This window comes from Anoplopoma fimbria, chromosome 1, assembly GCF_027596085.1.
Source record: "Anoplopoma fimbria isolate UVic2021 breed Golden Eagle Sablefish chromosome 1, Afim_UVic_2022, whole genome shotgun sequence".
NCBI lineage: Eukaryota > Metazoa > Chordata > Actinopteri > Perciformes > Anoplopomatidae > Anoplopoma > Anoplopoma fimbria.
The window spans coordinates 7,288,144-7,360,232 of record NC_072449.1 but is presented as its reverse complement, the minus strand read 5'-3'; the positions used below and the strand labels follow the sequence as shown (position 1 = coordinate 7,360,232).

Sequence of the window (72,089 nt, the reverse complement as noted above, 5' to 3'; positions counted from 1 at the left end):
TTCTCCAAATTCTCCATCCAACCGTCCTCCCTGCTAAACCACCTTTATCTCCTCCTAACCCCATTCCTCCTTTACTTTCTACTTCCTCTCATTCCTCTTTTCTCTATCTTTCATCATCATCCTGCTGCCTGAACCAACATTGATGTAGCAATGGAACAAGCTGGACCTTAAACATCATACATTATCATCTTTTGTTACACAGAAACACACATTTATTATTTTTATTTGTAACTAATTAAAGTTCATTGTTTTTCAATAGTTTTTTAATTACAAGTTACTTTACGGAGAACGAACACACCTCTCCTAAATTCCTACACCCATGCTGTGCTTGAACGTAAAACAAAACACATTTAACTTGTTCTATGTTCGGAAAATAACATCTGCTGGAGTTCACGGCACAAGGTGTCTGTCACACTAGGCTGCAACGCTGCAAGGCGAGGCGAAGACTGAAGCCGAGAAGCTGTGAAGCCGTAGCACATATTACATCATGAAATTAGTTTCTGAAGCCCGCAGACAGATCACAGAGACATTGTTTGATGGTTTGGCAAATGCGTAAGCACCACTTCTCTTCACCCACACACAAAAACAAACCCAGAACCCCCAGTTCTCACCTCAGTGGTTCATGATGATTTTTCTTTTTCTCCTGCTGCAGATCATAAAAATATTTTAGAAGAGAATGAAAAGAAGAATGTGTCATTTTCCAGTGATACAACATTGGCAGATGAGATTACCAACTTGGCACAGTTACGGTTCACTCAGATGTTCTAAGTAGTTTATAAATCCAACTGTCTTGCTGTGTATGGCATTGTGGTTTCTCATTTCTGCGTCACTGTGAAGCAGCAGTTATGTTATTGCTCCTGCTTATGCACTTGAAACCATTTCCAGAGAAAAGATACTTCAGCGACATAATTCCACCACCTGGAAATGCTGACGAATACAAAACATTCGACAAACAGAAAAGTATCCGGTTTGTACATGAGTGTCTGCCGGTTCAGTTCGACAAAGATGTGAGATACACTGTATGGATCTAGGGAAGGAAATTGTAGCCTCTCCAAAACCCTCCATGTAAATCTGTTATCAATTTTGAGTTATTTCTAGTGCGCGTCTATTCCTAGTGAGTTACTGTACTCACACCACTGGCACTGGTATACACTGGCTTTCAGGCAATGGGATCTATTTAATATCCTCCTACGTTTCATTTGAATTATAAGGATCAGAGCATATTTATGGGATGTACTGCCAGAATGTGTGATTCTTTCCAGACCGTTTGGCACAAAGCTTCGCCGAGTGCCCTGCAGATGGTTCTTTTATTCACCTTATCTGCCTTTTTTTCTCTCTTTCGTTCTCATTTTTCTTTCATAAAATGCCCCGGCTTGGTCTTTTTTGGAGAACGAAAGAGGAAATCCATCAGATCTGCAGTGGTGCACCGTACCTCTGGGCTCATAAATTGTACATGCCTCAAAGTAGCAGGAAGCACAGGCCTAATAGGGTGTATCCTCCAGGTTTCCTGTTAGGTTAACCCATTGGGTCTGGGGTATTCTACCCTGCCATTGGATCACAAGGCACGACCCCTTCTTGCCCCAACACTTAAAATGAATGGGCCTATAATGCAGACAAGGTGCAAAGTCCCCACTGAACATTTTTTGTACGGCATTGTTATATATTGTTTTGCACAATGCTATTTATGGAAACATAAGACACCAAACCCCAAGCTATTCTAAAGCCACGGTTATTATTATTATTGCCACTATTGAGATAAATTAATCTGCAAGGTGGATTGGGAGGATTTTATTCCAGGCTGGCCATGGTTGTAACCAAATAATATCTTGTTTGCATGGTAAAGAATGACCAAGAAATCCCACATATCAAACTGTTATTGAGTTTCAGCACCATTATAGGGATCACCTCCAGTTCAGACGCACACATGCATACACTATTTCACCGCTTGATTCAATTCCCAGCTCTTCAGTCAGTCTCTAGGGGATGAAGTGTGACTGGCATCGAAAGGGTTAGATCTGAGCGCACAAAACTCCTGCCAGGAGCACAGAGAGAGGGAGAGAAAGAGAGAGGTGATCAGGTCCCCCATCTGGATCCAATCCCACCTGGGCCCGGATAAAAATAGAGGCTTCGTGATGGGCCATAGGCACACTAGTCCTTCTTCTTCAAAGGTGTTAGGGGGGGAGGAGTGTAATGTGGGTCCACGTTTATCCTTGATAGTGACCTACGATCTTCTCTTCATTTAAAAATAATCTTTTTTTTTCCCCCTTTCATTTTATTCAAGATGGCTATTTGAATGAAAAAAACAAACATTTAAGTGAGGCTACGAGCCTTCTCCCTGTTTCCCTCTTGGTTTTCTCACACTTCATCTCTGTCCGGTGGATGGGTTGCAGGTGTTGAGAGAGGAGCTCCGGAGCACACATCCATTTCTCAGCAGCCGCTGCAGTATGTTCGGCTGGCGAGGAGATGGCCACGGTTTCATCACTGAATTGAGTTAGGCCCTTGAACCGTGGGGGTCATCCCCCTGGTGCCTCTTTTCACAGATAAAATGCTCAGATAGGACATGTTGAAAGGATATGTTTCCAATTTGGCTCGTGCCACCCTTATCCCCTCTCAGCCTCCCCCAACCACCCACCCACCCACCCATCATCTTTCGTCTTATCTCCCTCCCCTCTGTCTGCCTCCCTGTCTGCCTCGGTGCATGTGTCAGACAACTGATTAATTCCCCAGTGGAGAGAGAGAGGGTGATGGTGAGGGAGAGAGGAGAGAGAGAGAGAGAGGGGGAACACAAGAGGTGAATTGATAAATCATCTCTTTATTCATCCACAGGTAAATAAAAAAACATGTCCGTTCTCAGAAGATGCATAGATCTACCCTCTGACACCCACAGATGCTCTGCATTACAGTAATGTCTTCCTGGCTTCACTGTTGTAATTTATACACAGCTTCTACATGCGGACCCCGGGAATGGCTCTTATCTCTGCTGCACTCGCATGCACATGTGTCTAGTTGCTACGAGAGGAATTGTGTGCATTAAGACTATCTTTTAATGCTAACACACATTTATGCTTGATATAACTTATGTGGTACATGGCCACAAGATACTGGCAATAAAGAGCTCCAGACGTTGGTCAAATAGTAGTGTAATCTTTTGCTAAACCTACTAAGGATAGCAGAAGCATGAGATTTATCAGATGAGCACATCTTTTAATGACATATTTGTCTTTCATTTACATCCTCCGAGTGTAGCAGAGCTCTCTGTCAGCACTAACATTGCATTGGCATACATATGTGACTCAACATCATGATTAAAAATAAACTGATGGAAGTATTCACAGTTGCTAACACAAGTACAGACTCCCCTGGACCTCCCCTCCTTTTCAACTGCTCTCAAAACACTGATTATTATTCATCACACCTTTGTAAACATTAATTATGTGCTGTAATGAATGCATCACTTGTATTTCTTCCTGTAAACGCTATTCTAATTATATTTAACAAAGTTATACGGAGAAGTCCAAGCTGGTCTAGAATTTTCCCTTTTGAGCAATGCTTTTCATTCACACCAGCTGCTGTCTCTCTCTATCTTTCACTCTGCCCTGATTTGTCTCTCCATCTTTATGTGTCATGTCTGCATAGAGAAGAACCATACAAGAACATAAATATTAAGGGTTCCTTAGAAAACATTTGCAAAAACATTGCCCAGTGACATAGGTCTTCACAAAGATGGCCAACTCAGTTCTCAAGGATATAACTACTTATATCAAATATCACAACTTTTTAATGATAGCACAGACAGCAATGTACTTTGCAAGCCATTTAGCCCCCTTTTTGCGCATCCCAAGTTGTTGAAGCTATCTTACAACCAACGTGTGAGTGTGTCCTGGGCTGCAAAATGTGACAACAAGCAGTCCAACATGTAGCACCTATAACCAGGTTTTGAGATGATATTTAGAAAGTAGTTGGTATTTAAAGACCTTTAAGACTTCATCTAGGCTGCCAAAGGTTTCATCTCTAAATCAATCACTTTTTAAGACTTTTCACTCACCACTAGAACACCTTGTACTTGTCAGACAGATTATAAATATGTTGTGTTTTGTGTGGTCTGGAATAATCTTACTTCTCAGTATGCTACATTATGTGATAGTCAGAGGTAGTGAGATGTTATCATTCAATCAAAACAAGCACGTCTTGGTTTGTGTTTTCTTTTAGTTGGTTAAGGTTCATGAGGCATACAGCTTTGCGAGTGCAGCAAAAAATGCCTTCTGGGGTGGAGTTTCTGATAAAAGTGGTTTCCTGTATTTGCTTCTTTTAGCGAGCGAGCATGTGTGTGTGTGTGTGTGTGTGTGTGTGTGTGTGTGTGTGTGTGTGTGTGTGTGTGTGTGTGTGTGTGTGTGTGTGTGTGTGTGTGTGTGTGTGTGTGTGTGTGTGTGTGTGTGTGTTAGAAAGACAGAGAGAGCTGTTGGGGCGAGTAGTTCTAGCTAAACAGAAAGTAGAGAGGTATGTCAAATCAGCAATTGGTCATTCACTGTGAGTTTGTGTGTGTGTGTGTGTGTGTGTGTGTGTGTGTGTGTGTGTGTGTGTGTGTGTGTGTGTGTGTGTGTGTGTGTGTGTGTGTGTGTGTGTGTGCACTGTGTTTACAACTGCAGACCAAGTTGCTAATGGTTGCCTGGCCAGTGACCCTCAAGACAGACTGCCCCCCCCCCCCCAGCCTTCTCCTGCTCACCAGGCCTTATCTCTGCTGCCACTACCGCCCACCCATTCTCATCTCCTGACAGGGAGGGGAAACTGAAAGTGCTGTATGGCTGCTTTAGTTACTTTGCACACCCAATGATTTTTACTTTAGAATTTCAAGGGTAAGTAACCCAGTGGAAGTTTTACTACTTTTACTTCCACTGTATTTTTAGCATTGAGTCATGATACACCATCAACAATCACTTGAAACATTCTCTTGGCCTTTTAATCCGAACAGAAAATCGCTAGTAATAATCTATTATTGACAGTTGGCAAGCAAATTTAGTTGATCTTTCTCCATATGTAGGTGTATTAAATGCACCTGTCGACCCTCATTATGACTATACCAGTCATAATGAGGGTGATTCATGCACATAAATGGTTTACTTAACCTAACAAGTTGCAATCTTGCCCACAATTTGGTTTTGTGATTGAAATCTGCTGAACTATTGCAATGTGTTTGTGCGTTAAAGGCAAACTGTTCAAGAAACTGACATGTTAGAGTATCTGAGAAACATAATATGGTGTAGCACGGACTTAAGAATAATATATTAAACTAAGAATGCACTACAGTCTGCATTTGATTTTAGATGCGGCCAAGAATAAAACAAATATTTACACATATTTAAAGAAATGAGAAGTTTGAGGTTATAGGCACACAGTTTGGGTATATCAAGTAGTAAAATGAAATATTGTTCTCACACAGCATGGAATAATAAAAGTAAGTAAATGGGTGCAAATTGGCTTATTTACATTAATTACCAAATGGATCCATGTAATTAAATACATGTGTTTTTTATCTATTAAAATAAAAGCTTAAAAAGCTATACAACTCTAACTGTCACATGCAAAATAAACAAAACAACAAAATTACGGATTACAGTCGCTATGATATATCAGTAATGCAACTATGTTATGCACACAAAGTAACTAATAAATAGCATATACAGTACAATGAATATGTTAGACACAGTATAAACAGCAATCAGCTATGTGTAGTTCGAAAGACAACAATGTGTACAAATTGAATATGGTCGGAGTAAAATTCAAGTAAAATGTATGTATAGCTCAAGACAGCCAGTAAATGGAGATTAATAAGTGAAGCAAAATGAAGTGATGTGAAAAAACCCATTTCTCTCCCGACACAGAATGCACGCAGAAATGTAAGCATGAGGTCCACATGTTGCGTAGGCACTCTGAGTTGTAAATGTTATGCAGTTGTCCGATGAGTCATTTAAAAAGGATGACTACAGTTTGGCTTTGGATATGGGAACAGATATAAACACAACTTCCCCGACAGAAAAAAACATTGATGTTAATCTACATTAGTTTTTTATCGCTCTGAGATCACAATAAACATTATCCCCCCCCACCCCACCCACCCCCATATTCAAGAGCAGTGTCGCTTTTGCCAGTCACTCTGCTCTGCTTTGTTTCAATGTGTTATCACCTGACAGCCAGTCCCCCTCTCACAAGACATCAGCTGTCCTCTGACTCAGTACTCTGGGCCCATTCCCTGACCACAAAATTGCCTTCGGGTATCTCTTCCTCTCTCTCTCTCTCTCTCTCTCTCTCTCTTTACTGGGTTAGTGACTACAGGGGGAGATGGTGAGAACAGTGGGCCGTAGCCTTTCCCAGCCACAGCCCAGTAGATTGCTCTGGAGCGAGAAGCCCACCTCTCGCCTCAGCCCCTTGCCCCCCCCCCCCCCCCCCCCTCGGCCCCCAGTGATGTGGGAAAAGCCTGGGAGGGTGTCCCACTGAGCGCGCCGAGGCAGTCGTCCCAGGGCTCCAAACCTATCACTCCAGCCCCCTTCCCTCAATGGCAGCGGCCCGAGCTTGTTAAAAGTTAGCTTGCTTTCATGACTTGTTTACTTTGCCGTGTTGTTTCACCTTGCCTCAGACCCAAACAGAAAAAAGTGCCACACAAGTTGCAGTGGGAGTCAGTGAGGGTGAAATGCACCAGTGAGCGGCGACTTCTTGTTACCACTTAAAACGATCTGTGTAAACATCTGTTTGGCTACAGTCACGAGAAGTCTAATGCTTTAACAGTTCCAGCTTCAAACTCGTCACTTTGAATTCATTTTTGTTTTATTGTATTTTTATTTTTTTATTTTTTTAACTGCTTTTGCAACAAGCAACCGTTAAAACAACCATGAACAACCACTTTAAGCGCAATGACTTATCCAGCTGCATGGCTCAAATTTGAGAATTACACAACGTCCATGCGGAACGAGCGGGATTGCATGATGGCCTGGTGAGTAATCTCTGGCTAGTCCCCGTGTGTTAAACTGATAAAGAGCAGCAGGATCTGTGTAGTGTCAAATCCAATAACAAGCCGAACACACACGCTCGCGCACACACATGCGCAGATAAAATGACTTTGTACCACTGCAGGGGGAGAAGAGCGCCAAAAACATGAGGGAACGGGAGAGAAATAAAGAGAGATCATTGACCTTCATCTAGGCTTAGAGAGCATTATCATTCTAAGATCCTTGCATGTCTCCGGCAGCAATTCTTGCCATGGGAATTTGTATAGTTCCACCTCCTCCGTCACAAAGCTTTCATGTGAGAAGAGGAGCTCAAGCAAAGCAAAACTGCTCTGGAATCCCAAGTTTTTTATTGTTTTTTTTTTACACAAAATACACAAAGAGGCATAAATCATGACTGCTATAGTACGTTCACATGCACACCCCTCTCTCAGCTGAGAGCTCTACACTCTTCCAGTTAACCCATTGCACTGATTCAGCATTCATAAGCGAGCGAGCAGATCTTTGCGAGGGAAACTCTGTGACCTGAGGAGCGTCCGTCTACTCCGCAGCGTGTGAACAGCATCCTCCCTCTTTTTTCCCCACGCCCCCAACCTTCTAACACTCCATGCTAAACATGGGATTACATTCTCCTCATGTCATCTTTAGGTTTCGTTGTCTCAGTGAAGTGATGAGCAGTTGGCACCAGACCATACCAGACCTGTGTTTGCTGTTATGTTAGCATCTGAGTCACCAGGAGAGCCCTGTTTTTGCTGACTAGGACGCTTGGGAAGACAGCCAGGAGAGAACTTGTCATATTTTTTTTTCTCATCAAAGTTTTTTAGATTTTTGGAGATATGTTCACTGTCTTGTGGGGAGGCGGCATGACCATGTATTGCCACATTGTGTGTGTTAATGTGTGATTGTGGGGTGGGGCATGGGGCAATGGTTTGGGGTTTAGTCAGCAAGAGCTTCTTGGCACATCATCATATGACTCTATTCTCTCACACAGTATAAAATATCACCGTCACAGAGTCATAGTAAACACATGATTAAATAGCAACCACAGGGAGCTTTAAGCCACTTTATGTAAATATTGGTTAAAATGACTCTGTGGGTTTCCAGGATATTTGACTTGTCGTTTAAAAATCTAGTGATGATGTTGTCCTTTGGTTATGATTAAGGGGAGAATTCTGCTGATATTTACGGTATACTTGAAAGGCAAACAAGAGTCAGGAGTTTTATTTAAACTGACATAGATATATGCTGACAGACTTCCAGTTAAAGAATCTATTAAAGTAGAAAAATGCCTGCTTGGCACCTGCTTCAATGCAAACTCAACTTCAAACATTTAGTAAAACAGGCACCTACTATGCAATAGAAATCACTTGTCTTAAACTAAAAGAGAATAATATTTGAATTATAAAAAAATGTATAAAAGTTTATTATTGTCTGTAAAGATACAAGGGTACAAAGGCAGTAGGACAACTCCAGATAAGGAAATGGTAAGACTTTTTAAAGTTTTCTTCAGGTGGAAAATAAATGTTTCCCCTCAACAATAGTTGTGTATGGAACCCAAATTTGCACTTTTAAACAATACAGTATTTCATAAAATGCTGAGAGACCACCCTTAACGGTTAAATATAGAGACTTGCTATTATTGACACACCCAAAATGTTAAAACCAAACACTAAATTGCTGATTAATACTAAACTTCACCTTATCCAGGAGAAGTTAATCTCAAACTCAATTTAAAAATCTCTCATCTCGTATTACCAAGCGATTTCTGTTTTCTGTTTTGTAAAATCACAGATTGGCTACTTATGTCCTTTTGTTCCTTTGGTCACCTTCAGCTGCCAAGCACAAACACATATCTGGAGACTAAAACCATTAGCATTGCAGACTCAGATGATGGCTAAAATGTGTATTTCAAACTCCTGATACAGCCGAGACCAGCACTGTAAGTCAGGAGGTGGTGTTAAGGTGTGTTGGCGAAGAGGAGCTGACTGTGGTGCTGGGCAGGTGAGCTCTGTGACGCACCTGTAGGGCTCTTTGCCAGTTACTGGAGCGCTGCGGCCTCCTTGGTTACAAAACACATTACTAAATCAAAAAGATTCCAGCGATTAAATGTCCCTATTAATGTAGATATAACTCCACTGGTGTCCATAAAAAGCTCCACCAATAAACATTCACAGCTGCACACAAATGCTAACATCAGCATGCTAAAATGCTTACAGTGGCAATGCTAACAATCTGATGTTTGACAGGTTTATTGTTTACCTTGTTCACCAACTAAGTTTAACATGTTGGCATGCCAATATTTGCTAATAAGCACCAGTCATAAACATCCATTATCTATCATTATCTGCTTTTTGCACTTTGTTATCAATTGTTATCTTTGACCTTTATATTTGCACCCTTCCTACTTTGTATAGCAAGTGCTGCACACTTATTTTCAATGAAGTGATATTTCATTAAAAGAATTCTCTGAAAACAAGTTATGGATTCGGGCAACAGACATTGCCCCCTGTAAATTCAAGTCACTTAAAATGTCGAAAAAATACAGTGAAATACATTTAAAGTGCTCCAAAGTATTTAACACTTATGTAGTAACTAGAAAACATTAAATTATGCTTTTTACACCGTTGTTTTCGGTCATCATTATGTTGTGTCAAGATACCCCCTACTGAGTGTCCTGGTCTCAGCAGCCTCCTCCCTGAGTGTCAGGGGAGCTGCCCTTCTCACTCCTTCCCCCCCCTCCTCTGCTATATGCTGTTATAGCTCATAGCTCAAGACCAAGCAAATGTACTCACTCTGTTATTGCAACAGAAATAGTTCATTCATGTTGTATACATATGCCTTCACACAAACCCCGGGTGTTTCTGTCCTTTCCCACAAAACTTTAACCTCTGAAGTGCCAAAGGTCGGAACAGCTAACTTCACTCACTGTGGTTTGCAGAAGGGGCAGTTCCTAAATTCCTCATGGGGAAGATATTAAGCCACTCACTAGTTTTACTGGAATTTTACAAAAGCACTAAATGATGTGTAATAAATGTGAATAAATAATTTTGATTGTAATCCAAACTTAAAAAGTGTAGTAAGGCCCCAAATGCATGAAACTACAGGCCCCACAAACCTGGAGATGTAATTTTAATTTAAGGCTTGGGGCAGGAAAGGCAGAACATAACATATCATATGAAAATCAAGGCTTCATCAAAAGTATGAATTGACACGACAATTTAAAGGCCATTTAGTATGCAATAAGAATGCCTTTCTCGTCTTTTTTTCGCCATGTAGTAAAAGCAATGTAAAGATATCAACTTAACTATGATGATCTCTCTATAAGTGATGTAGTAAAAATGAAAGAAAGACAACTGATGGAGGGGACGTGAGTCAAACAAACAATTGGACTTGTGCCTTTAGACTTGTGTTTGAGACCAGTGTCCCAAAGCAGTAGCTATTTATTTTTTCAAAGTTACGTTTTTAAATACTTCTGTTCATTTGTTTAAAAATGTATTTTACTTAGTTGATGTCATTATTTTGAGCCAAACCATGATGTTTTCCTAAAGCTCACTAAGTGGTTTTGTTAGCTAAAACTAACCGCAACTGTTTAACATTAATCCCATGGTGTATAAAAGACATGCAAAAAAGCCAAAAATGTCTGGAAATCTTTTGACATGAGAACTGGTTGCTAAACCAGCACTTTAAAAAAATCAAAAAAAAAAAAAGTAAATGGGCAGAGAAGATAAGGTGAGGGGAAGGAGCTGATTAGGCAGGAGAACGGGCAGGAATATGATTAACAGGGGAAAAAAACAACTTACGAGGCTGATTTAGAGGAGGTGTGTAGATGTGCAAAGGAGGGAAAGGCAGAACTTTAAACCCAAAACACAATAAACAGCTTGTTCCAGTCTACAAATAGTCTGAGTGCATCTGGACACAGTGGCGGACTGAGACAAAACTACTATTACATTATTTCCAACCTTTCATTCAGATTTATCATGGTCTCAGCTCATCTGTGGGAGGCAATTACTCAGCCAAAGCAACGCCAAAACATAGCATGCAACATGTCATGAAGCACATCATCGGCCTGTTCTCATGACTCACTGCAATCAGCGGGACAGCAGGTGCTGAGATTCTGCTTTTCACAGTCTCCTCCCTTGTTCATCTCACTGAAATATATTTGCGCTGGCCGTGTTTGGTGATTTCTGTGGTTTTTGAGCTGGCTGTGATGGGCCCAGGATGCTGTGTCAGAAGATAGTATGGGGAATCAGAGAGTCAAGCCAGTCAAGTGCCAGTGAGCAGTCAGTCTGCAGCAAAAAGCACTTACAGGCTGAATGCAACAGAGGGCCGTGCAAGTGAAAGCACCAAAATATTCAAATCTAAAGCAGAAATGCTCTTTCTGATGCAAAATTGTGGTCTAACCCTAAAAAGTGAGAAATTGAAACCAAAATGATTTGTTGATTTGTGAAAAAAGGGAAGATTGGAATGTGAAATACATGGTATCAAATGAAAGCTTAAATGTAGAAGACCATAACCAAAATAAAACATGCTGAATATATGTCTTTACACCATGTTTTGTTTACAAATGAATTTAGCCTTGATCTTTCCCTTCGCTCATCGTCTGAATCTTTCCCTTATGCATTCATTTGTATCCATTCTTCCCCCATCATCAACCCATTCAACCTTTTTGTATTCACTTTCAAAACACCTGGTACGTGCTAAGGTAATTACACAAGGCTTTTTTCTTTTTTCAACGCAGGCTGAAGAAAGACAGACAGAGATATAAAGGTTGAGTGAAAATATGATGCGTAATTGGTGTTATTATATGCTACTCTATAGAGCCCGCTGTCAGCTGGGATATGAAACCTTTTCCTCCACAAATGTGTTATTAGCTGTGATTGGCATTCAGTCTCCATGAATGCATTGTTGATTTTTGCACATCGTTTTATTGCTTACGTTGTGCTTTGTAAAACTTGCATTCTGACACCACCCCTGACCACCCGCTCTTCACAAAGAAGAAGTTTAATTTTAATACACGTCTGGTTAACATCAATTGGCAATTTAATGGCACGGAGAACTTTCCCCACAGCACTGTAACCTATAGTACAGATAGAATTTACAGGGTCTGTTTGGAGTCATATAAAATGCTGAATGTCAAAACATCGCATCTGCTTCACAGTTAAGCAGATGACATGTAATGTAAAACAGATTTTAACCAGACAACAACAAACAAACAAAAATAATGAAGGAAACAAAGAACACACATTTCATAAACCCTAGCTGCATTCAGACTTCAGGTTAACCCTCTGCTGGAGTGGCACAATACAGATTTATTAGCCTGAGCTGACCCAGGATTACTCCTGAAGACCAGTCAGCACTACTGCACTGTAAATCAGGCCCTTGCTCAGCAGGAGCAGGAGCACAAAACAAATGGTGTTAAGGGTCAAAGGTCAATGGGGAGGAAGCTCAAAATCAGGAAGCCACTGGTCATATCTCTATCTACCCTGGAGGCAACAGATCTCATTAGCATCAGGTTTACAGTGTTTGAATGAGTGTTTTTAGTAGAAAGTTTAATAACAGTAATTTGTATTTTGCAATTCAACATTTCCAGGAAGCTCAGTGTTTAGTCAAATATCATAATGTAGGAAACCCTTCTAAGTAACCCTTAATTGCCCTTATTGCTGCCTGTGAGAGATGTTTAGATTTGTCGAGGGGTAGCCTCTACACGACTGTTAGTAATAACTTCTAAATTTCACTTGACCTACCTCATAACCTCCAAGTTATTTCTCCCATGATTGTTTAGCCACGAGGGCCAGAGCCTATTAAGCAGTTTACTGGCAGAAACAACACAGTCAGTTCCTCGCTGATGATGGCGAACTATTGCTAAGAACCGGGGTAGCTGCTGCTTACATTGTGTGTTTTCTCTTTGGATACAGTGAATCACCGTGCTTATTTCTGAATATCTGTGGAAAGTACCTGCTATAATAAGCAGGCTTTTCTGCAGTTTGTTGACTTGCTGCAGTTGAGAGTCACGCAATAGGGGCAACAGTAATGACCACACAGGAGGGAAGAGCTGTGAATGTAAGAAAGTATGTGAGAAAGAAAGAACAGCAGAAACTGACGCTTGTGGTCAAGGAAGTTGACCCTTAGTGCTATTTTCTCATGAAAAAGTGAGGGATGAAGTACTGCTGGCCTGAGTTGCAAGTGTGTGTGCCTGGGAGAATATTTTTCTCTTTACTAATTTCTGCCCTTTTATGTTAGTCACATCTGATTCATGAATAATGATGTATAATTGTTTGGAGTCAAACGTCAAACTTCATGCATGTTTTTTATGTAATGTAAAACAGTTTTAAATGAATCTATATTATAAGGACAACATTTAGAAACGCAGTTGTGAAAACTTGTAAGATAATGCACATAATACATGTATAATGTTGCTTAAAATGTAAAATTGCCTGACAGTCAAAGCAAGAAAGCTTGTTGCATAGTACGTGTGTGTGCATGTGTGAGCGCATGTGTGTGTGTGTGTGTGTGTGTGTGTGTGTGTGTGTGTGTGTGTGTGTGTGTGTGTGTGTGTGTGTGTGTGTGTGTGTGTGTGTGTGTGTGTATAACCCAGACAGCAGGGAGAAAGAGAAGTGGTCTTTTCACTAACGTTGATTGGAAGCAGATGTTGGCGAAAGTCAAGACAGAGGAGAAAATGTTTCGGAAAATTCTCAGGGCTCAGCCTTCTCTTTCTGGGCCCTGGCCCAGGCAGCCAATCACCACGCAGCACCCACTGGTCTTAGGGTTGAAAGAAGGACTCCGATTGGACGGAGATTCAAACGTGGGCGTTCGGGAGCAGATGTCCTGGGAAAGTTGCTGAATCCCAGTCGACTCACAGAGAGAGAAAAGGGAAAACATTTGCTTGTTCAACTGGACAGTGACCAAAACCTGTTTCAGTCCAGCTGAACTCTCTCTCCCTCTCCTTCTCTCTCTCTCTCTCTCGTAAAGCTTGGACAAACACCCTCTCTGTATGCCCCAGATATACATTTAGTCCTTTATATTTCAAATGAATTAGTGTTTAAATGAATACTGATTTAATTGGCTCAAAAAAGGAAACAAAGAATAATATTTGGTTGACTTAAGGACCTCTTCTGTCTTCTTTCATCTAGTTTGGAGACGGTGAGAAGAATGCGGCTGATAGCCTCCACACCTTTGCCGTCCCCCACCACTCATCTCCTCCATGCCTCTGCCCCTCTAAACCCTCCACTCCTCCTTTGCCCCTTATCACCCGCTAACCTTCACCCTTCCGTATTCAGCCTTCGATTCAGCTTCTCATCTCTATTCGTCTCCATCCCCAAACCCCCTCCCCCCTGCTCCTCCCCCATCATCAGCAACCTGATTCAGTCACACTCTAGTTCACACGCGGCCTCACCTGCACACAAAGCCCCATCTCACTCTTTCATTGTGCCAGTCTATTGCCTATTCACAGCAACAGCGCAGCACAAATCAATCATCTTTCCTAATGGAAAGTCCACATTAACATGAGAGGACACTCCATTTCCGTCCCAGAATGCCAGGTCGACTGGTACCCGAGCTCCAGCCGATGAAGATCCGGGGGCCTGCGGGCACTCTCATTTCAGGTGGGATAGCAAGGTGATGCCGTTAGGTCCAAGGGTGGCTCCAGGAGTCAATGGTGTATTAACTGAGGATGCGACAACGGCAATAAAAATGCAAATTACCAGCCAAAGCAGAGGATGGCCTGGATCTGCCCTTCATAAGCCTGGATAATACAGTCGCTACACCTGCCAAGACATGTGGTTCAACACATCTCAGACACAACAATACAAGGAATGAAAGGGGGCGAGGAACAGGAGAAAATATGACAATCACTGAGACCATAGGTGCTGTAGCTTAAAAATGTGTAGTTATATCTGTGACAGCCATTACTGGTTTGTCAAATGTTATGTTTAATTTGTTTTAGAAATGAATATAGATTCTTAATCCTATGCAGAAATCTCCACCAGTTTTTAAGTTTGTGTAGCTAGAGCATCTCAGTCACTTGTGATGGGGTTTCTTGATGGCAAACAGCTGATATTTGTGGAAGTAAACAAGCGAAAACCAAAAACTAAAAAAAATATTGTCCACTAATTTTAGAGAGCAAATGCCCTGAAAAGCTTGTCTGCTTTTTTCATGACATTTCACACAGCTATCTGAAATCTAAATCTATATTAACCCTCTTTGTCATATATGTAGGTAAAGGTGAAAGCACTGGCCAAAAGCAGGGATATCTGTGTGTAAAATAAAAGTGATACTCGAGGTAAAATTAGATTTTGTTGCTACAGAGAAATTTCCAAACTCCCAAATGTTTAATAGATGCGATTTTTACTGAGGTTGGATGTGCAGGTTACCTGACTTTTTTTTCTCCCTCTATTCTGATAACAAAAGCTTTTCAGCAGCAGTGAGCCAGTGACACTCTTAGGATAATATTTGTTCACATTTTCTGATAGAAAGGTGGACCAAAATGCAAGTCACCAGGCCGGCATGTAAAATGAACAAAAGGCAAGCTACAATAGTAAAAAAAAAAACTAAAACGCTGGAAACAAAACACTAAATTGAGGGAGAAGGCTGAGGCAACAAGAAAAACATCCCAAAAAAAACAAAACTGAGAACAAACTGATGGGACCAAAGGAACAGCAGTAGCAAAATGAGACAACCTGCCACTGAAAGAGGTGAAGCACACGGACTAAATACACAAGGAGAGCAGGCTGATTAGACACAGGAGGATCAAATCACAAAGGCGGGAAAACACACAAAGACAGGATACCAACACTTTTTGCCAATAACTTCACCCACTTATCTACTTTAGTCTAATGATTCAAAACTAAAAGCCTGTGTGTTTTGCCTGCTAAACTCTGACATTGAAACACCACATTAATTATCAATCACCTGCACCCAGTAAGAACCTGTGAAAACACCTGTAATCAGTTAGATCCCTTTGAAATCAGAGCGTTAACACTCCAAACAGGTTTCAGTTTTGCTCCTCTTTGTGTGCAACAATTGAGGTCAATTTTGGAGAGAGACTTAGAGCACTGTGATTGCATTACACTGTATCTTGTTTACAGTGTAATACAGTAACAATGGTCATGTCATCTTCACTTAAAGCCATTATGTCTGATACTGTTATGAGTATATGAGTATTAGGGAACAAACCCAAATGCAATTGTGTTATGCAAAGTCTATATTTACGGCTGTGGCACATGAGGTAGAGCGCTTGACCCACAACCACAAGGTCGGTGGTTTGAACCCCTCTACAGGCAACATGCCGAGGTGTCCTTGAGCGAGACACCTAACCCCAAAAATTGCTCCCCGGGCGCTTCATTGCAGCCCACTGCTCCTCCGGGATGGGTCAAATGCAGAGAACCGAATTTCCCCATTGTGGGACTAATAAAGGCTTAATTATTATTATTATTTAAAGCGTGCTACAAATGAAAGTACAAGATTCTAGATAATATACTTAGCACATCAGTGTGAAGTTTGCACTTGGAGGGAGCTATTTATTTGGTGTTTGTGTGTAAAGCTGTAATGCAAAATATATGTGTTTTAGAAGAATGTATACAGTTTTGCTTTTGCAAGAGATATAGGATATTTAGCATTTTGGGTTTATGTTCTTTGTGTGTCGAGTTTTGACAAGGACAGTTAAAATATATTGTTTTAGTAATTGCAAAACAAACTGCAAAAGAGACAAATGACAAACTCAAACTATCCCAGTTCACTAGAGACCCTATAGAGTTATGGCAATAGATCAAATAAGCAGAAGACAATTCACCTCTATCAACTCTTAACTCTGTGCTATCTTTCCTTCTCTCTCTCTCTCTCTCTCCATAAAATCTATGAGAAGGGTCATATTTTAGAGGACACGTTGGATCAAACTCTGTTTAAGTTAGTCCCTGGACACCAGTGGAGTCCATACTGGCCCTAACAAACCCAACCATGAGGGATAATAGGACATGAATACATCCCCAGGCAACTGTGTCTTAAATTGGCCCATCAGGGCTCTTAGGGACTCATTGGTCATATTTCACAACTTCTCTGCGTAATGGAACCACTGAGTCGGTCTCTTGTGCGTCACAGGGATTCTCTTTCTACAAAGAGGATTGTTATTTAGGACAGCAAGGATGGATATAGTTGTGTATCATCTTTATCATGGCAGAAGGTCACCTAGGTTTTAGATCAAAAGAATGTAGACTCTTAAAGCATAATGACTGAAGTTAAAAGCTGACAGAGATTTTGCAGTAAAACATTCTAGACTGTGTGATAATGTGCCCCCCATTGTTAGAGTTTTGTATCTATTAATGTCCCTTGAATTAATTACGCTGCACAACATTTACTTTGGAGCCAGAGGACGATCAGGCTTTAGTTCAGTGTCATTAGTACCAGTTCTGCTTGACTGATCTTTACAATTCATTTAGATTGCGTAAGCTTAGGAAAGATTTACTGAATCTATTACAAATTACTGGATCACAAAACATGTGCTGCTTACTGCCACAGTATTCAGTATTTAGAATTTGCAAAGACTGATTCTTTGATTTTGCACAGCCACAGTTTTGTCTATTATTTTATTTCAGCGCCGCTAATTAAGACTTGATCCGAGGCAAAGGACACGCTGTGTGCACGTCTGCAAGCAATGGTGACTGACAGCTCCGCTACTGAGCTTGAAATATTGAAATAGTTTTACAAACTGCTGTCGATTTAAGAAAAGAGATTAGTAATTCATCGACAAAAAAATCTAATAACTGGTGCTTTGTACCGATCTTCAATCACAGACAATTTGCTCTGCTGCAGCTGTCACTCATTGTTTATAAATCAGTTTCCATTCCCTCCTCTCGTATTTTGAACCCAAAAGTCATTCCATTCTGTCAATTTCTGCCCAATAAAAAGTACAGACAAGTGCTATTCGATCGATGAACAGCTAAAAGGTGCTAACTAAAGTAACTGCATGATGTTCTTGTCTTCCTCTACTCATATAGTACCGTGGTAATTTAAGAGTGGACACAGTATACTGTGACATGAACGCCTTAATCGCTCCTTGAATGATACTATAAACTACATAAAACTATATCCTTTTGAAAGCTGGTGTAGTTTTAGAGTGTCTCTTGAGAAGTAAGTATAAAAAGAGGAATTTACTTAAGATCATGTGCAGTACATAACATGCATACACTGTTAATGTGATAATAGCTTCTGCTTAAAATGGGTTGTGTGCCAGCATGGAGAACCCTACAGACGAACAGACCAAATACTCATCAGTATCATTTGAACACACAAAATCCTGTTCCATACAAACATCCTTCAATGCAACAGATTTATGATTCAGGTTTAATCCAGAGGGCATTTATGATGACTAATTGATTTCACCTGATAAATTCACTCCAGAGGCTCAAGGTTTTATTGCAATACAGCTAGTATTTCCCAACTCCATGGCTACACCAGTGCATCATTTAATCTCCCGCTGTCTTTCTCAGTCATGTTAAGACTCCCAGCAGTAGACAGATGTAGCTTGGTAAGGCGCTTTAGATAAATATTTAGGTTTGAAATCTGACAAACGGGCCGCATTCCAGCGTCAAGAGAGCTGTGAGCTGCTGCCTCTCCTGACTTCTTGTCAGAAATCATCCGACGTCTTTCTCGTGACTGCCAGGTGTGACAGTTCTCGCTCTCTGCACAGACTTCCTCTTCTCTTTATGTCTCTCTCTGCTGTCTTTCACTTTTAAACACCTCTTTAAATCAGTGGAGGGCTGTCTTTGAAGGAGGCACAGAGGAGAAGCGGAGGGGGGGGAGCAAAGTGTGGCTGCATGAGCGAGCCAGCTCTGTGTCTGGGTTTGGATGTGGAATAAGCAGGTATGAATGGTATCATAATGGTTTTTGGTTTTGTTCCAGGTCTGTTTGAACGTACGCTGCCTTGGCATGTATTTAAAAAACCTGCCTAGCGATCCCGTCTGGTCTGGATCACGAGCCCAGTCGAAGCGAGGGAGGTGGAACAGGAGAAGAACCACCTGTGTGACCTCGGCCTGCCCTCCGCCAAGAACACCACCGACAGGTCCAACAGGAGAATATGGCTCTGATTTTAACACTTTCGTGTTTGCTTTTGGGGTTACTTTTGAAATATGTAAAATCTGTCATGTATGTACAGTCTATTCTAGTTTTATGTGATTTATACAGATATGAGATATATGAGTCTTATTTGATTCAGCATTGTATATTTTCACATTGCTTTGTACATTTTAAAACATCACGTTTATGTCAATCGACCCAAATGCACATTTCTAAAATGATGTTTACTTTTAAAATATTTTCTCTTGAGACCCGTTTCTACATCCAGATTTCCTAAAACGGAAAAACAGTCTCCTGGACCTGTTCTTTTGGCCGTACTGCTAGTCTGCTGCAGCGGGGCCAAACAGCTGTGCAGTTTGGGGCAGCAGGCCACGGCCCTGTATGTTTTCTATCTACAGCGGAATTTATATGAGCCCGGGGTTACAAGCACATGAATGGGCCCCAGTGTGCTGGTTCTGTTTTGACGTCACCTCATCAGTGCGCATGGGACACACTCGTTAAAACTGTGACACTCCACGGCCCGCATGGATTTCAAAAGGAACTAGGCCTCCCTTTGAAGGAGCGGAGTGTGGTGGTTTGAACAATAGACAGATTTGTCTGACTAATTTGAGCAACGTTGAGTTACGGCTTGTTGTAGAATCAACTGTTAATTGTTAATCTATCAATAAATTACTAAATGTATGTATGTGTGTAAGTATATATTTGTCTATCAACAACAAAATTCAGTTTAGAATTTCTTCTATCTGTTCAGAGTCTCTCAGTGATTTAATTCTACTAGTTCAGTAAAATGTGTTCTGACTCTTAATGTTGCACTCTATCAAACAGCTGATGCATTAGTAACACTTTTTCAACATCACATCTTAGATCACACCATTTCCTGCAGAATAATACAACAGCACAATGTTGCCATACAAAACTGTGACATTTACTACAATGACTATGTTCATAAATAGTATGGCCAAGTTAGTATATTATAATAACATAATAGCAGTACTTCTACTCAGTTTAATAAAAAATAATGGGTATTCATGATTCAAAGCAGTAACACCACACAGAGTATGAAATCTTTGTTCACATATATTTTATAACATTTTGAAGTACATTAAGTACATTTTAGAAATAGAAGCTACAGTTTATAAAACCTTTCCAGCAGAAATCATTGATGGGCCAGCATCAGCCTATTTTCTCTAGCAGACAGGTCTATTTTCTATATAAAAAAGAATACAAAACAAAAACAAATCGCTACATTATTTTGTCCTGCGCTACCTTTATATTCCCATGAAAGCACCAGCTGTCTGCGTCTCTTGTCTTTTTATAAAATATAAATTATTGAAAAATATTCAAATGTTTGTGAACTAAATACAATAGAAATGATCTCATAACAAAAATACAGAGACACTATAAAATATACAAAACAAAAAGAAAAACAACAACACAACATTCAAAAAAAATAAAAAAAAAGGTTTTCCTTCTGAATCCATTCTGAGATATGCATATGCCACAAACTACTGGTGTGTATACACTTGCCTGACTAAGGTTCATTAATACATAAGACCTGCAGTAGATTGAAATCTGTGACATTGAACAATAGAATATTTTCCTGACAAAATAAATTTAAAATACCTACATTTTAGGAAACAGAATGTTTTCTATTAACACATTAATCTTGTGACGCCAACCATACAGATATTATTACCATGTGTGTGGGGGGGGAAAAAGATCACTTTTTCCAGGGCATTGACAACCATTACAATTATGTTTTAAAAATCTGTAAAGTTCTCTAATATAAAACACTGACAACAGTAAAAGTAACCTGAACAAAAACAAAGATAACAGTGCTTTGAAACCTTGACATCAACATGCAGAGAATAATGAGAGTACTGTGCAGCTTATTACTAATTCATTTGTCTAATTGGTTGTGTCAGATGACGAACATGGGTGAGGGTTTGTGAGTCAGTGCTTGATGATGGCGGGCAAGTTTGTTGCTAATCCAACAAAATGGACGTATCCAGCATCTCTTTTCTACAGATCAGCGAAGGCGTTCCTCTTTGTCCTAAAGCTTGTGTGCTTTCCAACAAATTACCAAAAGATCTAAGATAAGTCAACACTTTCCAAAAGTGTGAGAAAACTCTGGTCCCTGTCTTCTGACATGGTGGACGATACCCGAAGCACCGAGTCCAAAGACCTCACAAGGGTTTTGGTTATTATTCCTGCTTTGTCTCTTGCTTATTTGTGTATTCTGGGTCTCAATAAAGCATTATGAAATACAATCTGTACAAATAGACATCTCAAAAAGCTATTTTCATCCATATGGGTAACATTCGGCCACTGTAAACAATAACATTGTATTCTAAGATGATATTCCACTTTGGCATTTCCCATAAGGCCAGTGTGCAGCCACCGTTCCCACTGTTGAAAGGAAACCGCTGCCAATTTGGTCAAATGTAACCAGTGAAGCTTTATACATGCTGCACAGGTATGGATGGATTCGTACATGAGTTACTCACTATGAACTGAATATTGTTTTTCCTCACAGATAAGTAAAACACAAACACAGAAATTAAATAGAAATGTCTGCCACTAGTCCTAAATGCCTCTATTTGCAATGAGGTTTCAGCTGCATCCAACAACAATGGCAGTGGAAAAATGAAGAACACAACAATCTTCCAAGCAGCGCCAACTTGCATCTCTTCTGTCAGTCTTTCTCCATCAGACCTTACAACTGATCATCACCTGCAGTATCCACAGATTCCTTTCAGTCACCTTCATCTATCTCACCAAACTTCCGGTTCTTTCTAATCGACCTTTCTTCTATTGCCTGACCCTTTTTTTCCCCCTACACTGTACCTCCACAATACACTGCAGCTGCGTCCTCATGGTCCAAAATGTATTGAATAAGAAAAGAAAAAAAATCTGACATTCTTAGGATTTTGTAAAATCACGCCCTCAACTATTTCACTTGTGATTTTATTGTATAGACAGACAGACAGGAGACTATTCAAACACTTCTAAAGAAACACCAACATGGACAGTGAACCGACAAATTATGCATCTAATCTGCACATTAAACAACTCTTCTTACCAAAGACTCCTGAATTCCCCCAAGTGGATTGTCTACAGTTTGCTAATACTGGTGGTATATGCAAAAATGCATAAGTTTCACAATATGTGTCTCTAACAAAGGTGGCAAACATGTAAGTAATGGTGAAAGCGTCAGTTTCAAAAGCAACGGCTACTTTCAGTTGTCTGTCTGTCAAAAGCTCTTGCTATGAGTAATGTCACCATGTCCTCAAACCCGACAACGCACAGGGCCAGTGTCTATAGTGTTGTGTGATACCGAATCAGCACATTTCAGTTAAAGGCTCCCGGAGAACAGGACAGATAAACGTGGCATCTAATGTTTGGTTTCCACTGTTATACCGTCACTGAAAACTTAAGAAAAATACTCTTTCCAATATATGCCTGTTAGGTTTACATTGGGTGTTCTCAACATCAATAATATAATACTGGCGGAAGCATACGCTCCTCAAACAACAAATTAAAAAAAATACTTTTTGGTCCAAGCTGAATATTCTCTTTGCCAATGAGAGACACTGAGCACTTATGTAAAGATGTCTTTATACCTTTCTTAGTTTGGTTTTTTACATTTTTGGCAATCCCCTTTTTTTTCCCCTCTTAGCGGGAATGTTCCGCCTGCTCTAACCCAACAATGAAATTAATCTATAATTTCTCTCTCAGTTATCTCAGACTTTCCGTCTTGGTCCTCTAATCCCCTTTACTGTGCTACTTAGGCAGAACGGAACCTGAACTCTACCCGATAGTTCCCAATCTGCCTCGAGCTGCTAAATAATACCGGTACATAACCACACATACGCACTGCTCACACACACACATGCGCTCACACACACATCTCAAATGCAACAGGGTATGAATACAGGCTTTTGACTTGTGCCTTCTTTTTAAAACATTGGTCTGAGAGACAGGAGCTTGAAGTTGACAAAGACCACAGTTAGTCATTAAAAACATTTTTTGGTCCCCAAAAAAAAACGGTTTACAGACTCTATCAAAATATTTAAGACCACTTTATGAGCCCCAGTCCATGTGTCTCCTAAAACTTTTCGTCTTCACTTCCCGTTTTTTCGTCTCTGCTTTCACTCGTCCGTATCGGGCTTTACGTCCAACATTGCATGGAGCTCCTCGGGAGTGTACCCCAGCAGGCTTTTTAAGTCACAGACAAAGCGGTAGACGTAGCGCTTCCCCGATGTCTTGTGGATGATGTTCTTGTCGTAGTAGTAGCGTAGGCCACGGCTCAGCTTCTCGTAGTTCATCTTGGGCTTGTTTTTCCTCTTGCCCCATCGCCGAGCAACCTAAAACAACACGAGAAATATGCGGTGTCAAGATTTGTCATTAACGATAAAAAGAATATGTAAAAAATGGCTTCAAATCAAAGCCAAACCTTTTTTTATTATATTTGGTAATATCTGAGAATGTTATCATTGACATTTCAAGTGCCAAAAAAAATAACTTTTGCTATTTCTAAGACATTTTGAAAATAAATACTATTGATGCAAACCAGCAACCCTTTCCAAAAGATTAATGTAGCAAAACAAGGCACGTAGAACGTTATTTTTTTTTTTTTTTTTAAAGGCAGCAGACATTTTGTTCATCTGGCCAACTACTTAGGACCTCCCAGCACGTGTACCAGTGACCAGCGGGGTCACGACCTCTCACCTCATCTGGGTCAGAAAGCTTGAACTCCCAGCCGTCCCCTGTCCAGCTGATGAAGGACTGGCAAGACTTGTCGGTCAGAAGCTCCAGGAGAAACTGCCACAGCTGGATAGGGCCGCTGCCTGCAGGACAGATGGGGGAGGGAGAGAAAGTGTGGATTTAAAAACAAGCTATTTACACTGAGGAAACACAGGTTGGTGTCTGGACTTAACTAAATAGGGCTAATGTTAGGGCAAAGATAAGAAGATCCAGACTAAATTCTCAAGTTCTGTAGTCCTATTATTAGTTCAACGCTCCAAGTACTGTATTATAGATAAGAATACATTGAATATATGGTGTGTTGAGTGGTAAAACACATTTTTGGAAAGAGGAAGACTTCCAGTTTAAGAGTTTAAAAAAGTAAGAGACATTGCATTAAACAACGCAAAGTCTATATTCTGTTAATGCACTGCAAGGACGGGAGTAAGACAAGAGTGAAAATCCTTGAAAAGTTAAAAGGTGTCTTGACAGTGAATACTTTGCTACGCATGATGTATGTGTTAAATATGCATGCCAATGTATTCACTTATGTCTGAAGAGGGACAAAGTAAACCTTCTAATGTGGGTCAGACTGGAGTACAGCCGTGGAACTAAACGTCCTCCTAAATACAACAGTCCCTTTCATTATATATTCCCTTGTCTGGCAGTTGCCCTGTGCAGTATGTGAATCTAGAGTCTGTGTCTGTATGAGTTCCATACTGATGAAATCACTGGTTTAAAAATAAAAAGGGGCTGCGTGTAGACTTCAGCAACATATCTCAGTGATCTGAATGCAGACTGTGTGTGAGAAAGAGAGTGGTTGATAAGTCATCTGTAATGTTGCAATGGATTCATCAATAAAGAGTAATATAATAAACTCTTAAAGTGAATTTGTTAGCTATTACAACAGCTTATTAGATATCGTGGAAAAAGAAGGAGGGAAGAGGAACAAAGATAACCAAAAAAAAAAAAGGACTCGTCTCTGAACTAGATTCAAGGCAGCGTACTTTGATCTTGTGGTTTTTCAGCATATACACGCAACCACCCACTTTTGAGGCTTGCAAGTTGAAATCACACCTGCCTGTGCAGCACACCGCCTCAGCAAAATTAAAGCTACGCAAAAGTCACCTCTCTCGAGCCTCAGAAAAAACAAATGTGCCCCTTAAACAACGCGAGCAAAAAGCTTTCAGGGAAACAGACGTGTGGGTTGAGCACTTGAAATGGTGCACGCGATGCCTTCTTCACTCCTGCAAGGATTTGGAGAAGGTGCATTACAACGGCCGCCAAGACTTTGGAAAAATAAGTGGCTGTGCAACACTGAGTCTCTTTCAGACAGAGAGCTTCGACTCGCATTCCAAAAGTCTGCTACTGTAATAGCGAGCCCACATAAGGGTGACACAGTGCCCGTTTACCAGCCCTCTCTGCTCTCACGCCAGAATGTAGGCGACCCTTTGACAAAAAGAAAAAAAAAAAAAGTTTCCAAAAATATGCACAATGGGCCTCATTGAAAAAGTACAGTGTGGCAAAAGGGGGTGGGTGTGGTGGGGGCTCGCATTCGAAACAGAGTTAAGTATCTCACCCAAGTATGATAAATGAGTCCAAAGCATATGCGGCCACAGCAAGAATGCTGGGTGGTGATTGGAGCTGCAACTATGGATTAATGTTTGGATTATTTTTTTTGTAAATGTAAAATAATGATAAAAAAGGGTTTTTCTGATCAGGGTTCTCATCTTTGAAAAGGTGAATCCAAGTAATACTTCGTGTTTTAACTTTGTACAATGAATCAATATTTTTACCAATAATTACCACATGACTACATCTAGTGGCAATGCCAATAAAGGACCTCCGTGTTCATTTGTATGTTTGTACTTTTGAGAAAGCCAAGTCTCATGATTCAGATTGAGAGTTCACTGTGTTGTAAGGCTGCCTGATGTTACTGTAGACAGAGGTGCAAATGGCAAATTGTCACAGGAAACCGCTGAGATGACAACTGGAGCTTCACTTATCTCTCTGCAGCCTTATCGGGCTCTCTGTCAAGTGTCACCTGTCACCTCCCGTGACTGGGACAGGAAGCCGAGCAGAGCAAGCTGTCATAAACATCAATTTTTGGAATCTTACAAATTCTTCTTGTACTTTTTCTTTGGTTGAGGTTTTTCTCGCTAGCTCCTTCTTTCTTTGTGTATTCCTTCCACCCACACATATGCGCATGGGCACACACACATATACACACACTCAAATAATGCTACCATCTTTGAAGGACTACACTCTCTTTTTGCGCTGCTCCTAATAACAGCTTGGACTCCAAGGTGCTTGACATTTTTGTCTTTCAGGAAAATTAGGGTATTTTAGTGTGATTTATTTTTTTATCCCCCATCTTCCTTCCTCCATCTCCCTTTTTCCCATCTTGTAAAAGCTCAGAGGAAGCACATTCTCCTCTGTGCGAGTACATTACTATGCATTAGGCTGGGAACACTCGGCAGGCTTTCACACATGAGCTCTTTGGAGTCATTTATGCTGTCGTAACAACTGATACATGTCAGACGTCAAGATCGAAGCGGTAAATGGAGCCAGAAAGCTGTGGGCTACATTTGAAAAGGTTTTGAAAGAAGATATCTCCTCATGCTCAGGTTTACAGTTTGATAGAATACAAATTAATGTCAAAGCTTATTTCATAAAAGGTGCATGTTGTGATAGCTTGTTTAAAACCTCCACATCAAACTAGCAGGAATCTAAAAAGGTATATGAATCTCTTGGCTTTTTTCAGCTGATTTATTTTCAGATTCTTGGTTCAGTCCACTTTTGTCAAAGACAGTGCAGGGAGCAACTCATCCTCTAATGGTCACTAGAGGGGCTTTTAGACTGTGTCTTACTCCTCATCATTTGATTATATGTGCATTACGACATCTTTCCAACATCATTACGAATGAATGACTCATTGTTCTACCAGCGGCTTTTGAACTAATAGCCATACAGATGACCAATTAACTTGTGCATACCAACCTTAGGACAGTCTGTTGAGATCAGATGTATGCATTGTTAGTGACATTGAGACATTTCTGTGGATTTCCCCCTTTTTCCAATGCTGGCAATCTTGCAGTCTTGTGACTACAATTTAAACATGGCTGAAAAAGTCCCAAACACGATGGCGCTAAGAGGTAATACGACGCTCCTCACAATCCAATTCGAAGCAGCTGTGTACGTCTTAAAGAGTTGAGCTAAACCTTTGACTCATGGATACAAATATGTATTTTCTTATGCAACACATTGTTAGGAAAGTATTGTTTTCATGTGTGTTGTTAAAAGTAGTAACAGTAGTTGTTTTTTTTCATGCCCCTTTTTCAGACCAAAAACCATAACGGGATGCTGAAACTGTGCATTCGCTTTTAGAAGAGTTTGCAGATATCTCCACGTCTTATAGAACTTGGAGAACATACGTGAGCCGCCTCTTTCAGCGTGTACGAGTATGAAGATGCCTCTTGAGATGAAAGAGATTTTTTTTTTCTCTGGTTTTATGTGCAGGTATAATTCTATGTTTCACCATTGCGTTGCTAGGACGACCTGGAAAAAAATAGGTTGAGATGCGGGCTGCAGATAACAAGGAGGTGGATGAGAAGTGAAGACAGAACAAAAGAGTGAGAGACATAGAGAGAGAGAGAGAGAGAGAGAGAGAGAGAGAGAGAGAGAGAAAAAAAAAGAAGAAGAAGAAGAAGGTACGAGCGAAATCTGTTTTGCTTCCTGTAATGTCCATGACTTGGAGTTTGTTTTTTTCACTTTTGGCCTAAAAGCAGTACATTAAGGCACCTCCACATCTGGGGGCAGAACATGTGTGATACAGCTGCACTAAATCTTTATCTTAAGAACTGATGGAAGGAACTAAATATTATTTTTCGATACGTTTTGAGAATACTTTATCCAAATACAGGAAAAAAAATGCATAACTATAAACACCAATATAATCTTTTACTGTAACGAAGCAACTATATTTAAATATAATAATATGATGATTTAAAAATAAATAATACAGTTCTACATTCCATTTATGTGTAGCAGTATCACAACCCTGGAATCTTGCCGGCTTACTGGCACACCGAAATGGAACAGAGCTCTGATTCATTTTATTGGTTACCCTGTGATTTCCCTGCTGTGACATTTTAAAAATGTCTGCTGTAAAACGGTCTGTAAAATGCTGCAGCACTCTTTTAGAGGTAGGACTGTATATGAAATTATAGTGTATAAACTATGACCTGCAGACATCTCTTACCTGTGTATCCTGCCAGTGCTGCTGCTGGGATGACGGGTTTATCCTTGCTGAGGTCTGAGCGCTCCCTCACATAGTCTTTGAAAGTGCCCTTGGGCTTGTGGCTATGCAGGGCGGTGGGGTAGTCTTCTGAGTCGAAGCTGTCGTACGACGGTACCCTCTGCAGGCTGCTGAATGAGGACTGGCTGCTCCATGACTGGGTCAACCGGTCACAGCTCTCGAAGCTCTCGATGCTCTCGAAGGAGTCCTGGCCGCCGAGCTTACCTAAGAGGGAAGGGCGGGTGGAAAAGGCAAGACAAGGAGAAATAAAGTTGTTAGAGAGGTTCAAACTGTACATTTTATAGCAAATCACATTTTTAAAAGTCTTTAATAAAGCCTGAATTTGCATAATGTAAGACTCTCCTTTCTGCTTTTTCCTCTAAGACATTTCTAAGAATAGATGTGTAGCTTTTTTTTTCTCCCAAAGTGATACTTCAATGCATGCGAATGATAATTGAAATTTTCTGTCGATTTTAACAAATGAGCAAAATGTATGAAAGTGTCATAACAACACCTTAACAGTAAACCAAGCCCTCTCTCACTGTGCTGTATTATTCAGTAGGGTGCCACGTCTTTCTCCATTTCACACCTCATTTCCCTTTTACAACCACCATATGGATTTGACTTTAAACGGAAGACAATCACACAAATTGCATTGCTATTTTTAGCCTTGGTGAAAGATAAGAAGAGCCCTTTCAATGACGAGTCATTATCTAATGACAGATAATGCAGCACCCTCGATTGATGCTAAAAATCTTCAACTGCTGAAATTGAAGCCACATGTGGATATCAGCGGTGCAACCATACTTTCCCACGTTGGGGGAAAACAACACCATGCTCAAAAGCTAAGTGTGATGCATGAGGATCGGACCTCATACCTTGTAGGCAAATGCACGAGGATTGCATAGTTTGCATGGCACATGCTATTCATTTGTACAGCTGGGGATTTGTGAGAAGAGAATCCTAGCTTTATGGCTAATAATGTAAACCACGCTGCTGATTCCTCTGTAAACTATCGCTGGGAGAGAAAACAGGCCTGCACATTCAAGCAAACTGTTTCATGAGAAAACCCCACGCTTGCTAGACGGGGATGACACCTCTATCTCCTTACCTAGAAGTCGAGGAAAAGAGGCCAACAGAAAAAAAAAAAAAAAAAAAAAAAAAAAAAAAAAGAAACGTTCTTGAAGGTTACACTTGAACTGTTTTACATAAAGGACGGCAGGCAAGAAGAGAACACGCTGTGGCTTTGGTTCGTGTATCACACTGACAAAAACAATAGAGTTCTCTTTTTTTTCCCAACCCAGTCTAGAGTGTTGAGGCAGGTTTGCTTCAACCGCAAACCAACCAGAGGGCCTGCTTTTCTTCTCTTCTATTACATGAACGCTGATGTGGCATGACAAGTTTCTGGTAGCCTCAGCACAATCACACGCACACAGACACCCCCACAAAAAACATTTACATGCACACGCACACGCACGCGCATGCACTTGTGGACACATTTATCACAACACTCGATCCAAACAGTGTGTTGATAAAAACAGAAATGCAGCACATTCGTCACCGCGATGCTCTGCTTAAATGTAACTATGTAGCCCTTGTGTTTAGCGTGCGACCCCTCACCTCTGCTGAGGCGTCCCACACACATGTTGTCGGGGGATACCACCTCCTGCTTGACGGTGAAGTAGTCCCCTTGCAGCGGGTTGAGGGGCGTGTCCCGTAGGATGACAGCGGGGTATTCACTCTCGTACTTGAGCGTCAGCAGTTCCTCCGAGCTGATGGGATGGAGTGTCTGGTAGGACTCTGTGATGAAGCCGGGCTCTGAGTATTCAGAAGGAGGGACACATTGAGCATGCTCAACACCGTAGCCTGGAGAGACAAAGGGAAATGAGTTTGGATGGAAAGCAGAGACGGAGAGAGCGAGGAGCAGAGCAGAGTAGGGGAGATCAATCTTAGGAGAGCCGAGTCATTATCCGTCTTGTGCGGAACTGATGGACGAACGCTTAGTGTGCGAGTAGTCCATCGCAAAACACAGCCCTGAGTGCATAAGATGAGTACCAGTCAATAGTTTGGACACACCTTCTCATTCAACTACTTTGAAGAATCTAAAATATAAAACATATTCTGGTTTGTTGAGCATTTGTTTGTTTACCACATAATTCCATATGTGTTCATTCATAGTTTGGATGTCTTCAATATTAATCTACAATGTAGAACAAAAATTTAAATAAAGAAAAATCATTGAATGAGAAGGTGTGTCCAAACTTTTGACTGGTACTGTACCTGACTTTAGCAAAACTGATAATGGTTCCATATTGTTTTCTAAGATATGTGGTCAATGCAGGCGTTTTACTATCTATCTAAATGAAAATGTATAATGGGAAAAGATCCCTTTTTTCTAACACTAAGTTCCCCAAACTCTTTTATTCACAACGCTAAACCACTCCTCTTTTATTCCCCCCCATTCATATGGCACCGATCTTGTGCTATTACAGAGTGATTGACTGCGAGTGTGATGAGTACTTACTGACAAAGTAGTCTGAGGTATAACGGGATTCCTGGAAGTTGGAGGTCAGTCCATTGATGGGGTAATGCTTTGCATCCTCTTCATGAAAAATGGATAAGAGAATGAGCGTCAGTGACCTCGCCATTGATTTCATGTATCGTGTAACTGCATCCAGCATTATCAAAAATTAATGACCCTGAGCTAAATTGCGTCTTCCTCTGTGGCTCCTGTTACTATAGCAAATGCCAAACAGTGTCCTAAATCGGTGCAAGCAATGATAACACCCTGTGTGGTGTGCCATTTCTCACATCCTGTAGGTGAAATAAACAATTTGCAGTTCTAAAACTGTCTATAACAATAACAATCCCAAAATATGTCTTCAGACCAATGTGGCCCTTACCTTTCTGAAGCATTTCTAGATGTTCCCAGAGGATGTCACCCACAAAGTCAGGTGCCATGTCCAGGAAGCGCTCCTTCCCCATCGCACACAGGCTGGCTCCGTTTATGCAGAACTTGTCAAAGTCGACATTTTTCAGACTGAACTCGTTGACTGTCCACGTTAGCCACGCAGCCACATGGTTTTCTGTCCACTGTCTGGGATCTGTAAAGGGTTACAATTGGTGATTGTTCTAATAAACTGTTCATTGTTTTGTGCATTTTGCTGAATTCCTTCTGTTAAAATCACGAGTATTCACTTTCAAAAACAAACATGTACTCAGCAGTGTTAATGAGAAGCCCAAATAATAGTTTGCGGATAGAGTGCGATACAGATGCTGAGAGTCCAGCTCTTTCCAAACAGCTTGAAGAGGCTCTGTGGTCGGCTTCCAGTCAAGAAGCTAACTCGTTATTTCACTGTCTGTCTCTGTGTCTTGATTCTCTGGATGCCGCAGTCAGACAGTCTGCCCGGACGGAAAAATGTATGTAATATAAGGGCCATTTCTGGAATAACTGGGTGTCTCCTTGTTTTTGAGTCCTTCTAAGAGATGCCTTCACTGAATGACCCAAAGCAGGCTATAATGTGAAATGATCCAGTGAATGTGCATGTCTGACAAAAGACCAAAAACACGTTCTGAGGGCTCATGCGTTTAACTTCCCCGATGAAAATGTTAACAGGGGCCTAATAAGAACACAAGCAGCTGACAGGTTTACCTTTGGGAATACCCAGCCTCTGCTGTTCCTTTGTGAAGCCACTGAAGGTGGCCTTCAGAGCCTGTGACATCATCTCTTTACTTCCTGGAGTTAGCAGGGGGACATCTCCACACTCCGGATCTGCCAATAACAAATTAAACAGAAAATAAATTATGCTATTATAGCAATTATGAATATACTAATATCATACACTGCTTTAATTATTATTGACAACTTACAATGCATCCTGTATTATATTTCATGCAGACAAATGTAACTGATTGAGAAATTAAATTGAGACAGAGAAGGGGGGTGCAAAAGAGAGACTTGTGAACACACACACACACACACACACACACACACACACACACACACACACACACACACACACACACACACACACACACACACACACACACAGACACAAACACAGTTGTATCTGACCGTGATCAACAACATGGCTAAACAATTACGTCCTGTCTAGACAGACACTGTCCCTGCATCACATCCAATCTATTTAAACCAAGACCCGTCACACCGTCGCATCTGAACTGTTTACAAACAGATGTAACACTGCATGTGCACTATTTTTTCCACATGTGCATGTTTCAGAAAGCGTGAATAGCAAATAGTGGAAACAATGTTTGGCAGTTTTTAAACAGAATTTAGTGCATGATGAGCTGGGACAGTTTAGAGAATGGCTTCAACCACTTCATTATTTTACAAATGTTTCTTGTATCCGAGTCCTATGGCAAAAATGACTCATCTGGCCATCTGCATTAAAATAAACACACAAAAGTTTACTTGCAAATACTACAAACACAAACAGCTCTTCTACCCGCCACTTCCTGGGTGGGAGAGCTGCGCCTGGTGCCCATCACTGACACCACGACCCCTGCTAGCCCCCCTACCATGCGGCCCTTACACAGTGGGGCTTACTGTCACCGGACCAAGCATGGGGTCACACATTCTGAGAGGTCATGGGTCGAGGGATGAGGTGATGATGTCACTGCTGCTGCTGCTGGCGGGGGGGGGGTAGGATACTTTTTTTTTGGCGGGGGGGGGGTTGGGCTGTCTTGAGGGTCTCTGTCACACACTGGGCTTACTGTTCTCTGCTCACAGCCAGTGGGCACCCAGTGGGGAACAGAGCTCCCTTTGATGGCTTTAAACAGTGCCTGATGACTCGCACTCATCTAATTAGATTGAACAGTCTGCAGAAAAAGTGTGGGATGAGAGGGTAAGGCAGGGGGGATGATGAGGGGGAGAAGGGGAAAAGACCCCCGGGGGCAACTAACACTAGAATAGACTGCTAAAAACGAATCTGGCAAAGACTCAACAAATTACTTGTAAATAGACATAAAAAGGGCCTTATAGAGTTCCAATTAGCTGACATGCCTCATTCAATGTGTGAAGCGCCGACTCTCATTTAAACAACAAAGAGAGATGTATATCATGATCGGTTACAGTCCGCAGTATTATCTCGTCTAATCGACTTGTGGGGGTGTAAGTGCGTGAGGCGAAACTTTAACCTATTTGGGCATCAGCGGGTTAAGGTGCCAACAAAATCAAGGGTTCTATCGGGCTTTGATTTGTTTTGTATGCATGTCTTTCTTTTTAGCTCATCCCTCTGGTTTGTCGCCATTCTGCGTCATTTACAATCATAAAAACAGATCACAAGGGTCTTGGCTGGAAGGCTAAACAAGGATCAGGGAGAGTTGTGTCACTCCTCCTACAGCAACGCCATTCGTTGAACCCCAGATGTTCTGGCATCTCCACTGGCTGGGCGCTTTTATCTGCCAGCAGTACACTGGGGCAACATACAGTTCATGCTTGTTTTCACCACTCGCTGATGTCTCGACCTCGACTGGAATGCACAGCAGCTGTCCCTCCTTTTGCCCATGCAACCAATGGCTGTCTGGCTGTTTGTAAAATTAGGTCTCACAGTTTTTTGTTTTTTTTATTCCGACTTGGGCTCCCCCCCCTCTCTCTATTTTCTCTCTCTCTCTCTCTCTCTAAAGAAAGAAAGAAGCCTCGCACCAGGCTGGAGACAGAGGACAGACAAGAGCCCCTTTGCTTCTTCATATGATTCAATTAGGCATGTAATAATATATGGCTCTCTGTTACTGTGGTGGTGAACAAACAGAAAGTTATTCATACGAGTAGGAAGTAAAAGTAGAAGGTAGAAGAGCAGTGAATAAACATAGTTTTACCGCCTCAAATAAGACTCCACAAGACTCCTTGTCACAATCAGTTTGCGTATCAAAATAAAAAGAGCGGTTTCACAATGTAAATAAGACCTGAGCGAGCTGTCTTTATGTGCAAGTTGCTACTGACAGCCGGGTTGTCAAGGCCTTTGGTGAGCTCACATTTTTTCTTTTAAGTATTCTTGGTAGTGCAAAAATGTACATGCTGCAAACTGGTGCAAACTGAGATGGGACCAGGGCTCAGACAGTCTGCGCTTTCATGTGAAGGGCAGGGGCCAAATGTGGCAGTTTATTTGAGCTGGATCGAGCAGAGTTTTCGTGCACTTTCGAACCGCTTACGCCCCTCCCTCTCCATCGCTTTCATTTACAACCCAACCCCAGCCCCAGCCTGTGCAGGCCACACAGACTTGAACCCACTTTAGCACTAAATCCTCCATCAAAGACACTCAACACCATCGTGCATGAGAACCACCATTAGGCACTCTGAAGAGAGAAATATGTGTACCATGATTATAGAGCAAATCAAAATGTGAAGTGCAACTTGTGTGATTTTCTTTAGTTCTTCATTTGAATTACTTGTTTCTCCTGTTCGAAATTAATGTTAAAGTGGCATTTTTCAGCAATGTAAAGCAGAACAAACGTCTTCTTAGTTTGTTTCTTTTTCTAGGGCTGTCAGGTTACAGTGCAGCAGTTTCGATACAGCACAAATAAAATTTGCAACCGAACAATTTCGTTTCTTAACAGTGCTTTGTTGTATTTTTGTGAATCAGAATCGTATAGAACATGCATCAGAGCTAACAGCAAGGTTGAAAGGAAAACAAAGGAGCTCAGAGTGCAGCGATAGTAGAGCAGCCTCCGTGGTGAGTGATCCATGTGAAAGTTATCTGCGGCAGAGCTAATGTACAGTGTGCATCCATTAGTGAGAGAGAGGCGAGCTTGGTTCTAGACAATCTCTAGTAAATGATGAAGTCCTGATAGGATTTCAATGCCTGCGAGTCCCATTAGATACAGAATGGTCAGTACGTTCTGAGAGTTAGAGCATCCACAAGTCATCACTTTCCACATTAGACGGCGTGGGTCCGTCCACAAAATGAGTCCCATCCACTTAGCTCACGAGATGTGGGAGTGGGCGTAAATCACATGCAACATTATGGCATTTCACTAACAACTAGCACGAGTAAAAAGAGCGTCTGGATTGAAAAGCACCAAATGACACCAATTGCTCCCAATGATGTAGAGGGAATAATAAGTCCATCTATTCTAAGAATGGCTGTTGAAGTGAGACTGATGTTGAGTCTGGATGTACAGTAAAAGGTATTGATTAGCTACTCCCCTCTTACCATGATATGAGTAATGGACGGGCTGCTGAGTGCGACGACCATATTTTCCCCAAGGCATCCTCACTGACAGACTGTGCACCGCCCTGCCCTTGTGACCAAGCCCCCCCCCCCCCCAACACCAACCTTAGACCGGGGTTCTGTTTGGCACCTTAAGCCGTTAAACCGACACACATATCAACACACATACACACACACATGAACCAAATTAGCAGCCTTTTTCGTCCGTGCTGCAGAGCGTGGGTGTGAAATTGGGAATTTTTTTTTTATAGCGGCTAAGGCCAAAGTCTATAGAGCTGGAACAGACGGGGCTGGGCAGGGCAGGTTTAGGGCTGGGGAAGATCCTGGGTGGGTGAGGGATTCGGGGCGGGGGAGGGGGATGAGTCACCAGACTGTAATATGAGCCCATCACAGGACCAGAGCACCGGGGGTGGGCACAGAGGGGAGAGAGAGAGAGGTTGAGAGAGAGAGAGAGAGAGAGAAGACAGAAGAATGAATGGGAGGTCTCATAATGCTCCCTCTCTTCTGCTGGTCTCTGGAGTGACATCACAGTGGGATCAGTGCCATCTCCCAGCCTCGGGCGGAGACTCGGTTCATTCATAAAGCCTGGACCGCTGCCTCCGCTCGGAGTGATGCAACGATACAAGCAGAGCAGGCAACCAGACCCAACAAATGGGGGACAATATGCTTTCTATCATGCCATTAAGCTATAAATAGACCTACAGAGTCCGTCTAATGGGTGGTAGTGTGTGTTGATGTGAGGAAGAGAGAGTCGGCTGTTAACAAAAAAAAAAGAAAAAAGAATGACATCTAAAGGGCTATTCAAAGCTGGGTTTTTGAAAAGTGCAACACTTTTAGGGTCAAATTATCATTTAATTTATATCATTTTCAAAGAATGTTGTGATTCATGTCTCCTTCTCTAAGCCATTCGGTAGCTGAGAGTATGATGGGCTTTATTTAAATCAGCAGAAGAGTCACTTTCCTGTGGCTAAGTTGCCACTTCCTGTGGGAAGTGAGGTGAGTTGTGGGTTAAGGCGAGGGTCATACCCTTCCTAAATCTCCCTACATGCATACAGGTACGTATCAGCGGGGTCACGACGCGGTGCAGTGAAAAGAAAAGGAGGTCTTGGCTACCTGCCAAGGGCTTATAATCGTCTCTTGAAAGCAGACCGATCTATCCACGAGCAGACCAGAGGTGGCAGCGGTATCTGAGAGAGCCTTTGATGGAGATCCCTATCTGGACCCCTGGTCTGAGAACGCGGGGTCATAAACCCGACCGACATGAAGGGGGCCCATTCAGTGCCACTGGGTGATAAAGTGGTGTCTGAGGGCTGCAGCGGAGCGAGAGAGGAGGGGTGGCAGTCTGGTTTTGAGAGGGGCTCTTGTTCGCCCAGCCGCTCCGCTGTTTAGATTTCCATCTCAATGCCAATGACCGGGAGTATATGTGTTGGCGTAGCTCAAGCCGAAGTCAAGAAGCCAGACCAGACATAGACCCAAGCCTGATCCAGCGGTAGGACAGTGTTAACCTAAAAAGATCATTTTGCACAAACCAGGACCATCCTACCATCACAGGCAACAGTGCTGAAACACCCGTTTTTATTCTTAGGTCTCCACCACTGGCTTCTGGCTGCCCTCCTGAAGCACAAGCCTGCGGTGGTGTAAGGCAGCTGTATGGGATGAGGCGGCTACTGCTGACATCTGTGTCTGGCCATGAAACTAGAGTTGTCCAGGATCATCACCACCACAGACATATCGGCTACCGAAGCAGACAATAAGTGAGACTAATACCCCCTAGCTGCCTTGCTGTCTTTCTTTATCCCACTCCTTCCATCTCTGAAATCGTATTAGCTTATGATGTGAAAGTGCATTAACTCCACTGTTTATGCCAAAGTCTCAGCGCTTGATACGACATTACGTCTGAGTTTGAAATGATACGCGCCATCAGCAGCAGACGCTAAACATATTTTTGCTAAAAGCTTGATGGAACTCCTCTACTTTCCAGAACAACGAAGGGAAACAGAGACAAAGCGATTTCGGCAGGATTTGGCTCCTTGGGGCTTATTTAACTGCAAGCGTTGTTGCTCTGTGATCTAGAACAGTTTGAAAAGGCCTGTTTTTTTTTGTTTTTTTTAAGATATGCCTGAAGTATTGAAAAGGTTGAGCAACAGTCATGCACTTCTCACATCATATTGCACAACCTTCAAGTTCTCTATTACTTGGAGAAGGCAGACTGAAAACGTTGTGGAAAAAGCTTAAAATCCAGCATGCACTAAACCACAACACAGAGAACAGAGATCTGACAAATCTCACACAACTTTATGGTTTTCCGTGACATCAATACATGTTATCTATTAATAATGAAAGCAAAAGGATTTGACGGTCTTGTTTTATCCAAGACAGGCCAGCGCTGTATTGGAGAGTGCAGGTGGTGCTAGTCGTAGCTGTATCCGGGCTAGCTCCTCTCCCAGGCTCCGTCCCTGTTGTAAACAGACAGGGGATGCTTTGGGGGAACTGTTTAGGCGTTAAACCAAACACACGACATATCTGACAAACAGTTTACTCTCTGTGTTGCATTTTTTCCACGAAACATGGTGCCTGCCCAATTTTTTTTGGGGTCCAAACTGATACATTCCACAACCAGTTTCCTGATAAAAATTGTGAATTATGTGGGACGGAACACAGCCACACATTCACACACACCCAAGGAAATGTTTGCCCCTCGACTGTTCTTTTGCGCAACACATACGCGTGTAACTCTTGTAGTGGCTGGCTCTAATTATACATATAAGAGCTTGTTGCTTGTTTGAAGGCAAGCTATGGGCGACAGATGGATACTTGATAAATAATTTCCCCCAGACCGCAGTGTTTTCATGTTGCGTGCCTCGCATTCCACCTCTGTTTTACAATCACTAATGTGCTTCTCACAGCTTTCTTGTTTTCCTCTAATGCGACCAAAAAATGACTTGTGGTTCTAAGTGGCAAAATGGTTTCAGCTCAGGATGGAGGAATTACGCTTCTATTATAAGATCAGCGTCGACTCCATGGCTAATAGGAGAATAAGAGATCAAACATCTGGCCACACCTCTTCTTCCTTTATCTTATTTTAGATATGGCTGTTATTTTTCATGTTGCTGTGAAACACCTCAGCTTTGGCTTACTTGGCTGCGTCAAAATATGTAAACCACGACGAGATAACTGGAAAGTTGCAACTCATGTGTTTTGCAATAGATGGAAGTTATTTCCTAAACATACGCTGTTCATTGCAGATGTGTTAACTCACAATCACCTTGCTTTCTCTATCTTCCTCTCTCTGCTTCAATCTGTCTCTCTTAGACACACACACACACACGCACAGACTGTGACTCATTCCATCAAAGAATGACTGGACTTCAGGGGATATCGTGCTGCCTCATTTGACAATGTGACTGGCCATGATGAAAGCAATGACCATATCTTGTAGAATTCCTGCGCAATGACTCAATATTGGTCACGGTTACCCAGTAACTATACAGAAAACAAACACATTTTAACCAGCGAAGAGAACACCTCAAACGAGCATTTCCGTGAAGCCAAAAGATAATTTCCCACCAACACAATTTCTGAAACAGAATATTGTCAAAGTCAAATTCTAATAATGCTTTCGAATATGTGGGCCTACAGCAGACATAGTAAGAAAAGGCAACTCATTTCCATATTTAAAACATGCAGATATCAGAGACCTAAGGCTTGGCAGGCAATGGAATCCAGCTGCTTTTACTCTCTCAGCTGAACTCCAGAGGCAGTTTAAAAACTTAGTTCCTCTCCTCCACCACTTCCATGGCTGCCAGAACACATGTGCCTCCCATTTGACTGCGTCACTGAGGCACGACTCATCGTGAGCACCAAAGAGTCTCACCTACACAGAGGAGCTAACCACCCACGTGCACACACACCCTTCCCTTATCTTCCTTTGCTTCGGTCAGGCCAATCAATCAGCACAAGTCTGATGCTGTAGGTCGGACAAAAATAAAGCCTGTGTCTGTAACCCATGTGTTCACCTGATTACAAAAGCAGCATGCTGACTCCAAAAACAGGTGGTGTGCAGCATTCGCAGACAAAACAGAAAACAAGGGTAGAAAATCTGGAACATACACTGAGCAAAAATGAGTGACATGGCCTTGTTGAGGACAGCTGAACACCCGCTGTGAAACAAACCCGCTGCCTTCTAGGACACTGGACTGATTCTTAAATCAGGCATGTTTCTAAACCAGCCCAGTTTCCATTCCATTATAGGAAACACAATTCCTAAATGTGGAACCATAAAAACAGAAACAATAAAGGTCTTAAGCACTCTTGACAATGTTGGGATGCGTGGGAGGTTATGGAGCCATTTCGGGGCAGCGTCAGGCCAGTTAGGCCTCACAGTCAGACTCGTAATGTAGGGAGGGGAGAGGCCTGTGGTATCAGAAACCAGCAAGCGAGCCTAGTGTCGGACAGCCAGTGGCGTGTGGTGCAGCAGGCGTCTAGCGCCATGACTCAGGGATTACTAGCAAGGAATGACTGGGGATGGGACACAGTGCACTCACCAGGAACTCACTATACACCACATCAAGGTGGCGTGCGAGAAAACCCATGTGGCCAACAGAAAGGCACTGGAAACAGGGGAAGAAAGGGAAAGGAGGGGGAGGAACACTTGATGAGGAATTGTAAGAGTGGGTGGGTGAAATATTGAAAACGATTTTTCAAAAGAAAGCTTGGTAATGCTTTATTTCACCAGCCAAGTTACATATTTTCCTTTGTTTTGCTTGTTGGCTTTTTGTGGAATGTGAGTAAAGCGAGAAGCTGTCATTTTGATCTCTAATTATTTTTTACCATAACAAGGACCATTCGCCACCATCCTATCGGCCGCACCTTTGAAGGCCTCTCTTTCTCCATCCCTCAAGCACCCAACCCCCCCCTCTCACTCTCTCACACCATATGCTTACTATTTAGCAGTCTGCTGTATCTGGTGCTAACACGCCTTGCTTTATGACTAAGCTTTATAAGCAAAAGATTAAGGCGTGTAGTCACCGGGGAAGCTTCAAGATCGGACCCACGCATTATAATGGTTTTATGTTTATATGGGCAACACAGCAGATGACGGGCTGAATGTAGAGGCAATTAATGAAACCCATCTGAGCGGAAGGACAACGTCACACTGTGGGATCACTAAGTAAGGCAGAAAAAGAGAGGAAGACAAGGTCATTGTGTTATTTCTACTTCACTGTTGTCAAGTCTGACCAATACTGGAAGCGTCCAAAGAGGAAGCTGGTATCAGTTGGCCTCTAGGCACAGTCATGGCCTGGTCAAACACTTCTTTATGACATGTAAGTGATGCACTGGACTGACTAATCAAGTGTAGGCCATACCGTCCTCAGTTTGACACAGCGCACATCAGATGAAAAAACGAACCCGGTTTGCTCCGATTCATTGACAGACCACATCTAGAGAAGCCTGGATCACCCAAACAGTGTTTGCACAGCTGCCAGGCGGCTACGCACACTCAAACATTGGCATATATTACACTGTGCTACTGAAGGAGTGCTGACACCGACACACCGAAGCAAAAACCTGGAGCTTATGTAACACCCTCTGTTCTGACACAAGCTAACCCTCCCCGCACCATACCAACATGGGGAAGCACCTTTGAACATGAAAAAAAAATCAGTGGAGCCCTTTCTAAGAGTCATTTGTGTGGCATGGCCTGCATGTGCTTGTGTGCATAGCGTATGTGGCGGGCGTGGAAGGAGATGCCTTATAAGGGCTCTCAGAAGAAGCTTCAGGCATGCCAGTTACAACAAACAGCAGTGTTTTGATCAGATAAAAGTGAGCCTCCCACTCCAGCTCCCTGTATGCCTCCATGCATGCCACCCAGCAGGGCATGCTCACAAACATTCCTGTCAGCCATTGAACCCCGACCTTCAGGCCTGACGAACGCAGAAAGAAAGTAAAAGAGGGACGACTCACTCATGTCTAAGGCGGACAACTCCTTGCATTGTAAATGATTGACAACTCTCTTGCACATTAGATCTATACTTGGATAACCTCAGAACAATAGGCCTCATTCACCAACAGTTCCTAGGAACAGAGTTCTTCTTAAAACCCACTTAAGCAGTTTTCAGGAATACTCTTGCATTCACCAGTCTCAATATTGGACTTATAGGTAATGCAAGGGACCATGAGAGAACAATTGAGTAAATATAGCAAGGTATTTTTTTTATATTTAAATAGTTTTAGACACTTTATGATTTTACATTCGGTGTGGTTTCCAACATACGTCATACTTCAAGATTTTTCCACGTAAACTCTATTTCAAAATATTTCTTTCATAATTGATCATTTTTACTTCATTTGCCGTTGAAATATTATAAACTTACCCCAACCTTTTTAGACTTTTGGCCGTTTCAATTTCTGTTTGTCAAGACGGCCCTGCAGCTTCATGTCCATACACAACCTCACACACTAAATAAGAACTTCACAACACTCTTGCTCTTTCATGTCTGTGATTTCACAATCCAACACCTTCCTGGTTAAACGTGTCTCTGTAGAGCTGACGGTTTTGTGATTCTTTCAATAATAAGCTACCAAGACCTGGAAGTAAAGTGTGCTGTGTCAGGAATTGACAACTATAGCTGAACAGAGGAATGAAAGCTTTGAGGAACTTTAGATGCCCTGTTTGGGTGCACCTCTGACCCTGGCACAGTGTGAGCGTTTTAAAAGGAGTTACCTCCACTGGAGAGAGAGAGAGAGAGAGAGAGAGAGAGAGAGAGAGAGAGAGAGAGAGAGAGACAGAGAGACAGGCCTTGGGTAAGCCAACACTGGCTACACTTCCGTCGCAAAGGTAAACAAACAATATAGTAAGGTGGGTTGAAGCCATTTAAGGCTAGTTGGTTATGTATGTACAGGTTGCCAATAACTCTGCGCTTGCTTGTGAAAAACTGAGCAGCCATGTCCATTGGGACAGCTGCTGCTTTCCCAATTCCAACAAATCAACAAATGCATTCTGGGTTAGCATGAAGCACTTATCTATTTCAGCAAGACGTATAAGCAAAGAGCCTGTCATGGTCCTTTTTCGTGCATGCAACACTGAACATCACTGTTGTGTCCTATTGAGATCAGGAGCAGCCTTGGACATGTGTAGGGCACTTATCTACAGAGCATGCTAATAGCAATAAGCCAAAAGAACAAAGTGTGTCTGTGTGTGAGAGACAGAGTTGGGGAAAAAAAAAAGATTTGTTTGTGTGAAGCTGTGAGCTGCTCCTTGGCAGCCTCAGCCTGACCCGAGGAGTGCACCCCATAGTAAGCGCGAGCAGGAGCGAGCGTTGCAAAAATGGTTTTGCAAGATAGTGCTACGCTTTGGCAACTTAACTGCAGCTGTCAGCACTTTTTGTATGCGAGTTTGTGAGATGTGTATGTGCGGATATACACTCTGCAGGTACTGACGGTGAGGAGAGGCTGGTTAATGTGGTGAGTCACAGCCCCCTTAGTGGGTCAACACTAGCTATTAGTATCAAATTTCCATGATGCGTCAATGCTGCTCGCTGCTCCGTTAACGGGCTCAACGCCACCTGAGCTGCTAAAGCACAGGGGATTTGTTAATGTAAAAAAAGCTGCTAGATGCAAATCACCCAAACGTGCCACCATGTGTAAACTCATTCTGGGCATGAAAGAAAAAAAAAAGAGAAGTGAAACCACACAAAGGTTTAAATCCAAACACTGCTCACAGTTGTGGGCTTCCCTCTATTTGCACCCGGACTACCCCTGGAGCAAGCCAAGGCTTCCAGGCAGCTGGGTCAGAGAGGCAAGCCTCAGCACTGCAGATTCATCACCTCAGCCTGCCTCTCCTTCCCTCTGGAAAGTCAGTTTCAACCACCGCAGGACGAGGAGGAGGAGGAGGGAGGCAGAGAAGGAGGGAGGGAGGGGAGGCAGAGGAGACAGCGGGGTTGGTGGGGAGGGCAATGATTAGGCACTACTGCCGCTCTCCCATGCCGGCTGGGCAGAACGCCCTGGCCCTCCCAGACTGGCACTGAACATAGGGTCAAAGATGAGTGTTTAGATGGGGGAGAGAGAGAGAGAGAGAGAGAGAGAGAGAGAGAGAGAGAGAGAGAGAGAGGGAGATCGGCAGTGAGATCAAAGCAGGAAGAAAGAGAGAACATCAAAAACTACAAAGCATGAATTCGAGCAAGACACGTCCCAAACAAAATATGGCAGAACTTAACATTCACGCCTGTTCATGTGAAGGAAAATCAGAAAGAATAAGTAGTGTGTCTGAAAGTGTCATCTACGCAAACTAGTACACAAAACATGAATTAAACCATTTGTTACAATGTGATTTTGCCTACATGGCATATTTCTGTGATGTGTCAACAAAAGCAAACAATTACTTCACCATAGTATCCCTTATTTCACACAGATCATCACATTGTTAATTCTAAAAAAGGCACAGCAGTTATGATTGAACAAATATGACACACACACACACACACACACACACACACACACACACACACACACTGGTTGTGTAGTATATGCATGACTGTAGAGCCTCAGGCGTGATTGCATTTAAGTGTTGCGTGTTGTCCAATATTGAGCAACCGACAACGTCTTCACACTGACACATGCGTTCAGGACTTCATGTCCCCGACCGAGAATGACCGATGTCAACATGCGCGTAATCCGCCGGCAGCCCCGGCACCGTTAACCGGGGGGAGCCGCTCGGGAGGACCGTGGTGGGTCTCCTGTTAACTGTCAGGCGCTCACAGAAGAGTTGTACAGCAGACTACTCACCGTCCATTTTTTCAGCCTTTATGATTGTTAACGTCGGTTTCATATCGACAGCTGCCGTCATGACCATCAGATCAGTGTGCCTTGGGTTAACGCCGCGTCCGTCTCCAAAAAAAAAAGAAAAACACGCTCAGGATAAAAAAAAGAATTAAAAAAAAGAAAAAGAAAAGAGGTGGAAATGTTCTCTTCCTTTTGCGCTCCGGTTTAATTCTACTAGCTGGTTGTTATTATTAGTAGTATTATTATTATTTTTCTTTCTTTCTTTCTTTCTTTCTTTCTCTCTCACACTAAAGAAAGAAGAAAAAAAAGGCTTCAGTTTTCTTTTGCTCCTACACTTATCTTCTTTCTCTTTTTCCTCTTTACCTCTCCGGTACATGTACACACACTCCCCTCTTTTCCTCGTTCTTACACACTCACTCACTTCTTCCTCTCTATCTCTGGCGGTGGGCGTTGCATGCATTGCGAAGAGAGCCGGAGTGCGACGACAGCTGAAGGGGGCGGTGTTATCGGGGCTCACTTGCCAGTTGATTCACAATTCAATTAGAATGACCCCCCCCCCACACACACACACACACACACACACACACACACACACACACACACACACACACACACACACACTCACACACACATACATATATACACGCACACACAGGCACCACCACCTCCCCCGCGCCTCTCTGTGAGAACCTACTAGTACCAAGACCCCCTCCTCCTCCTCCTCCCTTCACGTCATCAGACGCGGTTGGGAGTCTACATGTTCCCGCAATTTGCTCGCGTTTTTACGGGGATGAGGAAACACTCTGGAGATGTGAGAGCTGCTGAGAAAATGAGCTGTGGTGTGATGCTTCAACACGTTACTTCCCAAAAGTGATCATTCAAAAGCTCCATACTTTTATGCTTACAAATAAAAACAATCAAGTTTTTTTTTAAAAATCATGAAAAGATAAAAGGGTCCCTGAATTCAATTGTACTTTATGGATAGAATCATACTATAGGGGGGGCAAAAAACTGCATGGAGATATTTATAGAGGGCAATATGTCTTTTGAAATGGTTTTAGATCTTAAAATAGCTCCGAACGGTTTAGCTGTAGCCTGGTTTATGTGTGGAGGACCGTTAACTAAAAGGGGAGTCCGGCCTGTCTGTGTCCTATATTCGTCCAGGCTTCCTCATAACTTGTAACTCACCCTCATAAACACCTCACAGTATTTCCTGTTCACCTTGTACTGATCAATTAAAGAAACAACCATGTCTTTTTTTTCTTTTTTCTTTCTTTACACAGCTGTATTCGTTATTAGTAACAAATAGGGGTTATTATTATGTTTACAAAATATTCTTGAATGAAAATCAGATATATACGATATATGTCAAAAATCAATCGAACTGTGTCTCTTGAAAAGATCATCGTTGGAAATTCAGTTTGAACAAGGCGAACTGTCTGTTCTAATTCTCAGTTTGTATTGCTTGTTCTATACTTTGTGCTTTCTTATCTACAGTAATCAGGAACAATGGCCATGCCTTACTGGAAATTGAATCAGGAATTTGTTCTGCCACTGGAAAAAAACAAATACAAGAAAAATATTGAGCTTTTTAGCCACAGCAAGACTGCACTCTGATCAAACCAATGCTGCTCACCTCCCGTTGCAACAAAACACTGTAATAACAGATTATAATAGTAATTCCCACTCCTCTGGAACCTGCTGCTTTTAAACAAGTGCACGGAATTGATCTCCAGCAAGCAATGCTGAAAGGTTAGTGCATATCTTTGATCGCTAATGAAACAATGCAAATGGTTTTCTCTAAAGGCACCAGCCCTCTTTTTCCATAGATACAGCCACATCATATCTTGTTTAGTGAGTCATATGGCACAACCTATGATGCACATCAATATGATACCTCTGCCTGTATACTGTACGCATGTATGCATGGAGGCTGGGGAGCCAGGGATATTGATCACACATGGATTTTTCAACCGGTGGTACTTCACCGGCTCCATTAGCAGCCCCGGATCAAGTTTCATTGGCCTGATAGGAGCCTCGTCTGGGAAGAGTGCTGGTGGGTTCTGTGGTGAGAGGAGCTGCCTCACCAGGGGCAAAGTAGAGGGGGGTGATGGAGGAGAAGAATGGAAATTACTGGGGATACTGGGGAACAGTACCTCTCACTTCATCTCAGTCAGTCACTCTCTCTGACTGAACCTCTTTGTTTTCTGTTAATGAACTCCCTCGTATCTGTTCTTAAAAGGACAGCCCGGGTCCTTTTGTGCCTAAGGGCAGCCATTAGGGGTTTAATGGCGTTGCTGACTAATATCTGGCCTGTCATCACTGTAGGCCACTTCAGACTGGGTTTTTTCTTGTGCCCGTCTTCCCTTCTTTACAGCAATATTTTTAAATACTGCATAGTCGAACTGATAACCCTTTCCTGCCAGAAAATCATTGTTGCTGTAAATTCCTGTTTCCATAAAAACATCAGAATATATATTCTGTTCTGGTGTCTCAGAACATTGTGTTACTGATCTGTTCCTCAGAGCAATGACCATCTCCATGGCCCTTAGACAGCCTTTTGTACAATGACCTTACAGACAAAAACATTTTTTTATGAACAGGACACTGACATGAGGAAAATGGTTTCCATAAAAGAATGTTTAAATATTAAACATTCGGTTTATCTCCATAGTAATCTTGATTGTCAACTGTAGGAACAGTTTGTGTCAAAGTATTGCACAATATCAACCTAAAAAAAACAACCAAGTATTGTTGAAACAAACTGCGTAATTTCCTATTTAGACAAAGGGATTGTTAAATGTCTCACACTCATAAAACAATGCGCCTGCATGTGTACCAGAAGACTTGAGGACATATCAAACAAGTTTTTGTTCCAGTCTCTCTTTTCCCCTCACCTGGCTCATGCTGTTGCCATGGTTTTGACAGTTACTCATTTTGCGTTGCAGCATAGCAGCCCTCGCTAAAGCAGCTTTCTCTCTCCTGCTCGCTGTCTGAGTGTGTCGCTGGCACATCTGTGTTGTCAGCCTGTCTAGATGTAGCCGTTGCACCTGCTACTTTTCACAGAGTTAACTGAAAGGTTATTCGATTTAGAGCAATCCATACAGCTGTCAAGTGATATTTGTCTTTGATGTCGGTGCCCCAGCACCAAGTCATAAGAGTATTTAGATTGACTTAGCAAGGACAAAGTGTGAAACCTCTCAGACAATGGGTAAGGCCTGACAGATTTGGTGTGTTGCATGGATGGACAGCATTTAGCGTGTAACCAATCTCATTTACAGACACTAAAGCACACACTCAGATGGGTGATGGACACACACACACACACACACACACACACAGACAGAAAGAGACAGCAGACAGTAAAACAGTAAAACAGTGGGGTCCTTGTGGTCTATGTCTAGAAGCTCAGTCTCAGCTCAATCTGTGGTGGATACTGTCTGAAGTTGCCACAGGCTGAATGCACTCCTGCTGAGATCAGAGGGTTAGCTGGGACAGGAGTGGTGTATCCCTCTGGGTGTGTGTGTGTGTGTGTGTGTGTGTGTGTGTGTGTGTGTGTGTGTGTGTGTGTGTGTGTGTGTGTGTGTGTGTGTGTGTGTGTGTGTGTGTGTGTGTGTGTGTGTGTGTGTGTGTGTGTGTGTGTGCGCGCGCATGTTTTACCCATGATGTGGGGACATAAATCAGATTACATAGTCACATTGTGGGGACTCCCTTTTTTCCCGGGACAAAAATGGACAATTGCATGTCTCAATGATGTAAATCATCACATTTTAGGGAGATGACTTGGTTTAAGGTTAGGTTTAGGTGAAGGTTAGGGTAACAGCTAGGGTTAGGATTAGGCTGGTTAGGGTAAATCTCCAGTAAATGAATGTAATGTTTCCAAAAGTCATAAAAACACATCTGTGCGTGTATGTGTGTGTGTGTGTGTGTGTGTGTGTGTGTGTGTGTGTGTGTGTGTGTGTGTGTGTGTGTGTGTGTGTGTGTGTGTGTGTGTGTGGCAGAGAGTGTGTGTGTCTGTGTGAGTGTGCACGCTCGACTAAATTGTGTGCGTGTAAGTGCAAAGTCGCAGGGCCTCCCTGAACAAAGGCTCAGCTCTTTTCTGAACAATTAGCTTCGCTAAAAAGGACATCTCTTCCTCCATTAGCGGCACCACGTGCCCCCCATCACTCCATTGTGCAGATAATTCAATTATCCCCACCCCCCTCCGAGTCTCTCTGCCTCCCAGACCTCCCTCTTCTCGTCTTGCCCTCCCTCCTCTCTGTTACCACCACCACGCTCTCAGATAAAGCTCCACTAGTCCCTGGAGCTGAGGGGAAAATACATCAGTCTGGGATTTTAATTCATTTCTCATTAAATAAATGAAGGTTGTACATTACAAAGTACACAATAGCGACACTCAAAAGAGCTGTACACTCTGAAAAGATAAAGATCTGGCTGTGGTAATACAACTGCTGCTTGGTGTATGTTCTTAACTGTTGAATGTTCTTTATATTTGAGTGATAATAGGGAATAATTTACCTTCACCTACTATAGGATGGACTTGCTTCAACAATGAACGCACATTATGAGACACAGTAAGAGGTATTCACTCTTACCATTACCGGTAACACTCATTGTAGCTAACATTGTGTGACTAGTGCTGAGCTCACGACATAAACATTTAAACAATGGGAGGTCTCTCTTAGGATTCATTAAGGCGCCACCTTTCCTGATGAGCTGGCATCTGTTGCATCATCAGCCGTCAGTGATTTTATGTGTTTAAGAACTGCATGTTCTCCAACTGAAGTAGTTTGTAATTAGTCACTGCGCTATCAAGAGGAACTTACAACACTAATACTTGCATTGCCTTGCACCAAAAATAGTACAGCCAACGGTCAATGAGCACGTACATTCAGTGCCTGCCTGAGAGAAAAGTCTGTCTTTTTAGTCAGTATAGTTTGTATTTGTCATTCAAAAGGGAAACCGTAAAACCTTAAAATGCAGATATAAGTTACGTTTTCATGATATTAACATAAAAAAAGCAGTGTTTCCCTAACGTTAAGACACCACTTTTGCAATTATTTTGAAAAAAACCCCAATAAATGACTCATCAAATGGAAAAGTTTTCGAACCGGAAATTATTCTTTGAGATGATTTTGCTATAGTTCCGGAAAGCAGTGCTTTGAGTTTTGGGGTAGAAATTTCAGAGTGATTCTACTGTAAATGCCGATTTCAATGCGCAATGCAACCGCTTCTCAGAAGTCTGATGTGGAAACTCAAATAGTTCAGATTGCTAAAAATAGTTCAACATCTACAAATCTGCAGTGTCGTTGCAACCGATAACCTTTTTCCTTTGTTTATTGACTAACACCTCTTGCCTCAGAACTGTCATCCCACTATGCAGTTCAAATCTAGGACCATGGCAGCCGTGCAGCCCATTCCTCCACAGTTGTCTGTCGCTTTTCCGTGTTTTCCACTCTTGTTTTGTTTTATTGTTCGAGGGGGAAGTGTGCGCCGGCCTGATTAGCATCACTGTTTCCTCCTTTCCCATAACCCCCCAGACCCCCGCAGGCTGCCTGTTTACTTTTGAAATAAAAAATGGGCCTGCGCCCGTGAGGACGTGCCCCTCATCAGAGGCGAAGCCCCCCCCTGACCTCCCCCCTTAAAGGCTCCACATCCCAGATCCTCCTCCCCTCTTCTCCTCTCCTCCCACCAACCCCAGTCTCAGTCCTGTGACTTATCCCTCTCTTTATCCGTCTTCTCTCCACAAACTGTATTCCGCCCACTCTCCTTTGCTTCCCACCCCGTTCCCCTCCTCTTCCAACTGTCCAGCTGTCAAATCACATCAAATAAAACACAGGCCAATGGTCCCTGAGTGCCAGATCACAGCTGTGTCTGTGTGTACTAAATGGGAGGGCATGTTTAAATGTACAGTGAACCCATGAGTGCCTGGGAGTGTGCGTGCGCGTGTGTGTGTGTGTGTGTGTGTGTGTGTGTGTGTGTGTGTGTGTGTGTGTGTGTGTGTGTGTGTGTGTGTGTGTGTGTGTGTGTGTGTGTGTGTGTGTGTGTGTGTGTGTGTGTGTGTGTGTGTGTGCCTGCTTTACTGAATGGGAGGATGCTGTAATACAATACACACCAGAGTGCAGGGTGTGAATTTAATGAATGAATATGTGAAGTGCGCATCACTGCAGGATGTTGGTGGAGTGTGTATGCATGTGTGTGATTTCTGTGCCTGGATTTCAATGAGATCGTACTCGAAATACACAATCAATCAGTTTTTTTCCACACACACACACACACACACACACACACACACACACACACACACACACACACACACACACACACACACACACACACACACACATGGAGAGATAGTGATTTCTATAATGGGAGTTTAGAACAGGCCCCGTGGTTTGAATGTTGGATAGTGAAGAGTAGAGCTGGGTTAGTGTAAACATCAGCATGGCATGGCTGTTGTCAGGAAGCAGTGTGTGTGACATTGGGCTCTGGGCCAAACATGCAATGGTCCTTTTACATCCAACATCCCCGCCTAACATCTGCTCTGCACTATGTCTTTCTCACACAAGCACCCAATCCATTCTCAAAGAAGTGACTTGAGTTGTAAAATCGAATAACTTACCCACTTTAAAAGTTAAATAAAATATATCAACCCCCATTTCCAAGACAGTGGATACAACTTAGAGAGAAAAAAAGTATTTACAAGTCGTGCTAACAAGTTTTTATCTTTATGACATCTTAATCTCCTCGTAACTACTTTGCCGGTAAAGTATTTTGAAATGGCTGATTTATTTTGTTAGAATTTCTATTTTAGTCTGGTTTTACAGAAAATTTAAAGTGGCTATGATGTCTTTAATGTCAGAAATATATCAAATAAAAATGTGGCAATGTGAAAGGGGTTTCTCATACTGATTATCACCTGAATCTGCTGCTCCCTTCGGTTTTTACGAAGCTTTACACTACACACTTTGTTTTTTACCAGCTCATTGTTTTAGCTTTATTATTTTCGCCAGCAGCAGGCAGCTGTTTTCAGCAAAAAAAACACTACAAAACCCATTGTGGACCACCTGCTCAGCACACATAAATAGTTACCAACTACCTAGTGAACATAGTGGAGAATTTAGCAGTTAAAGAGCCAGATGTTTCCCTCAGGAGTTGGTAGAGGCCAAAAACAGAGCTAAAAGAGAGTAAATACTGGACTTGCATTCGCCAGATTGCCTGAAACACGACTCCCCATGAAAGAATGATGAATGATAACTGCTGGATGTGAAAATACGTAACTGTTTGCTCAGGTATTGCAGGTTCAAGGAATATAGCATAGTTTGTATTTTCACTATTTGTTTCCATGAACGTATTGTTGCTGATGACAGTGAAACTTTCGAAACCTTCATAAAACAGCATAACCTTGGTGTAACCCTATTGTGAAATCATTAGATCATGGTGTTCCAGTATACGCTCATGTGATTGACTAATATGTGTCCTGATGTGTTACATAAAACACGTGTTAGACGGCAAATAATAATAATGATATTAAACTGCCACAGCCTCCTTGGTTACAAGATGAACGGTACAAACATATTACTTCAAAGTAGAAATTTCCCAGTTACCAAATCATTTTCACAGCAGGGGAAAGCTTAAATAGCTGAAATAGTTTGTGTCCCAATCTCTAATTATATACAAATTTAATGAGTGTTCTGAAATTGCAACTGCAAAATATTCAAGGGGAAACCGTGTTTTCAGTTTGTCAGAAATGAGTCAAAGCAACGGCTGCAGGCTTTGAGACTGTGGCAGAGGTTATTTGGCTGCTTTTAAGGTTAGCACAGACTCATAACGCCTTATAATGGTAGCACAAAAACCTCAGTAGCTCTATATGTCACCACCAATGAGAGCTAAATGACTCTAACAACATCTCCAGGTGGCTAGAATGCTCTTAGACCTGTGGTCTGCAAAGCGTAAGATTTAAGAGCGAGATGAGAAAGAAAAAAAAAAGGTCAACGCTCGGTCATTTTTTTCCACTCAGCAATGTTTATGTCAACGGTTTAGCGCTGGGAGCAATGAAGAGAGGGCTCCAAAGGAGTGTGTCTCTGGCAACAAACATCAGCAAATCCCATCAAATCCTGACTCCCTCTCATACACACACACACACACACACACACACACACACACACACACACACACACACACACACACACACATATGCACACTCAGGCCCCCTCCACCTCTCAAGGGACCCAACCAGAGGCTTGGGAAAAAGATGGCCGCCCTTTAGACCCCTATCTTGCCCCCTGCATCCAGCTCAGGGAGGTGACGGAAGAAAGCTTGTGCCCCCCAGCAACCCTACCCTACTCCCGTGGCATGCGTCCCAGTCCGGCCAGCATCAATCACTTTTGAGGACGAGAAGAGGCCAGAGTCAAACGCAGGGAAACGCACTGGAAGGAATGTTCCAGTTTAAAATAAAGCTCGTATGAAGAAAAAAAAAAACGGAAAGAAAAAAATAGAAAGAGAGGATTGGAAGAAGAAAAATGCACAGCATTTGGTTGTCCTCAAAAGAAAAGAGGGAGAGAGACAGAGAGAGAGAAATAGAAGGAGAGAAGGGGTATCTGGTAAAGGCATTGCCCTCAGGGTCAGCATCACCAACATCCCTCCCGCCAAGTTGAGACTGTGTGTGTGTGTGTGTGTGTGTGTGTGTGTGTGTGTGTGTGTGTGTGTGTGTGTGTGTGTGTGTGTGTGTGTGTGTGTGTGTGTGTGTTCTAAAACAACTAAATGAGGAAGTTTAAATGTGTGCGTCAACATCCCAGATATGAATGCTTGAGTGTGAATGATTGCCCATTTAGCATTCCAGTTAACACAGAGTAATTTGTTTGCTTCAAGCTGTTTATTCACAATGAACTATTGAATATTATCTTATCATTAAATGTTGAAGCATGAGGAGTATGAATGAAAAAGAAGGGGAGATTGTGCATTCTTTTATTTTTGCAGAATAACACTTATAAATCTTAACAAATACAGGATACTTGTATGTATTAACGATGATGGAATACGCATTTTTCCTCGTAGCGCATTTGAGGTCAGACTGTTTGTGTCCTTGTCTTACCTGTAGGGCAGAGGTCGTGTCCGTTGGGAACCTCCTGCAGGGGTATGTCCTGGAAGTAAAGGGGCTGTGATGGGTAGTACTGCTGCTGAGGGTGAACCACACCTGGGAGGTGGGTCTGAGGTCCCAATGCCACCCCTCCACCATGCCTCTGGAGACAAACGACACACAGTACGGTTTAGCCTAAGAGAACTTCGGCGCCATGAATTAGACGCATTCTGCATATTATTGAACAGAGGATTTGCTGCTGTGTGCTTGTTTTTATCTGCTTCAACTCGCTAAATTGAGAACAACTGATCAATCTTTAGCTTTGGCCGACAGCTTAACCTTGGATTTTGATGACTTTTTTTTTTTCATTGTTTTCTCGCACAGATAACCGCTGCGGCTAAATTTGACTCATTCAGTTTATCTTTTGCCTTGTTGATTTATCCCGCTTATCACAGAAATGTTCACATAAGAGGTTGCACCAAAAGGGAAGTCTAAAGTCAGCACTTGACAGCAGAGCCAGGAGAGATATGAAAAATCTTTGTGGATACAAGAGATAGTACGGAGGAAGATAGCCACTTTGCCATTTTTAGCATATCAAAGCCTTCATTTGACAACAAACAAGAAACTCAAAGAGATATTGTTGGACGCTCCTGTTTGAAAGTGATGTGAACAGGGGATTGGCTTTTTTCTCACAAGAGTGTATCTGTAGATAACTTGTGCTGCTTTTAACTTACCATGTTTAATACAGGCTATTTTTTTAATAACATTATGAATAATGATATAAAGTCTTGGTAATGCTATATCTGCTATAGAGTATATGCACTTTTCACAAAAGTTTTTAAGATTTAAAAGCAAGGCTTGATAATGTCATATTTGTAACATGCAGAAAGACTCTAAAATCAATGCTTCAGTTAGTCTTATTGATGTTAGACTGTCATATACTATATGTCATATTTGTAACTGACACACTGACTGCCGATCTGATAAGCAGCTCCTGTTTAAGCACTGCAGCTTTTATCAGTAGCCGGCCAGCTTTATGGATGGCAAAGGAGTTTCTGTAGTGGTTTGCGTGGGACGCTGACTTCTCCTATCAGCCCAGTCAGCAAGGGGGGGGGGGGTTAGATAGGCATGGAGGGAGTCACATGGATGATTTATGGATTAGACCAGAGAGACTGACATGATAACATCGACACCATAATACTATTTAGTCAGTTCAAGTGAAGAATAACTTTCAATGGAAAGGTTTATATACAATTTGGAAAATACAGTCATTTTCATTTAGTAATAGTATAAATACTACACTTTAGAAATGTTCTGTATTGTCCATTTTCGTATGTATCTCCAGTCCATAAATGACAGATATTTGAATCATACTGACATAATTCAACTTTCATCTATAATCTGTAATTTATATTATTTTATGGGCTTGATTTTTCTTTTTCCTTTTTGTTGCTGTTGTGAGTTTGTTTCTCCTTCTGTTCTTCTATAGTGAAAAAAGCAAAACACAGACACCAGCATGGTCTTCCACACTTCTGCAGCCAAGATATATTTAGCGCATTCACCCATTAGTTTATTTACAGGCCAAATATTTGTGAACTGAACATATATTTATAGAAAGCTGCATTAGTTTGAAATCAGTTCTGCAATATGCGAACATAAAACCTACATAAAATATATAAAAACAATGAATATGATACCATTTTTTGATTCTGACGTCTGTGACTTGACTGTTCTCATGCAATGCCACATGAATATTTGGATACTTGTACGTATTCATCATCCATTTGTTTAATTACACGTGATTTTAGCCCCCTAATAAGTAGAAGCTGCAGTGTCTAAAAGTAGCAGACAGGTGGAATGAAAAGCACAGGTGTAATCAATAACATTGCTCTCATATGATGTAGTTTGGCTCACTCTAACTGCTTAGGATCTTTATTGAAGTGAGCTGTCGTTATTGTTATCGCTTCTTTGGCAGTCACAAATTTAACCACCTGCCATAAAAAAAAGTCAAATCACTCCCTATTTAACACATAGTGTGCTGAAATTCCCTCCAAATTCTGTCCGACTGCATGCCATTCCAAACAAAAGCTGTCAGGAAAGAATCCTCTGATCAAAATGTGTTGCTTATGTTACAGGTGCTTCAGTAGCGAGGCCTCACGCTGCGCTGTATAATTTATTTTAAACAAAGATCACCTTTGTAGTGAAAGTGGCTCCTGGCATTTTCTTTTTTTAATTGCTACTTGGCTGCTTAAAAACCCTGATTCCCCCCCTCTGTTCTCTGCTTACATTCTTTGTGAAGCATAAGAGACTGTCAATCACAAAACACAGAAAAATAAAACACATCAGGTCCTGCTGCTGTTTGCTTATAATTCATGTAAATGCAGGAGAATAGAGCTAGGTGATCCAGGTTCACCTTTTGCCCAAGTCTGCCCCGGTATACAGTAGTCTCAATTTCAAAGGCAACCCCCACCACCTGAGCCAATTAGGACGCAGGGAGCTGTATCCTTCTATGTTTTCCATCAGGCCAGGGTGGGGTTGCCATTTGCATATAACCCCAGTCTCTTATCCTAATGTGCCGGCGCTCTGCATACAAATGGAGGCATTTATTTTGCCGCTCCTTGGCCTTCACCCTTCAAATGCTCATCTGACAGGAATCCCAATGTTCCCGGCTGCCACTGTCTCTGACTCTGTATTCGGCTGGCTCATTTGGAAAGCGTTAGGAGCCTTGGTGTTCTTGCAAACAGACTGTTGCAGAAGCACTGTGCGGGTGGCTTAGCTGAGAAAAGTGTTATTCAGTGGGGATGGACTGACTCCAATTTGATTGGTTAGTGGCAAGGTTGGAGGCCTGCAGGTCTCAATATTTACAAAATTACTTGCTAAAGAGAAGTGCATCTTGGTGCGCGGTGGGTTACGCAACACGGAGCAGTTCATAAGGGCGATTTCACAGCCTTTGCAATAGGCTCTGTTTCATAACTTTTAACGAAATCATATGGAACAGCATGTACAGATTACAGGCACTATTAGCGCAACTCTGGTGGACTGAACTCAACAGGAAAAAAAGTTAAGATAGACTGTGTTCCTGTGAGGTGATGGAATCCAGAGTTGCTAACACACATACGGCTCATATGCTCCTGCACACATTCCTGCACTACAGTTAAAACACACACACACACACACACACACACACAGACGCACACACACACAGAAGAACGCTCATTCCTGGCCGGCTGTGTGGCAGGTAGCCGGGGCAGCCTTTAACACGGTGGTAATTTACGAGGGAGGTCTTACCATTGCGCCCAGACGGTCACAGGGGTGAAGAGCCGGGTAGGAAGAAACTGGATCCATGTAGTAACTCATCACGGACGCTGCGGACAGGAGAAGCAGGGCCTGCTGAAGGGATCAACACTGCAAACAGACGGGGCAGGGTGCAGCGACCTATCTATCACAAGCTGTTTACACTTTGTGTGCAAGTGTGTGTGTGGTATGTACTATGTGTATGTGTGTGTGTAGGTGTGTAGGTGTGTGAGGGAGAGTAGAGAGAATAGCAGGGAGAGGAACGGGGCCAAAAAGAGAAAGAAGGGGGGGAGAGTGAGACATTAGAGCTGGGTTTCAATAACCTGCAACATCAGCGCTACAGTTTAGAACTGCAGTTTGGGTAAAACATGTCATCATATACAATCTTTATCTGATTTAGGTGATAGGGCTCACAGCAGTGTTGATGTATTTCTTTTAAAGCGAACGCTGATGATTTTTATGTGGGGGAAAAAAAAAAAGGTTTTTAACTGAAGCTAACCCATCTATCAAGAGACTTGTCAACCCCATCTCTTCCCTCACTCCCTTCTCCTTATGCAAAAACTGCCTCCTCCTCTTCTTCTTCTCATCTGCCTCACCTCTTCCTCCTCCTCTTTCTCCTCCTCTTTTTCCTTCCCCTTCCTCTCCTTCCTCCCCTCCTACACAGTTTGATTATCACTCAACATGGTTTACTTGAAGCAGCATCAACAAAAGAGACTGGGAACTGAGCTGAAGGATTACATTAGAAGAGGAATGGCGTATATGGGCAGTGGCAGGTCCCATCCTCCTCACATTCATATGTTAAGCAATTTGGCAAATCCAGTTTGTGGCAGCTGCTGACAGACTGAGGGGAAGATGCGCCACTGCTCAATGCTTGCAGATGTTCATCAGCTCAAAAAGATTCAGAAGCTCTTGTTTCCAGAATAGAAACAGAAAGTACCCCATACACAAAGTGAATAATGTGCAAATCAGTTCTGGCATTCAAGTGCATGCACTACCTTGAGACTTCTACTTAAATGTCAGGGTTAGAGAAAAAAAATGAAATCAATTCTAAATAAAAGAGCTAAGCATTCATATAACCCCAATTATTCATTTTTTTTTGGTATATAAATAGATCCTACTTATACATTGTATATTTTGAGTGATCTTTTTGAAGGCAGTTTTTTTTTCCCACGGGAAATGAAATAATATTGCAGTAAAGTTCATTTAAAAAAAAAAAAAAAAAAAAAAAAAAAGATAAATGCATGCAACTTTACTTTTTAGTGGCGTTTTGATCGCTGCTGCAAGGTCGCAAGAAAAAAATAAAAAAATATATATAAATAAGCAGAGAGATGAAAACGGCGCATCTCAATTATGAAAAAAAAAAAAAAAAAAAAAAAAAAAAAAAAACGCGCTGCACGCATTATGAGAATTCCTGACGGGAGAAAACAGAAACTTTAAAAAAAAAAAAAAAAAAAAAGGCAACACTTTCACTATGATGCATCAAAGGAGCGCACGATAACAGTGCACACCCTCTCGTCTCATCAGTTGTATTACAGTTAATATTGGTGCAATAAAAAACTTTGCACTTACCGACTGCGGTGTGAGAAGTTCCCTGTGCGGTGCTGGAGTGTGACAGCTGAGCGGTGGACTGCAGAGATGCTGTACCTGCTCGGCAGCCAGTCCCACAGAGGAAGGAATATGATGCACACACACTTCTAGTCCCTCCCTCAATCATACGGTGATCCTCTCCAAATTCCGTTCTCCTCTCCGAGTACAGTCTCTGGACTTTACCTCCAGATGTGGATCCAAGCAGCCACAGTACAGGTGTGGACATGAGAGCTTGAGCTGATCAATAATGGGTTAAGTGGGGACTAAAGTTTTCCAGCCTAACATCCACTTTTGCTTTGATATCCCCCAAAATCCTGTGGGGGGGATGTGTATGTGTCCAGTATCAGCTAGTAAGTTTATTTAGTGCTTTGCAGGGGAAGTTAAATAATGAAGTCAACGAGGCAACAACTGATTGTTATGCTCATCATTCCCTTAAATAATCTAGATCAACGTTTTATTCTTGGTTTTTGTTTTTGTTTTTGTTCATGTTTCAATGATAGTGGTTGTTTTCATTTAAGATAAATTTGATTTAAGCTTGTTTATTTGTTGGTTTTGTTTTCCTATCACAGAAAGCCAAAAAGTCTTACTGGGAAAAACAGCAGGAAAAGAGGGAGGAAAACACCACACAGCGCGTGGGTGTAATGATAATGACAATGGCTGATCTTCCTGTGATGTTGTCAACTGAAAACAAAATCTGTGCTTGGTTTCTTTTTTTAAAACACCAGTTTGCCATTTTTGGACATGTGTGTCAATCTTTTTTATTTTTTCCAGACAAGCCCTAATATTTTAAATATGCTGGTAAGAATCTCCTTGTCCCTGCATGATGAACCTCTGAAATCTGGCATCAAGCAAGACTTAAACCAACCATTTGAAGAAGTCAATTTGTCTCAGGTCTTGCCAGAACGCACATGAGATGCATCTGCTTCTTGAATATTTATTTACTGTACATCACTGACTATCATATCGCCCTCCAACTCGTAACTCCTAACCTCAACCATCAGCCGATGCATGTGGGACACCGATTAAAGCTGTGACAGAAACGTTGACTACTCTTCTGCGAAATGAGAAGTCCCCCCCCCCTTGGTACAACGCAAGATCTGCATCCACCTGCTGATAGAGTTTGGTGATAACCAGGTAAAAGTGTAAAACTTTATCTATTTGCTTTATTTATCGCTTTATTTGTTTATTTATTTTCCACGCTGCAGGTTCGCGAGCTTTCCACTGCATTGCTATACCTATAACAGCACAGTGTGGCCTCTCTCTTCATATGTCTCTCTCTCACTCACTCTCTCTCTCTCTCTCTCAGCCTAACACTCAACACTTGCGAGTCATCTGAAACACCTTGCGACTCCATGATAATTCCGTGACCCCATTGCAGCATTTGTTTGAATTAGAAAGTGCACGGTTCAATCCCCCTGACAGCCGCTGCTCTTAACAGTAAATCTTAGAAGTCTTGTGGTAAGGATGTGTGTGTGCGTGTGTGTGTGTGTGTGTGTGTGAAGAACTGAGGTAGGGGGGTCAAGTCCAAGGTGAGAGGCGTGAAGAAGTACCATAAGGGGCTCAGTGGCAGGCAGCCTGCATTTTCTCAAGACCTCGTCTTCATCCCTCTGTTATGTGGGCCTCAGCACACCAGAGCCCCCAGGGGACACAGATGGGCAACACGTCGAGGGCAAAAGGCGATGGTATGACTTATTGCCATGTGGGGAGAAAAAAAAAAAAAGCCCGGGACACACCCCTGCGATGGGACCAAATTGAATAAAAGCAGGGGGATGAATGCGATCCAGATCTTCTGCCAATGCTGTTTCAATTAGCCGGCTCACCGGTTCAAAGGCGAGGCCCTCGATACACTTCTGCTCCGCATGAAGCCACTATCATCACGTTGCCCCCTTCGCCTTTCACCTCCCCATAATGGCACCACCTTTTTCCGATCAGAGCCTCCGTCTGTACGCTGGCTTGCGCTCATGTTTTGCATTAAACAGATAGTGAGCGCCCTGCCATCACCGCCCGTAAAAAGCCATTAGTCAAAGGGATCTGCGGGAGTTTATGGCCCTCACCATCACTCGCCTAGTGAAGTCTTACAGTGCTCTTGTATCTACATCAGCTCTGTGTTGAACCGATATGGGTCCAACTCTTTCTGGATATCTGAAATCTTTCAAATAAGGCTCCAACAAATTATTCTCCATACTTTATTTGAGTCATAGTTGACAGCGTTCAAATGCCGCCACATTCCTGCACCTAAAAGCACCATGAGTTTAAAATCTTGACCGTTTGACTCTGAGAGGTGACAGAAAGGCTTCATGACAGGTTCATTCTCTACTCTGGAATATACAGTATGTGGAGTCATGTAGGGGTCATGTTCCTTATCCTTACCATCTGTTCAGAAGGAACCATCCCACAATGCACAGCTGAATTCAAACCCCCGAATTTAAAATGACTGTAACATCTCCAAGGAAACACTAAATAAAGATAAACAATTGGAAACTATACTTTGTCCGAGCAAATATACTTTGAGACATTAATTAAAGAAGGTTTTGTAGATGACACATCAGTAATAATAACTCGGACTGTCGTGTTGTCCTCGTGTTGTCTTTGGATATTGATTGATTCCTGTCATCCTAATACTTTATTTATTTTTTAATTTTTTAAATCAGCACACCAAAAACCATACTGCTGTCTTTCCTCCACTGGCTTCCTGCATCTCGGTGAGCAGCTCCAGACTGTGAATCCTTTTGTCTCATATTCTCTTTTTGGAACTTCCAAAGATAGCGCTGACAGGTGATATTAATGGTCTTTTATTAGCATCATCCTGATTGCTACAGATTTTTGGAAGCAAGAGACAGAGGGAAAGAGCAAAAGAGTGTAAAAAAAAAAAAAAAAAGAAGAAAAAAGAAAAAAGAAAGAAAGAATATGGAAGTCCTCCGCCCACCGCTTCTCACAGGAGATCGCCTCTCTCTTTGATACCCTGCCCGAATCTGTTCCCCCCATAGAAACTGCCCTGCAGATGTTGTTGCTGTACGCCGACTACAAAGAAGGAGCCCTTTATGAGAAGAACATCTATTTCGGGCCTTGTTTCCGAGCTGTGGCGCTCAGTGAGAGAAGCACAGGCCTAATCTATGTGCCGCTGAAAACTCTGTTTTATTCCCTGCCCATGATATTTTTAGATTAAAGCGCTGTTCTAATGAATAAAGTGAGGATGTCATATTTTATGACAGTATCAATATGCCATCACCGCGGTGGGCTTGGGACTGGAAAAGCCTGCGTTGCTATTGGCATCGGCAGAGAGAAAGTGGGGGGAAACATGGGGCAGTCACCTCAGTGAAATAAAGAACATGGAGAGGCCTTTGTGTCGAGCCTGACTAGATTCATTTCGATGTGTACGCGGTTTAAGACTCTCGCCCTCACCCACAGAGCCGCGACTTTGTTGCACTGTTGACTGTGAGGCAAAGGTCTCGGGGGCAATATTAGCTTTTGATATTATCTTTAATTAAAGCACCAATCCTTCAGCCAAGTTGTCCAAACAGTTCTAAATAGGCTCTGTAAATCAGACAAACATCCTCAATATTCGATGGGTCGAGAGTGAGCGCCATAGCCTCCAGATGGTTTGTGTTTCTCAAGCGTTTCACCAGGGATGGTACGGGACAGCGATCTTCTGTTCCGATGTGTCCCTCTTGACAGAACAAGTTCCTCCAAACCACATGCTGGGTCGCTGGACTTCTGCCTAGGTCGCTCTCTCTCTCTCTCTCCCCTTTTCCTGTTCCGTCTCCTCTTGTGTGTGGGTTTATCTGTAGGCTATACATGTGTGCATGTATCGCTGCTATTGTCAGTCAATGTTGTATTTACTTAATAGCAAGCCTATGACCAACTGACTGTGCGATTGAAACTTACACTTTAGAGCATTTTATCCACCCCGAAAAAGCCGGCACAGCAAAAAAAGGGACAAAAAAAAGGACAGTTAGCAGTGACAGAACATGTATTTGCGTGTGTTTCTGCATCACACTTCAAAGACTGACAACAGAACAGCGTCCTTCTCAAACCTCATACCATCCTTAATGAGTGTAAAGTTAACGTTGCTTGGCGAAACAACGCCCTTACGCTGATCTTTTATGAGGAGGAGAAAAGATGAGTGTCGTAAGATGAAAGGAAAAAGCAGGACGAGGAGGGAGGGAGAGAACGAGATGCTGGGTCCAACATGCCCCGGTTGATAAGCTGCTGGCCTGGTGCCAGAATACACCCCCCCCACCACCACCACCCCCTCCTCCTCCCCCTTCCAACACACACACACACACACACACAAACACCCCACCCAGTGGCCAGCTTGACCCCCTCCCCCAGCACACACACACACACACACACACACACACACACACACACACACACACACACACACACACACACACACACACCATCACCACCACTCCAGTGGCGTCTCCCGCTCGCTATTCCTCTTCATTAGCGCTCCAGATCGAGATGCTTGTCATGTAATTAGCAGAGGAGGGTTTTCTGAATGCCTGTGTAACACACGCTCTCATTAGAGAAGTGAGAGAAGGCTGGAGCGGGAGAGGAGGGGCAGGCCTCGGAGGCAAGTAGAGGGAGAGCAATCAGTGAGACAGATGGGGGGGGGGGGGAGAAAGACATGGAGGACAGCGAGAGAGAGAGAGAGAGAGAGAGAGAGAGAGAGAGAGAGAGAGAGAGAACATGCCAGAAACAAAGTGTTGATAGCAACGAGGAAAAATAGAAACTGACACGATGAGGGGGGTCGAGATGTTTTGCTTTGCGCCCCAACTAGGGATGTAAGTGACTCGGTCTGGACAAAATTATAAAGACTTAACTCAGACAACTGGCATTCTCATTAATATTCATTAAAACTGCTACGGCCATTTTAGCTAACCTTTACCCTCTTCTTGCAGAGTCATTAGATTTAAATGTAATGATCAACGCGGAAAGTGGAAACACAGAAAGAGGACATAATAAGTGTAACACAGTCACTATACTACCTCTTACACACTCGACCCGGTATAACGACAGCTCATTGATACGAGTTCATCTCATGTGAGAAGAAGCTACAGCCCTGGTTGAGGCCCTTGTGGTATTTCTGTATTTCCCTGGTCACTTGTTGTGAGAAAGAGGCATCATTAGCTCCACTACATCACCGATGTGTTCACACTGATAACGACATCAGCGCGCTAGTAGACCTGTCGGCTTTGTTCAGTCCAGCCGGCCTGTGATGAGGTGTGTGGGGTTCAGGCAGCAGAGGACGGCTTATCAGGGTGACGAGAGGGAAGAAGGAGCTGCTTGTCAGTGGCTGGTTCTCAACACAGTCTGTCTTGTGTCCTGTGTCTGGTCTGAAATACTTCATTACATCACCTCCCTACCACCACACCTAGATATATATATATATATATAGTATATTAAAACACATGTTATGCCTTGTTGTATTGACCCACCCAGGTGACAAAGAAGTAACAACAAGTTTGAATAAAACTAAAGAAAATTAGCTGAGTGCACTTTTCTGTATTAAACAGTATGCTGTGCTGCCATGATGTGTTAGGCCCAACCAACCTGGAGCTGATGAAACAAATCAAAAAAAATATATTTATTTGACCAAGGTATACGTATTACCTGTATTCTGAGCAGAATCTGTCAGAATAATCTAACAGAGATACATCCCTGTCTCAAACATCTGGAGAATGAAACAATCTGTGCACAGGCAGGATGATTTGTCTTATCTACAAGTAGCAGGCATTTGTATTTTCACTATAAATGGCACTTTGATTAGATTGCACTACGAGCATATGCTACACACGTGTTATTCTGTGTCTTTTAAAGCCTTGTAATGCCATTATATGTCACCATTTAACTAACAAACAGAAGTTTACTTAACACTGTCAGTTTATGGTGTAATTCCACTTACAACAAATCCGCAGATGTGGTAAGTTTGCTCAGTGGCACCCATCCTCAATAGTTGAATGCAACTGGTAGCTGTGTAACTTTGCCGGTTTATCAGAAGTATAGCCAAGGTAGGACAAAATTGGGCTGCTCTTGCTTGTTCTCAACTGCTTCGTAATAACACTTCCTGGTTTGTAACTCACATGTGACTGAAATAACCAATCAGAAGCTAGGGGGACTGTTTTAAAGTTGCTGGTGAAAATAATAAATATGTGAATAACTTACATTACATTACAGTCATTTAGCAGACGCTTTTATCCAAAGCAACTTACAATCAGTAGTATATTACATATCATTCACCCATTCACACACTGATGACAGGCTACCATGCAAGGTGCCACCATCAGACTCTAACTAACATTCATGCAACATCCAGTCCACCGATGGCAAGCCTTCAGGAGCAACTTGGGGTTAAGTGTCTTGCCCAAGGACACATCGACTGCCGAAGCCGGGTATCGAACCACCGACCCTCTGATTGGAGAACTACCTTGCTCTCCACTACGCCACAGCCGTCCCTTACTACGTCAACACTGAAAATACATTAACTTCTAAACTTGATATTTCCTCCCGCTCACACAAAATAAACCCTGTTTTCACATAACGAGAAAGAAGTAACTGCTTATAAAAAGAATTCAGAACAAAGTCCATCAAGTGTCTGGGAAGTCTTACTTGAGAATTTGGAAAATCCTTGCTCACAATGGAGACAAAGAGTCTGATTCTGGAGTTTGTCATCAGTAGGTTTAGGATGAGTTATTGCTATGTGTTCAGAGGGAATAGTGTGTGGAGAAATTGCAGTGGTTGGATGCTATGCTTCCTCACAGTTCTTTGCAGACTTCCCATGAATTTTTGACTGTAAGCGTGGGTCCAAACTGGCAACAAAGTTTCAGAATATATCACCTCCTGGTGCATTGTGGTTACAGCTGGGGAAGGTTTCTGTTCTATAAGATGAGTGTTCTCTGTATTTTATTGCACTGCATTCACATTTGGGGTAAAGGCGGAGAGTATTTTGGCTCGAAAACATCTCTGACTTTATCCTTTAAAAAGTCATAGTGTCTCTGGGTTAAAGGAGGCAGGCCGTCCTGAGACAGAAATGCAACTTCAGCAGGACGAGTAGGGAGGATGGAGGCCGTAAACCTGAATTTATCGTCATCAGGTGAATTCATAGTCTGCACTGCCACGTCAAAGTGTACGTGAGCAGCACTGACCCTGGTACAGTAACATCCTGTGTCGTTGTCTGAGAGCACCATGTAGCATCATATGTTTTGTAATAAAAATCTGAATCTGCAATAACTAGTAACTGCGGCAAATTGCTTATAACTATGTCAGCAGGTGAACACCCATTTCAAGGCTCCATCAAATTTGATTTAAAGTTCAAAAAGAGGCAGAAGGGAAAGTTCCAGATTGGGGATCTCTCTACTCCATTATCACTCTCTTACTCCCACTCTCTATCTCCCTCCATCTCTCTCTCTCTCTCTCTCTCTCTCTCTCTCTCACACACACGCACAAGAAGCCACGTTATCTCTGGCCCGTCTCAGATCACCACCGTCTGGCAGGTTTTTTTCTTGGTTGTTTCTCTCCAACTTTTCACTCCCAGCCTCATGCGCCGGTTCTCATTTCCAACCGCCAGCCGCCCGCACTCACCCACACTTCACTCACCCCTACTCCCACTCCCACCTCTTACTGTGCAGAAACAGGGGTTATTTTTAGAGCTTAGTTGATGGTTCAAGGATGTTAAGTCCACATTGTGCCATGGATTTTCATGGAGGAAACAGGCTGTTTCTCTTTTTTTTGCCCCTAAACCTCCACTTCATTTCCTTCTCTGCATCCTCTCTTTCCTTCTCAGAAGCCCTCTCTGTAAAACAACCTTGTGCTAACACACTTTCTTTTTCTCCCGTACACTAGCCTCAGCCTCTCTCTAACCGCCCGATTGTCGACACACCACTGCCATGCTCTCACCTCACACCCACACCATTCTCTCATTTTCTCATTCTCGTCTTCTTTCTCTCTCTTCTTAGCAGCAAGCTGGGTTTTCTTCCTCAACATGAAATCTGGGCCTGTCACCATTCAGATTTCTCACCCGCTCTGCTTGGTGTCTGTGGATGGAAGATGAAACTTAAAAAACTGTGTTGCAAAGCCTCACATACAGTTGCGTTTGTCTTGTACGGAACATCCCCAAAACAAAAATGCACGCACAATTATCTATATCATCAAATGTTCAGACGACTGTCGGCAATTTTTGACTTCCAGGATGTAGATCCAACTCTTGTAGACAATATTAACTCAAAAAAGGTCTTGATACAAGAATTATAGAGATTCAAGTCATCTGAATTCTTAAGAATTATACAATTTTTTGAATTATACAATGCAAATATTTTTGATAATGAAGCAAGTTTTCAGCATTTGTGAGCTCAAAGGTTTTTAACTTATTGAGAAAAGTTTCAAGCACAAGCCTGACATGACACACTGCTGCTATCACACTTGTTTCACAGCTCAACTCTGCCCTCTATCATTGGATCGCTGTAGTGCAGGTACAGTTTAACTTAACCTTAACAGCATGACACAAGCCCAAAATGAAATATCTGCTAGGCTATGAATACAAAAAATCCTGATGTGAAATTTGGATGTTTTTTTGTACTTTGTATCAGCTCCTGTGACTTTGCCAAATAAAAATAAAAATCTCTAAACCTTTTTCAATTCTTTTTCAAAAAAACAAACCTAACATGTTGAGTTCCTCTGTCAGAATGCAATCAGAGAGCTGGCACGGCCACCTACTGGCTTCTGTGCGTCTCACCAGCCGTCTCAAATAGCCCTCACCATGTGTTAACACTTTACTCCCCAAATACCCATGATGACAGCGTCGCTCTGTCTCTTTAAGACCCGGCGTGGAATGCTGTGGTTTTGCCTAGGCGTTTGGGGTAGTGCCCTCACCCACACATAAACACAAACCTAAAAAGTGACTGTGACTCACTCTCCTTCTCACCGTCCCTCTTGTACATTTCTCAGATGACTCCCTTTGCGCCTCACGTGTGAGGACGTTTTCTTGTGTCGTTTTGCGGCCCTGTTCCTCTACTTCCCTTGAGAGTTTGAAGGGAAGAAAAAAACACAATGTCCTGCCCTCATCTGGCTGGCACTGTGTCAGAGCACGGCTGCGTATGTTTCCTGTTTCACATGTTTGTTTGTGCCACAGGTGAAAAAGGGAGGGGTGCTGCTGCTGTTGTCTTTGACCTCAACAACCCCGCAAGGCGGCGCGGAATAGGAAGCAAACATCTCGCAGATATTTGCAAACAAGCATGTTGTCTTTGGACCAATCGCAGGTAGGTATCTTAATGTTTAGCACAAGCAAGCTTAAAAGAGAAAGATGGTTTCTTTAAACTTTTAGACTTTATTTAATAATGAATCACCTGATCTAATCTGCAGGACAAATAAGTGATTCATCACTGCTTGTTCATAATGTCTCCCACTCTGGACAAAAGGTTACCAAGGTCCTCAATGAACCGCTTCTAGCTTGAGCCAGAGAGCCCTCCAGTGGCGACAGCTGGCAGCAGCCTTCCCCATGAATAGGATCAATGGGCGAGCTCCCACTTATTAGATCCAGATTTGACCGTCTGAAGGCACAGATGAATGATTTTTGTAGTCTGGTGAGCAGCCCACATCGAGTTCAGCCTGTCAGACATGTCTGGGGGGACGTGGGGGAGGAAAAGAGAGACGCGGGCCTCAAAAGCCTTGAGAATGCGGGACAGGGGTAAACCCTAAACCTGAGAGCTCAGCTCGGGCTCGCAGCCTTCCAGGGAACAACACTTTTCTTATTGAGCCAGCGGGGCCAGACCCAAATGAGAGGTGACAGCATATTCATTTCACTCTGTGTTTTTCTTTAAGGGCTTTTTAAAAAATGCTGCTGAATGATGAGCGGTCAGTGGATTTATAGTTCAGGGGGATGATTTAGGCTTTCGAAATGGCACTGCTTTCCTTCTTGCTCTCAGCAGTCATTTTCAGAGGCTTTATTTCAGCCTCATGTTGTTCATGTAGAGATGACTCCCCACCCCTCTGGCAACCAAGATTGATTTAAAATGTAAAGTGAGCACCTTGTTTCCCCCGTGGCCAGTCTGGTCTACAGGCAGGGTGTGTCCACACTTACAGCTGAATTGACATAAGATAAGTGGTCCAGGAAATCCACGTATACACCCTCGGAAAAGAGAAAGACGCATAAAGCACCGACACACGCCAGACACTGACTCAAATACACTCTCCTCTCTTTTTGATTAAGTGCATACCAGAACATATTCAACGTAATGATAACATGCATTTCGTCTCGACACCACATGTCCCTCCGCAAACATCCACTCTCCCAAGCTCTCATCTCAGCACAACCCCCCCCTGAGGGCGAGAATACCAAAGACTGAAGGGATGAGGTCACATAGTGGACGCATCAGTGGTTCGCCCTGGACCTGATGAGTGGCAACACAGCAGGGGGCATTGGGAGGTCGTTAATTTATAGGGATGCTATTACCTTCATAAATGGTTGCCCCATAAAATGACTGCCTTGCTTTAATTTAATACTTCCCCTTGCTAATTATCACCGCACACACAAGCGGGCTGCTGTCTGGGCTCTGTGTGAGCAATTTTCAACACACAAATTCTTTGAATTTTGTCGTTGGGTAGTATCTTGTTAAGTTGGGCAAACCATCACAGCTTTTTTTTTTTTTTTTTTTACTATTCTTTTTGTTTTCTCGTCGTATGCGAGTGTTGAGTTTGGTGTGGAACACAGCTCCTGTTTTCTTGATTTTTGCCTCTGTGTTCATTCTTTCACGGTTAAATTTAGTGCAGAAAATGATACAAATGTTAAGGACTTCCATTCTTTTGAACATGAGCCGTGTGCTTGCACGCTGCTCCATGTCTGGCCCACGACTTGCGTGAAACAATTTGAAACTCTGCCCTGCCTTCCCTGGTGCCACACTGCCATTTTCTCTCTCCCAGAGGAGCAAAAAAAAACAAGAAAGAGAAAAAAGAAAGAAAGGGCTGGAATGGGACCGATCTCCATCTCCAGATCATCTCTCGGTAGCCCCTTCAACTAAATAAATAACTCATTACAGTTCAGAGTAAGGAGCTTCATTTACTCCAGGCGATGTAATCGCGGATGTCTCTAGGTTGCCCACATCAACTCATATACAAGTGTTTTTTGGTGGAATCCCAAGAGAAGGAGCGCTGAAATGTTAACATACCAGTGAGGAGAGACTGGCAGCGTGCCTGTGGAAAGCTGTTGATGGCGGATTGTTTGGCCCTCCCTGCACAGTAGTATTAAGTTTGCTAGAAAAGTACAGAAGGGGGATTCTGTCAACAACATTAAAGCACATATACATAGAGGCCTATGTGCGAACTAATCATGAAAAACTACAGAGAACCCTCTGGCTTACACAAGAGGCACAATCATCCCAAAGCCACATTCCACATTTAATGTCAATACCATGGTAAAAAACAAGAAGTCCTGGATGGTGCAAGAGTTGATGAGACAACCAGACAGGGTGAGGCATTTGCAAATATATTCTGTATACGGAACCATTTCAGTATATGGCAACATTTCAGAATAAAGCATGTCAGGAAGTCTAGACAGGCAGAGTGGATGAATTCAACAACCTCTGGTAACTGACATAGAAATGTTACTACGCTTGCTGTTATCTGAGGGCTAAACACTTACAGTTACTTGCAAATATGGTTTAAATTAGTGAAAGTATGGTAGAGTGGATGTTGTTTTGAAACAGTTAGGCTTTATCCAAATGCCTGCCTCACTTTTGTATTTTCCGTCTCCTCTTATTCTAAATGTATTCCACTGAAATGGGATTTAATTTAATATGTGCTGATAATCTTATTAAAAAACATGTGCTTTTGGACATTAGGTTCCAATCAAAATCTGTTTTTGGTTAAATGGGTCCCTTCCAAAACATCTACATCAACATTCTTTATTAATATTAGAATGAATATCTGGCCGTGTGATGCATTTCTTTTATTTGTCTTTTCTTTTGTGTTTTGAGTGTTTAATATTTGCTGTTCAAATGTGTTAGAAAACTTCTTCCACTGTATCCTGAGGAAGGCAACACAGCAGGCGCATGAATGCCATTTTTCAGTCAAACGGATGTTGGGATTTCCGTCCATTGTTTCGTGCTGGGAACACTGTTATCAATGTTGTTGTTTTTAATCATTGCATTAGGAAGCGGGGGCCACAAACAGAAGGTCTAGCCGGTGATGAAAGACGACCTTTTTACCAGACGACCCTACAACACTGTAAAAGAAAAAGAAAAAAAAAAAGTCAAGTTATATATCGTTTGTTTTACATGATGTACTGTCGTTATGTATATCTTCCAGACTTTTTCTGTCAGAAAATATCACTGGAAACAAAGTTTATCATGTGCAAGCAAGAAAAAAAATAAAAAATAGCTTTTGTTTTAATGATGGATGCTTGTTTGCAATGAGCACATGAAATGCTCCTGGATTACAGCAGAAGGCCGCACATGTCACTCATCTTTGAGCATTTCATTCTTGGCTATTCCAAAGCAAAGAAAGGCTACTTCTCTGCTGTTTCGTTTCACCTCGGTTGCTCTAAGGTGAAAGAAAAGGCGACCTTGATGAGGCTAATAAAATGTTATGGTTGGGCGACTTTTCCTCACCGTGAATTGCCCCACATCCTACTCTCTTGGTCGAAGATGAGGGGCAGCAATGTGGTGAAGGAAATGAAGTTAGTGAACTGAGTGGGGTCAACTGAGCAGGAAAAGACTTACTAAAAAAAAAAAAAAAAAAAAGACTGCTGGTTGTATTCCTGCGGGACAGACAGAAGCATGAATGAATATCTGATGGCTGAATATTAAAGTATATCGTTCTGATTCGAAGTAAGAATGATGTTGGTCTTTATTATCATCAGCATGACTGAAGGAAATAATGGTTTATTCTGCAGAGAGGCGTGTAAATAAACAAGATTATCTATTTATTTATTTTTTTTTACAAATATTCCTTGTCAAGCTTGATCCTTTTGAATGATGTTTCATTAGCTTAGTCATTTTTTTTCCCAGATGTTAGGCTTCCTTAAATACACCTGGTCACACTTATTACGGAAGGAAGGTGAGAGGACAGATTCTTGGAAGCACAATGTTGTTTTCAATGATGTTTGTGGCGCTTTTTGAAGCTCTCTGACTGACCTCAGAGCAGTTTATCCACAATGCACCACTATTGCTGCTCCAATATCTACCACCTAATTACCTAATCACACATATATATATATACTAATTAAAACATCTATACAAATCAAGAAGAACACACAAACAGTCTATGTTGTTCTGCATTTTTTTTCTCCCCCTTTTACCAGGAGATTTTCGTAGAGCAGATTTATGACGCTCTTTTCTCTCCCTGCTCTCCCCTTATTTCATGGTTCAGTGGCCTCACACGGCAGGCAAGGGGAGGTTTTCTCTCGCTGCTCATTGGTCGCGGCTCTCCCGTCTCAGCAACATCTCCATTCATACACCCGGCGCTCCTTTTCAGCCCCTTTTTCTAAAATAACTCACTGTCATCAGCATCATTTGGTTAAAAACGGCTTTGCCTGGACGGGACTACTAATTATCTAGATATTGGCGGAGGAGTGATTAGAACGAAACCGACAGAGAAACAAAAAAAAAAAACGACAGGTGAGTGAGGAGGAAAAAAGAAATCGAGTTTGTTTTTAAAAAAAAAGAAAAAAGAAAAGAAAAAGGTCCTGTTCAGCTTATAGGTGTGCATGCAGGAGGACAATACATTAGTTGCACTTGTTTTATTGTTTATTGCTGTTGTTGATGCGCGGTCACGTTGTTAAAAAAAAAACTGTGACGCTGAAGCTGTGTTTTAAAGTTATTCTCTTATTGCACTAGACTTGTTATTCAAATGTTCACCTTATTGAAGATCCGAGTTAAATAAGAGTTTTTGCAATCGAAAAACACTGAACTTGTGTCAGCTGGACTCTTCGCAGTCTTTCTGTAGGTGCTTTAGTCTTTAGTAAGAAAAGGGAAAAAAAAACGCGTGTTAGCTGGAAATCAGTCGGGCTCTGGTTTATGATGGACAACAGCGAAGGTAAGATGCTTAAAATG

At 42.3% G+C, this 72,089-nt stretch overlaps 1 protein-coding gene across 4 annotated transcripts; it reads right to left on the bottom strand.

The window, feature by feature from the left end:
* Positions 1-20,128: 20,128 nt before the first annotated feature.
* ets1 (v-ets avian erythroblastosis virus E26 oncogene homolog 1) lies at positions 20,129-58,109 on the bottom strand. Of its 4 annotated transcripts, none has more exons than XM_054599358.1 (10): positions 58,024-58,109; positions 56,449-56,648; positions 53,176-53,323; positions 31,760-31,879; positions 31,011-31,211; positions 30,632-30,709; positions 29,728-29,973; positions 28,072-28,332; positions 23,796-23,914; positions 20,129-23,431 (listed from the first exon to the last, which is right to left on the bottom strand). In XM_054599358.1, the coding sequence occupies exons 2-10, from the start codon at positions 56,515-56,517 to the stop codon at positions 23,216-23,218; spliced, it is 1,458 nt and encodes a 485-aa protein (XP_054455333.1). In that variant the 5' UTR covers positions 56,518-56,648; positions 58,024-58,109; the 3' UTR covers positions 20,129-23,215. The 4 variants fall into 4 exon arrangements, with proteins under 4 accessions (XP_054455333.1, XP_054455347.1, XP_054455340.1 ...); XM_054599372.1 differs by having other exon boundaries at positions 29,728-29,925; XM_054599365.1 differs by having other exon boundaries at positions 56,449-56,525; positions 58,024-58,046.
* Between the last annotated feature and the right edge of the window lie 13,980 nt (positions 58,110-72,089).

What these genes read in the sequence shown, in the direction of transcription:
- ets1 (XM_054599358.1), bottom strand. Translation starts at nt 56,517, where the DNA reads ATGAGTTACTACATGGATCCAGTTTCTTCCTACCCGGCTCTTCACCCC. An exon ending in GTGACCGTCTGGGCGCAATG is followed by an intron (nt 53,324 to 56,448) that starts GTAAGACCTCCC and finishes GTTTGTCTCCAG; the next exon opens with AGGCATGGTGGAGGGGTGGC. An exon ending in TGTGGGACGCCTCAGCAGAG is followed by an intron (nt 28,333 to 29,727) that starts GTGAGGGGTCGC and finishes CTTCCCTCTTAG; the next exon opens with GTAAGCTCGGCGGCCAGGAC.